Source organism: Pyrus communis, chromosome 15 (assembly GCF_963583255.1).
Source record: "Pyrus communis chromosome 15, drPyrComm1.1, whole genome shotgun sequence".
NCBI lineage: Eukaryota > Viridiplantae > Streptophyta > Magnoliopsida > Rosales > Rosaceae > Pyrus > Pyrus communis.
Window position 1 is genome coordinate 11,429,956 of NC_084817.1, and position 72,089 is coordinate 11,502,044.

Consider the following 72,089-nt stretch of genomic DNA (forward strand, 5'->3'; position numbering starts at 1 on the left):
CTCTCCTTGTTTCTTCTCCCTCCATCTCTGCAACTCCCCTTCCTAGAGCGCAGACACACCACACCCACACACCACCGTGGTGCACACTTCGGCAAGCACCATCACCACCTGTGGACCGTTCCTCCTCCCTTTCTCACCTCCCTGCGATCGAGTCCAGGTGAGCGGAGAAATCGGGTTTCATTGCTTCACAACTGGTCCTTGATTTTCTGCAACTAAATTTTCAACTCAGCGTCTGTGCGTGGGAAGAAGGCAGTCTTGTTGGAGCAATATTAGAAAATATGAAAAATAACAAAATAATTTCAATGCTAATAATCATAAAGAAATTCACAACATCAATTATATATGAGATTAATATAAACAACTAGAGAGAAAGTTAGAATAACTGACAAACTTGGAGATTGAGGCTTGCATAAATGCAATGTCCTAAAGATAGAATTTCGCCCCTACTCTTGTGCTTGTAGTTCGGTAGGCGTCCATCTCCCAGGATTCAACAATCTATAATCCGAAGTCAAAGCATTTCAATCTTCGGACTCTGGCGAACTTTATATATTCCATACTCTCAAGACACGACTCGGAATTTGACTCACGAAGCATGAGAGAAACAAAGTGGGGAAACCCTATTTCTCAAGAGTAAAAATAAACTCTAATTTTCTGTATTTAATACCAATGGTTTCATGGGTTTATATATAATCCAATTTCTACTTATCAAAGAGATGTAACTTTTCATCTATAAGTATACATCACTTATAAAGGGAATACAACTAAACAACATAACCTTTCTAAGAAATTGGTTAACAATATTTTTCATTCAATTATTAAAATTATATACTATAATATATAATATATAATTTCCAACAAGTCTGAGACAGAAGACTGGGTAGAAGTAAAGTGTGAGTAGGTTGATTTAGGGCTGGGCACGGGCTTGAGGAGTTAAGGGGTCGGGATTCCTGAGATTGGGACTTCAGGGTCAAAGGAAAGGATGGCAACAACATGGCCTTCGCGGAGTTACCCGTGGACCCGGTCCAAACCGGCCCATTTCTACGGGGCCGGGTAAGGTTCGGTTCCTATCTTAGAAAATGGTATCCCCGGTCCGGCCCGACCCATTTCCTTTAAACCCGGGTCCGGTCTGGTCCCTTCAAAATTCGGCTTGGCCCAGCCCGTGCCCACCCCTAAGCTGATGCAAGCAATGATCGACGCATGGATAGAATGGGCAAAACTGACTTTTCGCTGCAAGAAAGAAGAAACAGCAAGAGAAATAGAGGAAAAACTGAGGGCAAAAACGTCCGGCCATTGGTCATCAACAGTACCCCAAAACTGAGTTTTAGTATATAGGATATTGTGTTGAGATTTCTTTTTCTAGTCAAATTTTTAGTTCTTGCATATATGAATTAGATCAGTTAATCATAATAGAGTACGTATTCTCTGTGCATTGTAATTCAAGTCCGTCTCCTTGTAAATTACAATAGTTAGTTTCGTTCTTATAAGAAAACAGAAGGTACAAAGAGAAGCCTTTGATGCATCCATACCTTAAAAATAAAAAAATTTAACAAAATCCCAAAACCAAGCTAATCGATTTTTTGGAGGAAAAGTATGTATCCAAACTCGCCGATTGAAAGATGAATTAATGACCCAGAGAAATTAAGGCACTCGCAACAAAATTAGTTTTCCGGTAAACGTGGCAGGAAGTAATGCTCCAAAATTGACTATAAAATTAGATCAACATTCATCAAATGAACTAATTAATCTAAATTGTAAAAAGCAAAACTAATTAATTTGAAAAATAAAAAACATTCCACTGTACAAAGAGATTTAAAGCATGAGCTAAATCCATTAATTCATGGCACCAAATTACATCAACAACAGCAAGTACATAAGAATAATTCATAATTTAAACAGGCAAACAGGCAAACAGGCTTGCCTGTTTATTTAAGTAAATGGCCATCAATCCAATTGTTCCAAAACAAAGAAAAAACAAGGGAAAAGAAAGAGCATAGAAAACCAACAATAGCAACATTACCACCACACAAGAACAACATTGTACTCCACACATCCTAACAAATTTATTCATAAAACAATCTTAATTAGTACTTAATTAGTACTATAAAGAGCTTGTAATTAGCCCCCAAATCTTATTCACATTTAAAGCCAGGAGGGACTGTTTTCTGGCATGCACTAACAAGCAAGCTCAAAGCAACCGGCACTTCCAAGTTGACAAGCCCTAGAGCATTGGCCTTAATCACAGTGCAGAGGCAAATGGCAGCCTCCAAATCGAACAACCCTTCAAGCAACGCGCAACAACTGCTCGTTGGCGGTGTTCCGATTTTGAGGTTGACAAGTCCTAGAAGGTCCACACAAGCCCCTAGCTTCAATGTGTCTTTAGGGCAGGTTTCCGCCTCAGGTGCGGGCGCCACTGGGGTTGGACCAGGCTTGGGGCTGGGCTTGCATGTGCCGCAAGCAATGGAGAATGTGGATGAGTAGAAAAGGATTGAGAAGATGAGAAGGGTTGCTGAGAGCTGCTTGGTAGAAGCCATGGATGGAGTGGTTTTTTTAGAGTTATAAAAATATGGGGTGCCTCATTGAAGGGAGGGGGTGCCCTCCATTTTAAAGGCAGATTGTGAGGTGAGGTTGCTGTTTCAGAATCCGATTAAGTGGAAGCGAATTGAAAATGGATGATATAATACAGCGAAGATTTTGTATGTTTGTGGGGGTGTGGGGATGAGAAGTTTAATTTATCGTTCACGACATTCGAATTTGTGACCTCTCATTTATTAAATAAAGAAAAATACCATTAACTATAGTTCGAAGTGGCAAGTAATTTGGTTATCTGAAATGTTATTAGCATTAGTCATGATTGCCAAACAAGTACTCATTGTGAGGTAGGACCAAACCTCCAAAAGGCATGGCCGATGGAAATTTCTAGGCATTTGTATTGACTCGCTCAATCAACAGTACACATTCATCCGCATAAAGTTGGACAACCGCTATGTTTGGCAAGTCTTTTAAGATGATTTGAGGACAAAGATTCATCATCAATCTCACTGTTCGGAGCTTAAGGATCGTGCAATTTAGATCACTCAAATTGAATTCACATATTTCATTAACTTCTGTTGGTCGACCTCATACAAACCAAGAGCTCCAATTTTTCTCACACAAGCTAAGGACCCAAATGTCCTTGTCCTTAGGCTTCAGATACTAAGATTCAACAAGTATCAAATTCATTAATTTAAATCATTGATAGTCATCACCTAATACTACAATATAGTGATATTTTTCTTCGTTGGTAGGTAAGTCGATTCTCGTCAAAGGAGAATTGAACCACATTATTACTAGCCCGTTATGAAGCTTAGTTCATTCTCCACTCTTTTAGTGTAGATAATATCGTTTGTTAAAAAAAAATGTGTTAATAGTCCACATATCATTCGTTGTATCTTCTATTTTATTATTCCAATTATTAGCCAAACATTACAAACAACTAGGGGTGGATTTTTTTTTCCAAATTGTCGTGCCAACCGAATTGTCAACCGTGCCATACCGATTTTGTGCCAATCGGTAATGGTACAGTATTGTACCGTACCAAAATTTCATGGTACGATATTAGTAATGGATACCATTACCATGGTATTACCATACCGTACCAAAAATATAATATAATATATAATTATATAACACATTTATAATAAGAAATTATTATTGGGATTCCAACAATCTCATTTTGCACTCCAAACTGTAATTAGAAAATGAAACTCTACTTATATTAGCATTGTTGTTGGTGACCTTGATCTTTTGAGTTGGTGGAAATTAAATACAAAAGAGTTCCCAATTCTTTCACAAATAGCCAAGGATATCTTTGCAATCCCCACTTCTACCGTGGTTAGTGAAAATGCATTTAGCTTAGAGAGGAGTGTTGTGGACCCTTTTAGGGCATCCTTGACGCCTAAAATGGTGAGGCAATGTGTACTAGTTATTGACTTAGGGCGGATGAAGTAAACTTCTACAGAGAACCAACGGAAGATGTGCTTCAATTTTACAAGGAAATGAAAGAAGTGAAAACAAGTAAGATATGCTTTGATTTTTTTAGTAAATTATTTATTAAATGGTTTTCAACTTTACTTCTTCTTGCTACTATATGTTTTCTTTGTTTGTAATGTAGGCTTGACACAAGCTCAATCTTCTACAAGTTCAATGCCTCCTCCAAAACCTTCAACATCTCAAGCTTGAAGAATTGATTAATGAATTTTACTTTTTGAAGTTTCGTTTCAATTTCATTTGGTTTGAAACTTTAACTTCTATTTGGATTGTCAACTTCTATTTGTTTTGGTTCGTAACTTCTATTTGGATTGTAAGCTTAATTTTCATCATCAATCTTGATGCATCATTTGAATTATTGTGTGTGTGAATTGTGAATGATGAATAATAGATGAATTTAGGTTACAATGTATGAGATAAAGGTACAAACAAAAAAAAGTTTTGCCCTTGAATTGGGTTAAAAAAACAAAAACAGATTTTGTCTCAAAATAAAGTGGCAATTATCATTGATATATCATGTCAACCGAATTATTTCACAATACTAAACTTCGATATACCGAAAATTTGATATGTTAATGATAATAGATTTTGCCAAACCAAAAATTTAATACAGTAATTGGTACAAGGGATTTGATACCAACCCTACAAACAACCACAATTTCACCAATTTCCGCCGAAAAATAAAAATAAATAAAATAAAACAGAGTTTACAGAGAGTGCGTGTGCGTGAAAGCTCTCGACTTTCGTTCTCAAAGATCGCTGATTCAGTTAAGAGAAAATCGGTCGACGTCGCGAGCTCACCATAATTCTTTGGAGAGAGATTTGAGCTGATCTTGGCGGTGGTTGTGGTGGTGGGGAGATGGCGATACTGTACGCGCTGGTAGCACGAGGATCGGTGGTGCTGGCGGAGTTCAGCGGCACGTCGACGAACGCGAGCATAATCTCCAAGCAAATTCTCGAGAAAATCCCCGGCGACAGCGACACTCACGTCTCCTACTCTCAAGATCGCCACATCTTCCACGTCAAGCGCACCGACGGCCTCACCGTCCTCTGTATGGCCGACGAGACCGCCGCCCGTACGTCGTCGTTTTGTTTGACCCAATTCTCAATTCCCCTCCCCAAATTTTTTTTTATTTTTTATTTTGTTCGATGTTTTTATGCAGGGAGAATGCCATTCGCTTTTCTTGAAGACATTCATCAGAGGTTCGTGAGGACCTACGGCCGCGCTGTTCATTCGGCTCAGGCTTACGGCATGAACGATGAGTTTTCTAGGGTTTTGAGCCAGCAGATGGAGTATTACTCCAATGATCCTAATGCCGATAGGATCAATCGACTCAAAGGCGAAATGAGCCAGGTAAAAAAATGTCAATTTTGTCACTAACTGATCAAGTTCAATTGTGGACTTTGGTTCCAATTTGTTTGCTCTTTTTCGTATTGATTGCGGTTTGATTTCTTATTGAGTTTTCAGATTTGTAGGTGCGAAATGTGATGATTGAGAACATTGACAAAGTTTTGGAAAGAGGGGATCGCTTGGAGTTGCTGGTTGATAAAACTGCTAATATGCAAGGCAATACCTTCCGGTTCAGAAAGCAAGCTCGCCGTTTCAGAAGCACTGTGTGGTGGAGAAATGTTAAGCTCACGTATGTTTCCTAAGCTCAAAGCTCAATTCAATAGCTACAGAAACTTCGAAATTATCAATTTTTTGTGTCTTTTCATCTTATGCTTTGAAAGAGTCGTGTGTACTTTGTGCAATGGTTACATTTTCATGTGAGACGGTCACATTACTATACTGTCAATTCATCTACGTATTCAAACCACAGTTTGTGTTTGATTATCATGCAAGAGTGTTTTATGTAATTGTTACGTTGCTAGACTGTCAATTCAACTATGTATTCAACCCACAGTTTGTGCTATTGTCTGGCACGAGTGTTTTATGCAACCGTGATGCTTTTATGTCAGTCGGTATGGAATGTTATGAATTCAGCTATGTATACAAACCACAGCTTGTGTTAGATTGTCTGGCAAGAGCGTTTTATACTTTTGTGTAACGGGTATTGTTTTATATCGGACACTATGGCATATTAGATTGCTTGACTGTCAAGTCAATTCAACTACGTATTCAAACTTCAGTTTATCGTAGATTTTCTGGCAAGAGAATTTTAAATTCATGTAATTGCTTTAAATTTTGCAGGGTTGCATTGATATTCCTTGTGCTAGTAGTAATTTATGTTGTGCTGGCTTTCGTTTGCCATGGCCTCGCACTACCCTCCTGCTTGAAGTAGTGAATGACAAACAACAAACAAGTGTGATTGGAATGTGCTTTCTCTTCGTTTTCTTCCTCTTCTGGGTATATGAGATTCTTCTATTTAAACTTCCACTGACGTAAGTTGTCAGATTCTTGTGTTTATGTGATTTCAAATCGCTCATTTGCGTGTGTAGTCCATGGGAGTTTTGAACTGGTTGGGCTTGTATTTTCTTTTTTATCTTTTGGCCGCAAGGTTGTATGTTTCTTGAAAACCATAGCTTGATGAGCTTATTATATTTATGGCTGGTCTTATTTATCTAGTTCTTTCGTGCATTATGAATTCGATTAATAGACCGAAGTGCTTTGTTCGTGAGAGAGTGTATGAATGCAATTCAAAAGAAACAGCAGTCATCTTTAAAGAGGATATTTCTACATACCGTTGTATGTTACACTTGGTTATCCTCTACAAGATGAAGCTTGTTTAATAACTCCACCAATGCTTGTAAGGTAGTCTTATAATGTTCTTCCGATTGTGCCCCTTCTTCTGCAACGGGAAGGGCAAGTTTATAGAGATGATTATACCAGTGCACTGGGTTATACATATCGATATTACTGGAGCCGTGATGGAGAAGATACCTGCACTTGAAATCTTTACTCCAACGCGGCAGAATGTAGCACGATGGGACTTCTTCCACGCCGTTATAATTAAGAACGCGTAACGTATGCCTGCATAGATAACCTTTGTAGTTGAACAAACTGCAGATGCATCGGATATCGACTTGTGTTGTTTCGTACAAAACCTCATAGCATCCGACTTCCTTCTCGTTTCCTTCAACTTCAACCCGTTCCTTGACTATGTGGGTCAGTATAGGCCCGTTCACATTCACCTGCCTTGTGTTGAAACAGGAGTGCATGCCCTCAACCTCCAACTGGAACCTCCGGAAAATTTCCTTCGTATACACCTTCCGTAGCTGTTCTTCAAAATTACATCTCATTTTTAGTTCAATGATTGAACTTCTCGACTCTACATCCGCTGCCACCTCTTTGATGCGCTTCCTATGCAGCACTAGATCGTACTTATCAGCAAATTCCTTAAACGACGTATACTTATGTACATAACCATCAAAAAATGGAGTCAAGCTCTCGTTTTCTCGGATAGGGATCATTCTTGCGAAAAATGTGTCTTTTACGTACATTAGCAATGGCGAGCATTCGGGATAACCTCAGACACTGCATTTTGCAGGGGCTTACATTGATCGGTAATGAAGACTTGTGAAGGGCCCCCGAGCATGCATTTGAGCCACGCCCTGAGCATCCAAACAAAATTTTCCACTGACTCTTGCCCAAGGAAGCCGCAACCCAACAAAACTGATTTTCCATGGTGATTTATGCCAACAGATGAAATCAAGGGGATTTCAAATTTGTTTGCCAAGCATGTTATGTCGATTGCAACTGCGTCACAAAAGTAGCCATATGCAGCCCTGGACCTAGCATCAGCCCAAAACACATTCCTCAGGCGACAAAAGTACTTGTAAACTGCATGAGCGTCTCCTTCTTTAAGTTCCAGTGTTTAGAGAGATCATTCGAATTCAAACCTTCAGTTTCGCTAAACTTTGAGTATCCACTGCACCCAACGTCCATAACAGGTGTTCGATACAGCTTGATAGTGTGAACTTCTGTAACAGGCTCCAGTTGCGGTTGTGCACTTTTGGCAGCAAGGATCATTTTCTTATGTGACTTGTAAAACCTTTTGATTTGGGGACTCACCTGATGATTGTGTTCAAGCTCTAATTTGACTATTCTCCACCGTTTGGAGTCCACCAGCCTGATAACTACCATTGCAGGACAACCAGTTCTTGTTTCGGGTCTTGGATTATTGGCTTCGCTCTTTTTCTTGACACCTGCTCTGCTGCAACTTAACTTTGCTCGATACCGCTCTTTTCTCTTTGATCTGAACCATGAATTGCTTACTCTGATGCCAAATCCCTGCTCTTTCCCATAGATATTGTAAAAATCATAGGCTTCATCAAATGAATCGAACTCCAAACCCACCGTAGTAGGTTCTCGGGGGTCCTTTTTTCTGTGTGTTTCCCCAGTTCCATTATCATGCTCGGTACAATCTCCCTCCAATTCATAGTCATCCCCTTCGTCAAATACAGGCTCGGTGTTGAGAGAAACTTGTTCCATCTGAAGTAACAACCATACAAGAAAAATCTTTTCGGACACCATTAAACCAAAAGTTTGAATGACAAATGCAACCTTGAATTTCAAAGTTTCACGATTTACAATGAATTGCAAAGACAGTTGAGCGCCCAGCTGCACATGGCACGACGGAACAGGAATGTGATTCCGCCGTGCCTAACGAACCCTCCTCCCTTTTCAGGCTAAGGCACGACGGTATCAATAAAAGTAACCCTATACAAAACATCCATTTTTGTACATCAGTAGTAAAAGGGTGAAAATCTCATCACTTTGAGCATGCATTTGTCAGAAAACTCCAAAGTAACAAAGGGTAAAAGTTTTTATCCACTCAAACAATTCTTTCAATCCACAGCAGCAGTAAAAACATTACAGCAACACATACAACCAAAAAATTTTAAAAATATTTACAATTTCACAGACAAATGCACAATCGATAACCCCATAATTAAGGATTAAAGAACTTGAATGCCGTTATTTACCGTTGAATTTGCTTATTCTAAACCTAAAATACAGATTAAACACACAATTTAACTTTCTTTCACTTTCCCACCTTTTCTCGGCATCCAAACAGTTGCTAATAATCCAAGTCCAAGGTCAAAATGATCCACTTAATCTCATAACTAAATGCTAAAACACGGAAAATTAGGGTAATAGAGTGAGAATTTAGGCGATCTTACCGCGATTTACCGGTTCGGAGTCGCCGGGGCGGGAAACCAACTGTTAGAGACTCGGAGGATTGGGGCTGAGTCGGGGCGCTCCGAGTTAGCTGCTGGTGAAGGAAAAGTGCGAATCACACTAGGGATTACAGAGCTTCCACAAATCTATCAACCCTGTGCGCTGACACGTGAGCTAAAACCTCATTATATTCCCTCTTCCAATGGTGATAGATTATATGGGCAGTGCTATTCATACATTTTATTAATTTTTGTCCATTGATCTTCAGTTATTCATTTCAATGTTTGTTTGCTTTGGGTATGTTTTCATTTTTCCACTTGAAATTTATCCTTTTTGTCTAACATTTGTGAACTACACCCAATAGGTGTCGTCTTCGAGTACATCCATTGATGTTCGTACGCTAGATGTAAATGAAACTTTTGAAGAGGTTATGAGGCCCGAAGTTCCATATGAAACCATTGAATTGGTGTTAAAGATGTTCTTCCTTTACTACAGATTTAGGCTTATTATATCCCTTTGCATCTCACAATATACCACACCCTCTTGGTCTTCAAAATGATGTTTGTCTTGTTAGTTTGTTGACGCCAGTTACTTGTCTAACCAGCACAAGGCACGTTCCCAACTGGTTTATGTATTTACTATTACGAACGTAGCAATATTTTGGAGCTCCATGAAATAGACCTTTGTTGCAACGCTTTGAATCAATGCTTCATCTGTGCTTTTTTTTTTTTTTTTTCGTTTGTTGCCATCTCCCTCAACCGAATTCGAGGCTTCGAGATAGGTATAGACCTCGAGCACCACCATCATTACACATGTAGGTGTAGTACATGGCTCCCCGATCACGACGTCCAGATTATTCCGCTGTTGACGAAATGGGTTTCCTTACAACGCCACACGTGAGTAGATATTAGCCGTCATTCAGCATATTCGAAGCACTTACGTATTTTCATCCATCTTTAAGTCCTAACTACGATTCATGAAGACAATGTCGCATGTATCAACTAGATCAAGAAATGATGCATCAGCAAAGTCAACACCTAGCTTATTGCATCTACATCACATCAACAAACCATCAGAAGATTGAAGTCAAGCAGATTTGTAACGGAGACAATATGGTCGACCTCTTCATGAAGTCACTGCTGGAATCAACCTTTAAGAAGCTTGTTCGATGAATTGGCAAGCGTAACTATCTCATTTTCAATACTTATAGTTCTCAAGGGGAGTATCCGGAAGTATACTTACTTAACCTTAATACATTTTTTTCCCTTAGATCATGAGCTTTTCCCACTGGGTTTTTGCTAACCCAAAGAGGTTTTGGCGAGACACCATTCTAGGATGGTCATACCCTTGTATGCTTTTTCTAGTACTTATGTCCTAAAGATGTTAAGCATCGACATGTTGCATTAACGCACATTTTCCTACTTAGACTATAGGTTTTGTCCCAATTGGTTGTATTATAGCATGTTTTGGTGAGACTTACTCCTATTTGCAATTTCTATATGATACTCACGTTTGCTACTTGTTCCAACTAGAAGAGACGACTTCATCAACTAATTCTATATTTGCATGAAGATCTGATACGACTACTACTTGAGTATTTGCACAGAAGAGTTATAAATATATTTTATATGATATGATTGTGTAAATTTGTAGTAAATTTGATTTAGAAACTATGTAGTCTAGGAGAGTCTTTTCCTACTATACTTTGTATTCTTGGGAAGCAAGTTTCTTTCTCCTTATTGTTTACTATATATAAAGGCACAAGGCATGAAGGATAGAACTACAATTCCTCACACCCTTCTCTTCCTTCTTGGCGCACCCTTCTTCTTCTCCCTCTAAATTTTAGGTCACAACATTATACTCTTCTAAAAGCCGATGGACAGGTACTATGTTAGAGCAAAATGTAGAAATATAGAGAATAATCTGAATGATGACTTTGAGGTACGACTTGAATCGTTTCCTTAAAGTGTTATTTGCCCCCACTCAAATGAGTTTGCTAAAGGGTTCTTGGCAAGTCACTTCCAAGATACAACAAAGTATGGAATATTCGATTAGCAAAATCGAATTATATTCCCTTAGAAATAACTAAAAAGAAATTGTATGAATGTGATGGAGAGAAAAGAGAGCAAGGAATGTAGAAACAAATTTTTGAAAATTGTGTGTGAAACATTATGCCACAATAGGTATTTATAGGCATTAAATCACTCGTTCATTGAGTCCTTTCATTTTAGTTGAAGATATACAACCCTTCTTAATAGTGTTGACCCAAAAAACACGTCTTCTATTTAGAATTTTTAGAAAATAAATTTTGATTATTTATATGTTTTAATTCTACTCATACAATTTGAGTAAGCATCATGTCTTTTAACTAAAAGTTGTAACCATTCAACTAATTACATTTGCTACGCATTGCAGCATCCTTCATCATACACACACACGTTGCACAATGCAGTACCAAGTCATTATATATATATATATATATATATATATATATATATATGTATGTATGTATGTATATAAAATATAATGTATATATATATATATATATATATAATAATTTATATATCTATTATTGAAATCTCTAACAATAATGTAGAAATATAGAGAATAATCCAAATGATGAAATCTTAAAGTGTTATTTTCATCATGGAGAACAAGTCTGATAACATGGCTTTGAAGATTATCAATCAAGATGTCTACAAGTTAGACAAATTTGTTGGATCAAACTTCATCTGATGGAAGGATAAGATGTGTTTCATGGTTACTGTTCTAAAAGTCATTTATGTGTTAGACCCGAAATTGGAGCCTATTCGTGAACCAAGTGACGAAGACTCGGACAAAATAGTTGACAATCGAAAGAAGCGTGAATAAGATGAATTGGTATGTCAATGACACATCGTAGGCGCATTATCTGATCGCTTATATGACATGTACACATACATTCAGTCTCCAAAGGAAATATGGGAAGCACTCGAACACAAGTACATAATGGAGAAAAGAGGTATTGATAAATTTTTAAAGTTCAAATATTATAAATTCACTATGTTTGATAACAAACCCATCCTAGACCAAGTTCATGAATTATTGGTCTTGGTCTCAAAGCTTCGTGAACTTAAAATAGTTATTCCGGATCCTATGATAGTTGGGGTTATTATAGAAAAATTACCCCAAACATGGAATAACTATAGAAAGAAACTTCTACACATGGTGGAAGATATTAGTTTGGAAGATTTGCAAAAGGGTATTCAAATTGAAGAGGAAACTCGAAATCATGATAAGAATTTTGTAAATCAAGATTCCTCCAAAGTTCACATTGTTGAAGGAAACAAATACAAAAAGAATTTCAAAGTCAAAATTGACAAAGGGAAGTTTAAAAAGACCAATTCCAACAACAATCAAAAGAATGCAAATGGCGTTTGCTACCATTGTGGAAAGAAATGCCATTACAATCGTGATTGTAGACACAGAAAAGCAAGTGAGGAATATGCCAATAAGACCAATAACGCAAATATGATGGAAAACTCTAGAATTGATAACATTGTTGCAGTGGTATCAATGATGCATATTGGCATGATTACCAAATTGAATATGACAGTGGCAATAAAATCCTCTGATTGTGGCTCGACTCAGGAACTACTATACATGTGTGCAATGACAAGGCATAATTCATGACATATGAAACATCAACGAACAATGAAGAGGTTTTAATGGGGAATCATAATTCCGCCAAAGTTCTAGGAAAATGAACCGTTGAACTTCAGTTTATTTTTGGGAAGAAATTGACGTTGCTTAATGTACTGCATGTTCTAGAAATTAGAAAGAATCTTGTGTCTGCAAATTTATTATGTAAGAACAGTATAAAGACTATTCTAGAGCCCGACAAGTTAATAATGTCGAAAAATTGAATGTTTGTTGGAAAGGGGTATTCTTGTGATGGGATGTTCAAACTAAGTATTAATAATAAAGTGAATTTTTCTACTTATATTGTTGAATCTTCCTCTCATTTATGGCATTTATGTTTAGCACATATAAATTTTAGATATTGAAAATACATGCGCACACTTGGTTTAATTGCTTGCAATGATGATTATAATGATTAATGTGAAACATGTATTCAAGTGAAAAATGACTAAGAAACCTTTTTCAACTGCTGAAAGAAATAAAAATTGATTAGACTTAATACATTTTGACATATGTGAATTTAATGGTGTTTAACAAGAGGAGGAATGATGATTATAATGATTAATGTGAAACATGTATTCAAGCGAAAAATGACTAAGAAACCTTTTTCAACTACTGAAAGAAATACAAATTTATTAGACTTAATACATTCTGACATATGTGAATTTAATGGTGTTTAACAAGAGGAGGAAAAAGATATTTTATCACATTTATAGATGATTGTTCTAAGTTCACTTATGTTTATTTATTGTCTAATAAAGATGAAGTCTTTGAGTGTTTTAAGCGCTATAAAGCTGAAGTTGAAAACCAAAAAGGAAGGAAAATTAAATGCCTTCGTAGTGATAGAGGTGGTGAATATTTTTCACATGAATTTGATATTTTTTGTGAAGAGCATGGTGTTATACATAAAAACAATTGCACCATATACACCACAACAAAATGGTTTGGCAGAAATAAAAAAATAGGACATTCACTTAAATAATTAATTCTATAATGATTAATGCTAATACTCCAAAATATTTATGGGGTGAAGCATTGTTTACTGTAGACCTGACATTCGTGTCGTTTTCGTGTCATACCCGATATCTTAACGGGTCATGTCGTGTAACACCAGTTAAAATAAACGGGTAAAATGACCCGACCCGAAATCGACCCGATAATATTAACGGGTAATATAACCCGACCCATTACCCGTTAAGAAAAATATATTTTAAACTAATAAATAATTAAATAAAAAAACATAATACTTTTTTGCGTGAAAAAAAGGTTGCACGCCCAAACTAATAACCCTAAACCTAAACCGACTTATTACTAATAACCCTAAACCATTCCTCAAATGGTGGGAGAGACTCTCTCCGAGAGAGGGGCTAGGAAGAATAAATGGCGCCGCTGGTCAGGAGACTTGGGTGGGACTTGGGAGAGACAGATAGGGTTACAGCTTACGAGAGGGGAGGGGAGAGAGCCAAGAGACTAGAGAAAGGGATTAGATTTATTATTTAGGGCTGGGCATTTGCATTTGGGCAGTGGGTACTGGACCCGTAGCCTGGGCTTAAACTTCAAAGTCAGTGGGCTGGTTAGCCTGGCTTTGTTAGTGGCTTTTGTTTTTTTTGTTTTTTTTGTTTGAAAACTACTAGTAGTCTAGTAGGCTAGTAGCTTTCCTTTTGTTTTGATTTGATCAAATCACTAGATAATTGAGTCAATCAGTCAGGGACTCAGAGTCGGAGTCATATGGAAATAATGGAAAATATAAGGGGTTTTTTGTCCAAAATTTTTTTAATAATATAAGTGAAATATAATCCAACGGTACAGATTTACTCTCATTTATCTTACGGCTGTTATTTAAGTAAAGTCTTTAATAGTTTTTTAATTAATGTAGAAGTATAAAAAATATAGAAAAAATATATAAACGCTCATAATAACAAGCTTTACAACTTTTGTGAAGAGCTTAACTTTGAAATTCGCCACTATAATCATATAAATCATAGATCAAAATTTAACCGTTGATTGTTGTTTACATTTACGCTTCATTTTTCTCATCAAATTTTGTTTTTTCAGATTTTTTTTTTTTTTTTAAACATGATCTATTAGAGGATGCCAGAAGATGAACGATTTGGATTGTTGATATTATGTTCAGAGTTTTATGGTTATTGAAAATATTGCTTGATGTTTATAAAGTTTCTACAAACTATATGACATCGACTCATATTTCAATTAACCGTAAATATCGAAACATGATATTAAAGATCTAAACCACTCATCTACTAAAATAACTAAGAACTAACAACATAAATGTACGAAAACAAGCTAACTAAGTTGCCTAAATATGCTCCTATCAAATTCCCCCACACTTAGCTTTTGCTAGTCCTCGAGCAAAACAAAACTAACAAAACAAAACAAAACACACTCTAGGCCTTCCAACATATACCTCAAGGATTTCCAATGAACATGACACATTAAAGAACATCATTCCCACGGTTTTTAGCTTTCTTTACACTTTAGCAAACACTTAACCATAGTTACCACTTACTAGTTCACATTTAATCAATTAAAACAATGTTTTGAATGTAGTAACATGCCTTAGAGAATTTCCTCAATTCCTCACTAGAATGCTCTCAACTTTCACACAGATTTTCTAACTACACACCCTACACTAGGTATATGTGAGAAGATTGATTTAAATATGAAGACTAACACTCACATATGTTATAACAAAGAAAACATTTTCTGAAATTATGACAATGATATGTATATGATCTCATGAATAGAATGCTACTACTTAGAATGAGAACCAGTGATTCCATATGCTCATACCAAATTCAAACTCCACATATTGAACACATAACATCAAGATAGAAGTTGAGGGTTGTAACGAGGCTAAGGGTATTGGTTAACAAAGAAGGGTAAAGGATAAACAAATGTTCTTAAAACAATATGAAGTAAAGTAATGAAATTGACACTTAAACTCACTTTTGATGGCAGAAATTAACTTTTAAACACAAGGGAAGATTCATGCAACTTTTAGGGTCAAATTCAAACTTTTGGACCCTTTCTTCAACAACCAACACTTGTGAGATCATTCTCACTTATTTTTCAACTTTTTTTCTTTCTTTTCACCACTTTTCTATTTTCTTTTTATTTTCCACAAATTTTTTTCCTTTATTTTCTTCTTTGCCATGCCCTATTACCTTCCCCCACACTTGTTTTCTACAATAAGTTGCTCAAAAGAAATCCATTCTAAGTCATGCTTCACTATCCTTTAAGAACAAGGGTATGGAAAGTCCTAATCTAGGCTAGGTACGGATAATGTGGTTAACAAAGAAAATAGGCTTGAAAATGCTCAAAAGGGGTAATCCTACAATACATATGCAAAAAGGGTTAGGCTTTTTGGCTTTGGCTTAACTAAACAACTTCATCTTATTGTATGTTATGCAATCAATATCATGCTTTAAATGAAATGGGCATGAGTTCTAGTATTTGGAACTACAATGATGAAATGCATGCTAAGTAGCAACCAAGCAAAGAATAATGAGATCATGCAACGACTTTAGAAAACAAGAAATCACAGATTAATACTCTCCAAAGAACGTTTTAGGCTCAAGTCTCTCAGGGATGTAGCTTTAGTTTGAGTTCCTTCCTTCAAGCATGTTACAAAAACTGATTTTCTCTTTGTGATTACATGTGAATTCGTAAACTATAACTATAACCAAGCATAAACCAAAGCGTAAATCAAACTTCCATCCATGTTTACAACATTCTTTAATAGTCAAGCAATTTAAAACCAAATCCTCATCATTGTGTTGGAAGGTACTCTAAGACACAAACAAACACACAAAAACAACTTTAAAACAACTCTTTTTTGGGTTTTTCAAAACTATTTTGCAATCTTTTTGTAAATTTTCGGATTTTCTGATCCAAACACATAAAAACACTTCAAAACACACTAAAAACACTTAAAAAACAATGAGAAACAACATTAGAAGTGATAGGTGATAAAATCCCACGAAAATCATGCAAAAACAACTTGTTTACCCCCCCCACACTTAAATCAAACATTGTTCTCAATGTTTCAAACAAAGACTCACATTCAAACAAACAACATAAACTAACTAATATGACGAAATAAAAACAATAAAGAGAGAGAGAGAGTTAGGAACGCAAATCTAATTGTTTGGAATGAATTGTTGGATTGCCTAAGTCCTCTCTAGTTGAATGCATGGGTTGCCTCCCAAGAAGCACTTGCTTTAACGTCTTGCAGCCCGACGAACTCTCTTCTTAGGCTCAATTGGAACCCACAGCATGGAATTGATCTTTGAATGGAAGGTGATACTTGAAATGATCCGGTAATGATTTAAATTCAAGATTGGGTGCCTGAATCATCAACAACCTGTTAGTATAAAACGAAATTGGAATTGGAGGAGGTGACTTACCTATGTCCTCCAACAAGAACTCAAGGATAAACACATCTTCTTTGCACATTTCAGGAACTTTGCACTTGGACAAATTTGGTGTGAGCATTGTTCCTTGTCCTGTGTCATAAAATTTAACTTCTTTGGGGTTGTTTGTCTCAAGAACATCCTCTTTGATGAATTCTTGATATTCCCTACTTTGCACATTTGGAAAGGCTTCCAAGATGTCTTTTTCACTTTCTTCTTCCTTGGAAATCATGAACCTGCAAGAAATAGGGACATTGGGTGGAATGGGGTTAGAATTAATCGAATTTGAACCCAACTTACCTCTAGTGGCCGAATTGGATGCATTAGGGTCCCTAGGTGGTTGCGGCAAGGGTGTTTCTACCCTTGCCGTGGCCTTGCTTGACTCCTCATCTTCCAATTGCAGCCTCATCTTCATTTGGACTTGTTGTAGATGGTTTTGGATTAATGCCAACTTCTTTTCCACTTCTCAAGGTGATTGCTTTGGCATATTCGAACCCTCCCTTTGGATTGATAATGGTTGAACTAGGGAGCTTGCCTTGGTCTCGGAATCACCCTACGAATTCCGCTATTTGCCCAATTTGCTTTTCCAAGTGGTCCAACTTTTTGTCTTGATTTTCTTGCCCCTGAGACAAATTGGTGAGTAACTTAATAAGCATATCATTATAGAAAGATGTACCTGAATTTGTTTGGGCAGGTTGTGGTGGTTGCATAGGTGTTGTATAGAACTCCTCATATGGCTGCCAATATTCTCCTTGTTGAGCCTCCTTGGCTTGATTTTGTGAGCCCTGCACCAAAGAAATTAATTCATTAAGAATTTGATTATAATCTATTGACGAACCTGAGTTTGGTTGGGCATATTGTATATGAGGTTGTGTTGGCTGCATTGGTCTTAAATAGAACTACTCATATGGCTGCCAATATCCTTCTTGTTGAACATTTTGAGGTTCCCACCACATAGAGTTTGAATGATCACTCCAATCCGAATTGTAAGTATTGGAAAACACGTCGTTCCTTGATTGATTATGATCAAATGTACCAACTCTTTGCATTTGGGACCTTTCCATGAGCTGTGACAAAAGAGAAGCATTATCAAGTGCCATGTTGTGCTTCTCTAGTACCTAAAATCAACAAAAGAAAAACAAAACACAAATCAGAAACTTAAAACTAAAATACGTAAACAGAAACAAAGGGAAACAACTGGAGATTAGCAAAGTTGCTAATCCCCGGCAACGGCGCCAAAAATTTGATGTGATAAATAATAGTACTCAAATTAAACCCTCTTTTTGACAATTGTAGTATAGATATAAGTAAGGATCGTTCTAGGCCGGGGATTAGGAGGGATTGCTAATCTAATGAAAACTGACTCAAAGATACAAAAATATGCTTCAAAATACTTAAACAAACTCAAAAGACTCTTAACTAAACTTATATGACTCAAAACAAACTTAAAAGACTCAAAACAACACAAAACAATAAAAAAGACTCAAACTAGACTCTAGGACTCAATTTGGACGAAAATAGAATTGGTTTTGACTCAAAAGACTAAAAAACACACTTTAGGACAGATTTGACACAACTAAATAAAGGGGATTGGGTTTTTGTCGAATTTAAGATAAAAACAAGTAACTAAAAGACTTAAACAAGGTTTGGACGAATTTGGGGATATGGATGGGTGATTAGCTAGCTAGAGGGTCCTTCTCCACACATGACACACTTGTATACAAATTGATTTTCAGTTGCTTTTCGATAAACCATGAACCTCAACACCCCAGATTAACCGTGACATCACTAATTAACCCTCAGATTTTCCTTAAGTTATTGGATTGGATGACATCATACGACAACCCAAAGCATTCTTCAAAAGTCCCCTACATGACATCATAATAGAGATACAATCAAAGATCATTACGTTCTATGAAAATCATAAGTATTGACAAAGCACTTGTAACTATGACATCATGATACTCATGCTAGGAATTTACTTAACATGATTGTGAAAACAACCTTAACTACTTGTGAATATAAGTTTGTAACGATTATGTGAAACTCCCTTATATTCTAGCCCCAAATTCATGCATGCAAACTAAGTGTGCACCCTTAATCAACAAACAAGAATAAGTTATCCATCAAACGTTTAAGTAAATTGCATTCACAATTTATGAAATCACAACTGGAATTAATCAATTCATATTGCAAATATAATCATGGTTTCAAAGTCTCCCCTAGCTAAAACAAGTTTAGCTCCTCATGTTTACAACAAAACAAAGAAAACATAAATTAAACATTGAAAACAAAGATTAAATACACCTAGAAACGCTCCAACAATCCAAGTTTGAATGGCCAAAACGTCCAAGGCTTCTCCTCTCTTCTTTCTCCTTCTTTGTTGCGGCACAAGGGTGGTTGGGTATGAATTATGGTGATGGATGGATAGGTTGGATGGTGGTAGGAGGTGGATGATGGCTGAATGAATGGGGAGAATGAGAGAAAATTCGTATAGATGTGTATGGCTATCTACAATCTCCAATATGTGCAGCAGATTATGTATATATAGAGGGAGAAAGGTTAAGGCAATAAGTAATTAATTTGGGAAGGTTTTTAGCTCCAAATCCTCAAGGAAAAAGGGTAACAAATCAAAATCGCAATGGAAAAGGGAAGGAAAGTTGCAGCATTGACTATAATAAAAGGAGAAAGAAGATATATGGCAGATTTTGGAAGAAAAAGGTAAGAAAGGTGCGGCATAGACTAGGATAGTGCAAGGAATCTTTGGTTTGTGTCCTAAAATGCATAAGATACCTTCAAAGTTGCTGGAACTTAGGGATATTTAGGATTAGGAAAGGTCAAACAAAAATAGGAAACCTTGGCTTAACTTTCCTACTTCAAGTAGGAATCCTTCTTTGATTAGGAATCCTTCTTTGATTAGGAATCCTTCTTAGATTAGGAATCCTTCTTTGATTAGGAATCCTAACACCTTCAGGTCTTCAATTTCGTCCATTCCTTTTGCTCCAAGCATAAGCTATCCATTCCAAGCCCAATTTTGCTCCAAAATGCACCTTTTTGCTTCCTTAGCCATATGAACCTAAAAACACACAAAAATAGCTTAAACTACTAAAATAACTATGAACTAACAACATAAATGTACGAAAACAAGCTAACTAAGTCGCCTAAATATGCTTCTATCAAAGTCTAAGCAAAGCAATGACTTCAAGAGATGCAGCCTTTTGGAAAGAGGCTATAGATGATGAATTTGAATAATTGATATTTAATCAGACATGGGTTTTAGTATACTTGCCTCAAGGATCAAAAGCAATAGGTTGTAAGTGGGTATTTAAAAGAAAATACAATACAGATGGGTCTATTCAGACATTTAAAGCCAGGCTGGTTGCCAAAGGTTTTAAGCAAAAAAAGGGAATAGCCTATTTCGATACGTATGCATCAGTAGCTAGACACACATCAATTAGAATATTGTTTGCATTGGCATCTTTATATAATTTTCATGTGCATCAAATGGATGTGAAAACGGCTTTTTTTTAAATGGTGATTTAGATGAAGAAGTCCATATGAAACAACCAGAAGGGTTTGTTCTCCCTGAGAATGAAAAGAAAGTTTGTAAATTAGTAAAGTCGTTATATGAATTGAAGTAAGCACCAAAACAATGGCATGAAAAGTTTGATTTTGTCATTTTATCATATGGATTTAGACATAGCAATGTTGATAAATGCATATACTCTAAATTCACAAATGATTATGGTGTTGTTATATGTTTATATGTCGATGACTTGCTAATTTTTGGTACAAACATGAAAGGTGTATCTGAAACTAAAGAGTATCTAAATTCAAAATTTAAGATGAATGACTTGAATAAAGTAGATACTATCTTAGGAATTAAAGTAAAGAAGTATAGTAGAGGTTACGCTTTGTATCAGTCACATTATATAGAAAAATTGCTTCTTAAGTTTAAGCATCTACAAATAAAAGAAGCAAATATCTTTTATGACCCTAGTGAAACTTTGCTTAATAATTCTGGTAAGTCTGTTGCACAGCTTGAGTATGCTAGTGTAATCAGAAGTTTAATGTATGCCACGCATTGTACCAGGTCAGATATCGCATTTGCAGTAAGCAAACTCTCTAGGTACACTAGTCATCCATATACTGCTCATTGGAAAGTAATAAATAGAATTTTTGGTTATCTTACAAGAACTATTAACCTGAGTTTAACTTACTTTGAGTTTCCAGCAGTACTTGAAGGATATTCAGATGCAAGTTGGATAACAAGTGCTAATGATAATAAGTCTACATTAGGGTGGATTTTTACAATTGTCGAAGGAGCAATATCTTGGGCTTCGAATAAGCAAACATGTATAGCACATTCAACTATGGAATCTAAATTTATAGCATTAGCGGCAGCATGTAAAGAAGCGGAATGAATCAAAAATTTGTTATTGGAAATAGAGTTGTGACCACAACCAATGTCATCCATTTCTTTATACTGTGATAGTGAGACTACTTTGTCTAGATCATACAATAAGGTATACAATAGAAAGTCTAGACATATTAGCTTGAGACATGAATATGTCAAGCAATTAATAACTGATGGAGTTATTAATATTATTTATGTTAAATCAAGTAATAACTTGGCGGATCCATTAAAGAAAACACTTTCAAGAGTTTTGATAGTTAGTACATCTAGTGGAATGGGGCTAAAACCCTTTACTGAAAATTAGCCACCAATAATGGTAATCCAACTTTGTCTAGAACATCACTAGTCTAAAAGTTTAATGGGTAATAACAAGTTATTGTTAAGTGGTTGTGAAAGCACTAAAAATTAATATATAGCTCATTTCAGGATGATCAGTGCAAGACTGCTACGTTTAGGAGGATGAGTTTTATCTCTTAATGAGGTTATTTATAGTTATGTCTATAGTAGCAGGGACATGAGAATGAGCCTTACCTATATGAACATAAGAAGTGGTGTCGCCTCTGCCAAGAATTGGATTTCCTCTTGTAAATGTTTATGAAACTAGGATGAAACACAAGGCCATAAATGGTGCTTAATTAATTCAGAAATTTCTTTAAGGAAATAAGACATAATCATGTGTGTAGTGATTTCGGTTTTAACATAAGAATAGGTGGTTTAAACTTAGGTCACCATCGCATTCGTTATAACTTTGAATTACTTACATTAATTGAAGATTTAACTCGAAAGACACATTTATTGTATGCATGATTATATCAATATGTTTATGGCTAATTATAAAGAGAGAAATGTTATTATTTATCATATTATTGAAATTGGGAAGGATTGTTAGAGATTTCAATAATAAATATATAAATTATATATATATATATATATATATATATATATATATATATATATATATATATAAAATGACTTGGTGCTGCATTGTGCAGCGTGTGTGTGTGTATGGTAAGGGGTGCTGCAGTGCGCAGCAAATGTAATTAGTTGAATGGTTACAATTTTTAGTTAAAAAACATGATAATTACTCAAATTGTATGAGTAGAATTAAAAGATATAAATAATCAAAATTTATTTTCTAAAAATTCTAAATAGAAGGCATGTCTTTTGGGTTAACACTATTAAGAAGGGTTGTATATCTTTAACTAAAATGAAAGGACTTGATGAACGGATGTTTTAATGCCTATAAATACTTATTGTGGCATAATATTTCACACACAATTTTCAGAAATTTGTTTCTACATTCCTTACTCTCTTTTCTCTCCATCACATTTATACAATTTCTTTCTAATTATTTCTAAGGGAATACAATTCGATTTGCTAATCGAATATTTCATACTTTGTTGTATTTTAGAAGTGACTTGCCAAGAACTGTTTAGCAAACTCATTCGAGTGGGCAAATAACACTTTAAGAAAACGATTCAAGTCGTACCTCAAAATCAACATTCGAATTATTTTCTGTATTTCTACATTTTACTCTAACATACTATTCATTAACAGTGCCAGTCCGATTTTGTCCCTCATTCTCTTGATGGTTTTTAAGTTTTAGTAGGGTTGTATGGTGAATTGGCCATTTTGCCCCTCTCTCGTTTTTCTTCACGGGCGTGCGTGTTGTGTTTTCAAGGGTTCCCATCTTTCACTTTTCACTTTTCACTTTTCACTTTTCACTTTTCACTTCTTTTCTTCTTTCCGTTTCTCTCTGTTTTTCTCATCTGTCTTTTGGTATCGATTCCGATCGAATTCTCTACAAGGTGTTTGCCCTTTTTCCCCCTGTTTTCCACGAAGGAATCGCTCGCATCTAGGTTTGTTGATTTACACGTTTGTTTATTTTCTGTTTGGTTAGCAAGAAAATTTTATAATTGATTGTTGTCAAATTCGGCTCTTCAACTTTTTGCCCAGCATTTTCTTTGTTTTTTCGTGCTCCACGTTTGATTGTTATCTCTAATTTTATATTTTGGTTGCAGGAAACATTTTTCTTACAGTTTTAGGGTTTTATTCTCTGAGTTTGCGTGCCTTTTTTGGCTCAGGTATATAATTCATCTCTTTGGTGTTAATTTTGTTTTTGTTTGGGTTCTTTGATTGTCTGTGCATCCATCTTTCCCTCAAACTAAAAAAAAAAAAAGGAGGGATAGTCATCCTTCATTTTTGGGTTTTGCTCTGCATGTTTCGTTTTTTTGGTGTGGGTGAGGATTTTTTATTTTTTTATTTTTATTTATTTTGTGTTTTAGTTAAACGGTTAAACATATCGTAGAAACACATGTGGATGATCATATGATTAATTTTTGGGAAGAGAGTAGATCTGGTAATTTCTTATACGATCTGTTAACACGACATGAAAATAACGAGTTTCGAATCAACATGATAACTAATCGGATCATTATCGAGCCGCACGATAATAACCCGTTGATAACGGGTTCTTAATATGTTTATACGAGAGTGACACACGGATAACCTATTTCAACACGATAAAAAAAAAGTTATTTTGATGATTTTAATTTTTTAAACTACTAAAAAAAACTTACTATAAAATACAATAGATATAATGAATATGTATATATTGTTTATTAATTATTCTATATAAATTTTAAAATTTAAGTTTTATTTATTTATTTATTTATTTTTATAGTATATTATAGGCAAAGATTGATATTAAAAATCATAAAACACATTAAAAATAAAAATATGAAGTAATTTAAAAATACCAAACACATTAAAAAAATTATAATAATTAATTCACTTGTGCAAAAAATATGAAAAAAATATGCAATCGATCGTAGTCGTAGTCACATCCTCTACACTTTAAGGATGGGTATATGATCGTTTGAATTTTTAAAACCATACAAATTCTCATGAATAGTATTTTGAAGGGAGTTCAAAATAAACAAAATTCATAATCATTAATGTATAAGTTTGAAAGATGTGAAAGCATAATAAATGTTAATAATGGCATCCTCAACGCTTAGACGATGGTTACATAGTCGTTTAGATTTTTAGAACCCTCCAAATCTCATGAACAATGTTTTTTATTTAAGTGTAAAATTAATAAAATTATTGTAGAAGTGTGAAAAATGTAATCCCTCATAATAAAAAGTTTTACAACTTTCATGAAGGGGTCAATTCTGAAATTTAGTATGTATATACTAAGTTAGTATTATGTTTTATAGTTTTTTGGGTCAAATTATGTTTTTTATTTTCTTTTTATTGATTTAAAAAATATTTTTCTTAATGGGTAACTGATCGGGTCATATTACCTGATAATATTAACGGGTTGATTATGGATCAGGTCATATTACCCGTTTACTTTAACGGGTATTACACGATACGACCCGTTAAGCTATCGGGTATGACACGAAAACAACACGAATACGAGAAACATAACGCGAATGCCAGGTCTAGAAGAGAGAAAGAGAGAGAGAGAGAGTTAAAAAAATGTAGTCTGTGTGAGTTCACGTAAAATTCCTTTCACAGTTTCATTGCGGCATAGATTAGCTTAACCAATATCTCTTAAGAGCTAGAAGGTTATCCAGAGGATTACATGTTATAGGTTAAAAATTGAGGAGACAATATGACTAATAGATCATGACAAAAACTGTGTATCATATTGAGGAGACAATATGACTGATTTGGATTTTTTTTCATTGGTGAAAAAAATGGTTAGCAGTAAATTGGTTGTATTTTTATTTTTATTGAATTCAGGTAGCCATGTTCAGTTTTTCAGTTTGATTTGACGGAATTTCTTGTGCAGAAGAGCTAGGGTTTCTTGGTGAGCTCTTCGGGTTGTGCATCTATTTTCTTTTGTTAAAATTTGGGGCTTTTGTTATTGTGATTTCGGGTATCATGATTTTGGGGATTTTGTTTGTAGGTTCAGATTCCCCATCATGGTGTATAATTTTGTTTTGTTTTTGGCTTTAGGATATCGTGGTTTTTGGGATTTGGGACTTTTGTTTGCAGCCTTCGGAGCCCTGTGTATTTGAGGTGAGCGATTTCAAGATTTTAGGGTTCTGATTTAGAGTTTTGTTTGGTTTTTGGTTATATTGGACTTGAATTTGCTTTTTTGTTGTCGATTATATTGAAATCAGAGCTTGGGTTTAGATTTTTGTTTGGTTTTGATTTTAATTTTCTGCACTTATTAGATTTGATAAGTTCAGAATCGGTTATTAGTTTGTTTGACAAGTGAGGGAGGTAGATTGAATTGTTCAGAATCGGTTAATTTTTGGGTTTAATTGAGTTGTTTCGGTCTTTACCGTGCGTCAAGTTTTATTTTATATTTTATTGCATAAGACACCAATTTTCATCTTTGTTGTACTAAACTGCCAAAAACTTATCTTTTCTGAGACGTTATTCAAATTCTCAACCCAGCTATTTATCCAATTACGCAATGCAATCACGCAAAAATGGCGCAACCGAAAAAGATCTATGACAGATCAAAAAGGGTTGGGAAGAAAAAGGAGAAAGAAATGGACTCAGACAAGATAGTGAAAATTTAATATCCCGAAAACCGGCAGACATTTAAACGAAAGAGGATCCATTTCATAATCATAACAGAGTCTACATGATAGTGAATCTAACATCCAGAAAACCAGCAAAAACATCCTAAAGACAGGAAAGTGGAGAACTTAAACGATGCCATTGGTAGCACTCACAATTCTAGGCCACAGATCTGCACATTCCTTTCCGATAGGTCCGGTGATTGCAGACCCTACAACAATACCAAGAAAATATGAGTTAGTATTCAGTACAACAAGTGCAAGTGAAATGAAGAACATTATTAAGATGATGGTCCTACAACGTTAAAAATTAACAAAAGTAATGTCGGATGACGCAATTGCATTTCAGGCAGACAAGTAATTTCAAATCAGCTGTGAAACTAAGACAACCTTACTTTGGACTTATGACAGTATTTTCAAGGCTCTATAAAGCTCTGAAACCACAGAATAGTATATTATCATATTGAAGTTATTAATAGGCAAAGATGTTATAGAATCGCTACACACCTTTCATTTCTCCCTTCGGATTCACAATAACACCAGCATTATCTGCATAACAAGAACAATCATGGTCAGAAACCTTGAGAAGCAGAACCATTTTATCACCATAAGAGCAGATCTTAACCTAAAAGCACTCCGAGATACTTCAATTTTCAAAAAATGAGCTAAACTAATACTGCAACGCATAATATTTACAACCTTCTTCCTAAATTCTCTACACTGTCCGAACCAAAAATGGTCAACTTAATGTCAAATTCATACGGAAATAAAACGCACCGTATGTTAACAAAAAGTATATAATCAATCAGAGTAGCCATCCTAAACAACCATTCAAATTCCAAAATCCCCAATTGCCCACAACTAGTCCCCAAACAATATTAACAAAAACAAGGTGATGCAGGAGAACCTGGAACTACAAAGTCCAACTACCAAAATCAAATTAACTCTAGAACCCGACATCCCGAAAACTTCCACATTTGCTACAAGCATTGGTTTCAATCTAACTCAAAACCAATCAAACAATTTTGCTTCCTCTAAACATGTTCATATCATCACAGAGGAACATAATATATTAAACACAATTAACAACCTTCAAATTACACGAAAGCACCATCCTTTCGGGTTTTTTGTTTCCTCCAAACATATTCATATCAAGAACATAATTTATCCAATATAAACACAATTAATTACCTTCAAAGTACATGAAAACACCGTCCTTTCGGCACCACGGCTTGCACTGGAGGACAATGACGGCCGACAAGACCTTCTTTCGAAGGTCGGGCTTGCCCTTCTTGACAGTAGCCATGACCATGTCGCCAACACACGCAGAAGGAAGGCGGTTGAGGCGACCCTTGATTCCCTTCACCGAGATGATGTAAAGGTTCTTGACACCGGTGTTTCAGCGCAGTTCACGGTGGCGGCCACAGGCAGACCCAGCGACATCCGGAACTTGTTTCCGGCGGACCCTCCACGCCCTGCAATTTAAACGAATCGAAAATTAAACAAATTAATTAACTTTTAACATCGAACAGAAAAACCCATCAAGTTCTGATTGGTTGCTGAGAAAATTTTGGATCAGAAAGGCGGAAAGTTTGAATCCTTGAAAGACCCAGAAATACTAAAACGTGAGAGAGAGAGAGAGAGAGACCTCGTTTCGACATAGCTGCACCAGATAGGCTTCAGATCTCAAGAGTGAGAAGTGTGCCGTGAGATTGCTGCGATTAGGGCTTAACAGATCCTGATTTCGATTCGGGTTCGTCGAAAAGGAACGAGAATCGCTAGGGTTTCTGGTGGAAGCTTGAAGAGGGCGTGCGAGAGACAGTCTGAGAGTGTGAGGAAGGGAGGAGAAAGGAGGGCAACGTTGGCAAATTGAAAATTTCATTAATAAAATTACTGTAGCTCCGTATTTTTCATATTAAGCTGCTTTTTTTTTTTTTTTTTTTTTGAGACAAGAAATGATGGTGAATTTCATTAATCAACACGAATCATTACAAGGATGTCATTGTGTACATAATTCTAATGATTAATAAATTGATCTGGAGTAAATTACACAAATAGACAAATAAACCCCTGAAGATCAAACATACAAACATCAGGTGCACAAGAGCTACCAATACAGATCTATTACAATAAACCATATCAGCAACAGAAAAATACAAATAGCCACAATGGACATCGTTGAAATGCAAGGTTACAAAAAATCATCGCTAAAAAGTGAGATCACATCAAGTCATCGATAGCAACTTAGCTGACAAAACTAACAAACTGCAACGCACAAAGGCGAAGACCAATTTGACCAAAACAAACAGCGCCACCACGGTGCACAATGGCGACTCAGTAGTAAACAAAATATTCCGAGAAGGAAGTCACACAAGGCAGCACCTTCTGATGGAAGGATGCGCCACTGCTGATAGAGACCACTGCACAGATTTGGATAGCCTCATCATCAGGTTGAAACCAAGGCAATTGGCTGCACATTGAGACTTTGGCGACTTTCCTTTTTTAGCTTTTTCCCCTAAATACCAAACCAGGACGAAGAAGAATGAAGTGAGGTAAAGTCAAAACATTAATCCCACGTGATTAGTTATCATCTTTTCTTAATCTCTTTTTTTCATTCTTTTATTTGTTGTCCAAGTAGATGGATGACACCTTTTTCTTTTTTTTCTTCTTTTGGTGTTCCAGTGAATAATTTTTGTCATCTTTTATCAATCTAAATGAAACAATATTTTCTAATATTTTTTTCACTTGCCTTCTTTTCTTTTTTGCATGGATTTGAATTTATGGTAATTTTTACTTCACTATTTTGAAATATCGTGATTTTTAAACTTTAAATACATCAAATTTTTTCTTACAACTTTATACTTAAAGTGAGGATTGTGGGACACTTTCATACTTTTGTTACGCTTTTGTTAGATGCTCCTTTAATACGTGACGTGGCATCCACTTTAAAAATGACTGGTCACCACATGTCACTGTTGCTCCATGTAGACATTAAAAAATTAAAAATTAAAAAACAAAAAAAAATTTATAAATCAAACAAAGAAAAAAATAAATAAATAGGAACAATATCTCACCCTGGAACCTGTGTTGAAAATTAAAATCACCTGCATTCTCCTGAAACCTGTGCTCATACCCCTCTTACCTTTCGATCTCCATCTTGTCCTCAGACACAATCTCCAAAAAAATAAAAACGGTCTTGCTTCTTTACCATGAGCAAACCATCCAAAAACTCCAATTCTTTCTTCTGGGAATTCGCCACATTGACGTAGTCGTCATCGGATTCAAAATCTGATTCTGAGTCTGAATCTTCGGAGGGGTCAGCCGCGAAGCCTCATTTCTTCAATTCTTTGTAGTGCTGGAGCTCCTCCCGCTTCTTGTTGTGTTAGAGGTGCGTAGGCGACGACGTTCGATGACGCTCTACTAGGGTTTGGAAGTTTTTCGTTCTGAGTTTTGAATTTTTGAAGTTCTGAGGTGGAGTTCTATGGGTTTGGTTGTTTGTTATAGAGAAATTTGTTTGGGAATGAGGTTGGGGCTGAATTGGGGTTGAAAATGGTGTGACTGATGTGGTTTGCAGTTTGCGGTGGGTGAGAGAGATGTGATAGTGGGGGAGACGGGAGGGGAGACGTGGCACTCATTTTTGTTCATATAGATGCAACGTTACACATTAACGGAGTTTTTTTACGGAAAGTCTTAACAAAAGTATGAAAGTGTTCCACATTCTCACTGTAGGTATAAAATTGGGATAAAAAAAAATTAATGTATGAAAGTTTGAAAATCACTATATTTCGGGGTAGTAGGGGTAGCAAATAGAGAATTACCCTTGATATTATTTCAACTTTTAATTGCAAAACCTATTCTTGATTTGTCTCTTATTTTTTTCAATTCAAATCTTACAATTGTATCTAAGCTAGCTTAAACTAATGTAAAACTAATTGTATTGTTTTTTCTCTTTTGAATATTCTGATTCAACCGTAAAAAATATTGTAAAAACTCGAAGAGCCATCTACACTTTATCCCATATTTTGGTTATAGATTGTTTTATTTATTTATAGGTTAGAGTTTTAAATTTTTTATGGTCTGTTGTGTAATTCTCTAAGCATTTGACAAAGTAAGATTTCAGATTACTCTCTCCTATAACTCACATCAACTTTGTTGCGTTTCCACAACAGCCTAAAGCTATTCTTTTATCAGGCAAGTCATTATTTCTGAAATTTGCGAATGAAAGTTCTTGAAATTTATTGGTTTTTTATGATGGGTTTCTTTCGAATTTGGATTTCATATTTAGAGCAATGATTTTCTCTTGACTAACTAAGCTACAAGCTTTTTTTCAAAAAAAAAAAAAACAACACCAAGCTACAAGCTGTTCACGGTGTTTCGTGCATTGTTGTTTCTTTTGATTTGGATCCATTTGTGCTTATTGTTCAGGTGGTTGTTTTTGAAGTATATCAATCAGTTCTCTAGGTAGCTCTACGTGGAATACAAGAAAAGTGGGACTGACGTATAATGCAGACACTGTTTATATGATAAGTCCATGTCACCTAACCCTAGGGAGGTGCGGCTAAATGGGGTGCAGCAAGGAGTCTTTAAATACTTCGTGTGTTTCCTCTCAAAAAGAGAATACAAAGGTTGTTCAGTTTTATCCACTAGAGAAAAGAGAGAAAAACTTTAAGCATTCTATATTGATCCAAGGGGCTAGCACATCAAATTTATCACTCCATCATTCGTTGCCAGATTTATTAGTATAGATACACTTTACAAAGATAGATTATATGTGCCTAATGATTGGAGAAAGAAATTATTGGATGAGTTGCACACTTTCAGTGCCTGTTGGTGGCTTGTAATCCTGGAGCCTTTCCCTTTACAACCAAGCTTGCCTAAGGACGGCGTAGAAGAGAAAAAGTCTAGGATTGAGATCTGAGCAGGAATTATTCCTGGGTGAGTGGCTACGTTTTAGGGTGAACATTTGGGGAGTTTCATGTGATCAATCATGAAGAGGAAGATTGCAAGCATATGGATCATCCAATTAAGTGACATGCATGTAAATAGAGTTTATGGAGCTTTGCGTGATCACTCATTGAATTTCGTTTTTTTTTTTTTTTTTTTCAAATTTTCGTTTTGAAAACATGATTTTTTTAGCAAATGCAAAAAGAAGAATTGTTTGGATCATTAATATCACGTTCAGATTTTTACGGTTAGTGAAAATATTCCTTGGAGTTTATAAGTCTTTAGAAACCATATAACATTGACTCATATTTCACTTAATTGTAAACATTGAAATGTGATATCAACAATATGAACCCTTTATTTTTATGCATCTGCTAAAAGATCTCATTTTCAAAAAACAAAATCTGAAAAACAAAATCCGATGAGAAAAATAGAGCGTAGGGGTTAAATAACAATCTAGAGTTTATGGATTATGGTGTTGAATTTTAGGGTTGACTTGTTCACAAATTTGTAAAGCGTGTCATTACGAATAATTGAATTTTTTTTTTTTTACATTTTTCATACTTTTACATTAATTACTTTGAATTTTTATTAATTTTGTACTAAAACAAATAACACCATTCATGAGGGTTTGGAGGGTTTTAAAAATCTAAACGATTATATAACTATTGTCTAAGCGTAGAGAATGCAATCATGTGGGTTTGCATTTCTTTTCACATTTTTCACACCTATACATTAATTATTATGAAATTTTCTTTATTTTGAACTCCAAAAAAAAAAATACTGTTCATGAGGTTTATTGGGTTTTAAAAATCCAAACACCTATTCAAAGCTTAAAGGATGCAATTACGAGCGTTTACATAATTTTTTTTTAACATTTTTCACACTTGTTCATTACCATAGAGTTATAATGTGTTATGGTTTTGGTACTTTTAATATGCCTTGAAATTTTAATCTCATTCAAAAGAGACTACAGTGCATTGACCGTGGTGCTATGTGCAGACTGTTAGGGTTTGTTTTGGTTGTTCTGTTGGGCTCAAATGTCTGTTTTAGGCTTTTACTTTGTTTTGCTGGAGGTCCATTTTTTTTTTCAAAGAATTTTAACGAAATACTTCTCGTATTATTCATTTTTAATAAAAAAATCACATTTTTATTTTTTTCTGATATTATTCATTATAGCTTTATTTGTCATTTTTCGTTAGTTTTCCTTTTCTTTTTTCTTTTATGTTTATCATGATTTTTGCCATCCTCCTTATATATTTGATGTGTTGGTAGGAGAAGAATCCTCTCTGGATCCCTTCCACCAATTCTTACTAATCAACAAATTCAGGTCTTTGAAATTTGATGAAACGGTTAAAATTATTATAACTTTTGAAAAAGCTCTTTATTTTTAATCGTTGGATCAAATTTCAAAACCCAAATTTATTGATTGCTAGAATTTAGTGGAAGAGATTCGGAAATATCCCTTTCCCGTTTGTAATGAAATTACTTTTCTCTCAAAAAAAAAAAAAAGCTTTTAGAACTGCCCTATAGCAGCAGGAAGAAAACAGCACTGGCCGTATCGGATCTTCCGCAGCACGTGCTGTAATAACCCCTGATTGGACCTACTGCCCGCGTGGGCCCCATCGCCAGTGCAAATACGTCATCAGATCAACGGCCTTACACGTAACGAAATGACACCTGAATGTAGACGATCAGAACTAGCCAAACCTTTAGAGACGCAAAATTAGGAAAAAAGACAAAAAAAAAAAAGGAAAGGGAAGGCAGAGCGACAGCGCAGGTTAACTACGATGCGTCGCTTATTGTCCAAAAAGCCCTCCCTTCATCTTCTTCTTTGTTCTCCCAAAAAATTGATCAAAAAAAAAAAAAAAGAAAAGAAAAAAGAATTGAATATAAAAACCAGAGAGTGAGGAGAGAGAAAGATAGAGAGAGAGAGGAGAAGAGAAACGCGAACGAAACGAAACGAAACCCCTAATGAAGCAGCAGACCTCATCATCGTCTGAGGCGGTGTCGTCGTTGTCGTCCTCCTCCTCCGCCGTATCCACTTCAGCTGACCATTCGCTGCCGTCATCGCCGAATTCGGGAGCCTCCGAAAAGTTTTCGTCGATACCGGCGGCGGCACCGGAGGACCTCGCTGTGGGGTCCAGGGACGGCAGCGGGGCACAGGAGAGCGTGACCGTCGATCGGCGGGTCGAGTACTCGGCGGTCTGCCGATGGACGGTCTCGAATTTTCCGAGAATCAAGGCTAGGGCACTGTGGAGCAATTACTTTGAGGTAGGGGGATACGATTGCCGGTTGCTAATATACCCTAAGGGTGACTCACAGGCGCTGCCGGGGTACATCTCGATATACCTCCAAATCATGGACCCGCGGGGCACGTCGTCGTCCAAATGGGAATGCTTCGCGAGTTACCGGCTCGCCATCGTTAACCTCGCCGACGATTCCAAGACCATTCATCGCGATTCTTGGCATCGGTTCTCGAGCAAGAAGAAATCTCACGGTTGGTGCGATTTTACGCCTTCTTCAACTGTCTTTGATTCGAAATTAGGTTATTTGTTCAATACCGACTCCGTTTTGATTACCGCCGATATCTTGATATTGAATGAGTCCGTTAATTTTACGCGAGATAGTAATAACAATAACAATGAGCTCCAATCGTCCGCCGGCTCGGTGATGTCTGGTTCCGCCGTGGCCGGACCGGTTTCGGATGTGTTGAGTGGCAAGTTCACGTGGAAAGTTCATAACTTTAGTTTGTTTAAGGAGATGATTAAGACTCAGAAGATAATGAGCCCGGTGTTTCCTGCTGGAGAGTGTAATTTGAGGATTAGTGTGTACCAGAGCTCGGTGAATGGCGTGGAGTATTTGTCAATGTGTTTGGAGAGCAAGGACACGGACAAGACGGTTGTGTTGTCTGATAGGAGTTGTTGGTGTTTGTTTCGAATGTCGGTGTTGAACCAGAAGCCTGCGACGAATCACATGCATAGGGACTCGTATGGGAGGTTTGCTGCCGATAATAAGAGTGGGGATAACACTAGTTTGGGGTGGAATGATTATATGAAGATGTCGGATTTTGTTGGGACTGAGTCGGGGTTTTTATTGGATGATACTGCAGTGTTTAGTACATCATTTCATGTGATAAAGGAATTTAGTAGCTTTTCGAAGAATGGAGGATTAATTACTGGGAGGAGTGGTAGTGGGGCAAGGAAGTTGGATGGTCACATTGGGAAATTCAATTGGAGGATTGAAAACTTCACTAGGTTGAAGGATCTTTTAAAGAAGAGGAAGATAACAGGTCTTTGCATCAAGAGCAGGAGGTTTCAGATTGGAAATCGAGACTGTCGGCTCATAGTTTATCCCCGAGGTATGCTTTGTTATTGCACAAGAGGATTCTCTGTTGTTTTATTCTCAATAATCGGTTGTAACCATTAATAACTCTTTCTTTTGTGAATTTAATGTGTTACAAGGCTATGAAACCTTGCGATACACCATTCTCATACAGATATTTGAGGACTAGTTGTACCTTTATCATCCTATTTGAAAATGGTTTTACTTGTCCTTCCCTACAATCCCACCACTTGAACGTAGGGGAGCTGCATCTGTAGTTACTTGGCATCATGGGCCACTGCAAATGTGGTATGTATTAATGCTAGCCAAGATAGCGTAAGCCACCATGATTTGCATATATTGTTTATAATCTTCTCTTTGTGCTCGATGTTACTTGATCTATGCTTAGGCGTGCTCATTTTTTCTTAGGATTGTGTATGTCATAAACAGTTTGAAATTCCATATGGTGGAATGATACAGTTTTATAAATGTGTTAGACAACATAACAACTATTCAGCTTGTGTTTTAGAGAGTGAACTGATGAAAAATTTCCATATCTTTGGTGGTATCAGGGCAGTCTCAGCCACCATGCCACCTTTCAGTGTTTCTTGAAGTTACTGATTCACGGAATACTTCCAGTGACTGGAGTTGTTTTGTGAACCATCGTTTGTCGGTTGTTAACCAGAGGATGGAGGAGAAGTCTGTCACAAAGGAGTCTCAGAACCGCTACTCCAAAGCTGCAAAGGACTGGGGCTGGCGTGAATTTGTGACGCTTACTAGTTTATTTGATCAAGATTCAGGGTTTCTAGTTCAGGACACTGTTGTATTCTCCGCGGAGGTCCTTATATTGAAAGAGACATCAATAATGCAGGAGTTTACTGATCAGGATACTGAGTCAAGCAATGCTGGTTTGCAGATTGATAAGAACGGGAAAAGAAGTTCCTTCACATGGAAGGTGGAGAACTTCCTGTCTTTTAAGGAAATAATGGAGACTCGAAAAATCTTTAGCAAATTCTTCCAAGCTGGTGGATGTGAACTTCGAATTGGTAAGCAGCAGTCACACACTTTCTCCACTAAAAAGGGTGGTCGCATTTGTTTGCATATCATAATCTTACTGACATGTGTTTTCCTTGATGCAGGTATATATGAGTCCTTTGACACCATATGTATTTATTTGGAGAGTGACCAGTCAGTTGGTACTGATCTGGATAAAAACTTTTGGGTTAGATACAGGATGGCTGTTGTGAATCAAAAGAACCCTGCTAAAACTGTGTGGAAGGAATCATCTATATGTACAAAGACTTGGAACAATTCTGTTTTGCAATTCATGAAGGTGTCAGATATGTTGGAAGCAGATGCAGGGTTTCTTGTTCGTGATACTGTTGTTTTTGTCTGCGAAATATTGGACTGCTGTCCTTGGTTTGAGTTTTCAGATCTAGAGGTTAGTGTTTACATGCCTGTTTCAGTTACACTCTGCCTGCTAATCATGGTTGTATTTATATTGTCTGTCTGATGTTCAAGTTTCTTGATTCTTAATGCTCACCCATCTTGAGCTTATGATAAGGAATTTATAATTTTCTGGGAAGTTTTATGTGGTTCTTTAATTTTTACTCTTCTTCTCTAACATGGTTTGAGATATATGATGTCAGTTTGCCTACTTCATCTGTCTCTGTAACATTTAATTTTTTTTGAAGAAAAACAATAAATAATAGAAATGTGTAACATTTAATTTAGAACAAGGGTACATTATTTATTTTTAACTGTTATTGCCTCTGCCTTGAGCAATAAAATTTCTGTTTAACTTCAAGCAGTCTATACGTTTCAATATCTTTTAGCTTGCCACTGTAGCAAAGCAGTTTGTCCAATGTTTTAAAATGCAAAGGTTAGGCCAAGGCATTTTGTGGATTGCCCCGGCTAAGCGAAAACCTTGAGGTGTGAAGTGAAGCCTTACGGGACGTTAAATTATTAATATATGTTATATATATAATATAATCGACAATAGAGTCGAAATCAAACATTATAGAAGAATAATCAACAATCAAGTAAAAAATTTCTTCTCTGTAGGTGGGAAAACCTAACCTTAAAAAAAAAATAAAAAAATAAAAAAGCCCCAGCTGACGCGCGCCTTGACCATGCCTGCGCATACTCACCCTGCACAGAGGTGTTTTCCTCACCACCCTGCGTCAAAGGCTGCCTAGGCGTGTCTCAAGGCTCATTTTTCAGAACACTGAATTTGACTAGGAGTGGTTTTCCCTTCTACTCTTTTATAGTGGTTGCCTATTGATATGCATTTTGCCTGTCAGGTTTTTGCTTCGGATGATGATCAGGATGCATTAACAACAGATCCTGATGAGCTAGTTGATTCTGAAGATAGTGAAGGAGTTGGTGGTGATGAAGAAGATATCTTTAGAAACCTACTTTCTAGAGCTGGATTTCACCTCACATACGGAGATAATCCTTCACAGCCACAGGTCACTTTACGAGAAAAGCTTCTGATGGATGCTGGTGCTATTGCTGGTTTTCTGACTGGGCTCCGTGTTTATCTTGATGACCCTGCTAAAGTAAAACGCCTGCTTCTCCCAACCAAGCTTTCTAGTAGCGGCGATGGAATGAAGGTCGTAAAGAATGATGAATCTTCCCCTAGTTTGATGAATTTGCTAATGGGAGTCAAAGTTCTGCAGCAGGCTATCATTGATTTACTTCTGGACATTATGGTTGAGTGTTGCCAACCTACAGAAGGGACTTCTAATGGTGACTTGTCTGATGCAAACTCAAAGTCTCCAGATGGAAGTGGAGCTGCTAGTCTGCTGCAATCCGATAGAGAAAATGGAGCTACAGAATCTTCGGATTGTCCTGTGTGTGAAAGATTGGATACTAGCGCTGATGAAACTAGCAGCAGCACTTCGGCTGTTCAGAGCTCTGACGTGAATGGGATTGGTGTACCTGGAAAAACTCTTCCTGGGAAACCAATTTGTCTACCAGAAACATCTGCCAGGGTGTCAGAAAATGTCACCCTTCGCTCAAAGGTACAGTACATTGTTGCTCTAGTATTTAATATGTAGCTTAAGTGATAGTACTGACCTGTTTTAACAAATTGAATTTTAGACTAAGTGGCCTGAGCAATCAGAGGAGCTCTTAGGATTGATTGTAAACTCATTGAGAGCTCTAGATGGAGCTGTTCCACAAGGATGCCCTGAACCAAGACGTCGGCCTCAGTCTGCACAAAAGATCGCTCTTGTACTGGATAAAGCGCCGAAGCATTTGCAGCCCGATCTTGTTGCTTTGGTGCCCAAGTTGGTTGAGCACTCAGAGCATCCACTTGCTGCTTTTGCACTTATAGAACGACTTCAAAAACCAGATGCAGAACCTGCTTTGCGGACACCTGTAAGATTTATTTACTTTTTGTTGTTCAAAGATAATTTGCTTTCTCCAGATGTGTATTTATATCTCTTTAATACAGAGCATCTTACATATACTATGGAATCTAGCTAGCATGTGCAACTTTGCACAGCTTAGCCTATTGCTACATTGTTCTTCTGTTAAGGTATCTTTATCTTGTTTCTCAGGTTTTTGATGCTCTTAGTCAACTGGACTGTGGCAGTGAAGTGTGGGAACGAGTTTTATCTCAATCTTTTGAGTTTTTGCCAGATTCAAATGATGAACCTCTTGCTGCAACCATAGATTTTATATTTAAAGCTGCATCCCAGTGCCAACACCTCCCTGAAGCGGTATGCGTATGATGTAATTCTTAATTCAAAATTAAAAAGGCCACTTATATTATTGTATTACTTTTGGCATTCCTTTCTCTTCACATTTGTAACCATCATTGTTCTCTATTATAGGTCAGATCGGTTCGTGTTAGGCTAAAGAATTTGGGTGCCGAAGTTTCTCCTTGTGTTCTTGAATTTTTGAGTAGAACTGTAAATAGCTGGGGAGATGTTGCTGAAACTATACTTAGAGATATTGATTGTGATGATGATTTTGGTGACACTTGCTCGACATTGCATTCTGGTCTTTTCTTGTTTGGTGAACATGGACCGATTTCTGAACGGTTTCATTTGGTGGATGAGCAGACTTTCCGCGCGAGTCGTCACTTTTCTGACATTTACATCTTGATTGAGATGTTATCCATACCTTGTCTGGCTGTTGAAGCCTCTCAAACATTTGAGAGAGCTGTAGCTCGTGGTGCCATTGTGACTCATTCTGTGGCCATGGTTTTGGAAAGGCGCCTTGCTCAAAGATTGAATCTTGATGCTAGATTTGTTGGGGATAATTTTCAGCAGACCGATGTTGCAGCAGAGGACGATGCCAATGAACAGCTGAGAGTCCAACAAGACGATTTTACTTCCGTTCTTGGTCTTGCTGAAACATTGGCCCTCTCTCGAGATCCGTGGATTAAGGGATTTGTGAAGATGCTGTATACATTATTATTTAAATGGTATGCTGACAAGACTTATCGAGGGAGAATGCTAAAGAGACTTGTAGATCAAGCCACTAGCACTACAGATAGTAGCCGTGAAGTTGATCTAGATTTGGATATCTTGGTGACCTTGGCTTCTGAAGAACAAGAAATTATCAGACCAGTTTTGAGTATGATGCGGGAGGTTGCTGAGCTTGCAAACGTTGATCGTGCTGCTCTGTGGCACCAGTTATGTGCCAGTGAAGATGAAATAATTCGCATGCGTGAAGAAAGGAAAGCCGAAAATGCTACTATGGTTAAAGAAAAAGCTGTTCTATCACAAAAACTAAGTGAATCTGAAGCTACTAACACTCGTCTTAAGGTACTTGTCATCTTAACTGGTGATATGGCTACGATTATCGCATCTTGTTTATTCTTTTTGGAGAATATTAGAATTGATGCATGTCATGATGTGGCAGTCTGAAATGAAGGCTGAGATTGACCGCTTTGCTCGAGAAAAGAAGGAACTATCCGAACAAATACAAGAAGTTGAGAGTCAGCTTGAGTGGCACCGCTCTGAGCGAGATGATGAAATCAGAAAGCTCACTACAGAGAGGAAAGTGCTTCAGGATCGTCTTCATGATGCAGAGACACAACTCTCTCAATTGAAGTCCCGAAAACGTGATGAATTGAAGGTATCAAATTTGTTTTTCTTTCTTGTCATCTCAAATGAGCTCACACCTTTTATCTAAGCTGGTGTTCTTATGTATTTGATAGTTTCTCAAAAGGCTCTCTTTCTCATATCAGGTTTTTGATGCATCAAAAATTGGTTTTAGCTTTTTATATTTAAGCATATATATATATATTATGATATGCGCTCAATTTTTGTTTGCATGCCATTTGAGTTTTGAAATTTTCAGTTGACATTGTGTTATGAATTGTGATTTTGGATTGTGCAATAGGGATTTTGCCTTCCTATGTCTGGAGCATGTTTTGGTAATATGAACTTGGATTCAGTATCTCGTCTGCAGAAGCTGCGTGTTTAAATGATTTTCGTACGAAAGTCTTTTTGAGTATTCATTCATTTTGAACTCGCAGAAAGTATTAGTAGGCATAATTATTTGATCCTTGTTTTTTATTATTTCTTCATTTATTGTTTTTGTCTTGCTTTTTCTACTAAGACATACCTTTTTCTAACTACAATGGATGAATGTGACAGAAATTGGTGAAGGAGAAAAATGCTCTTGCTGAAAGGTTGAAAAGCGCTGAAGGTGCACGTAAAAGATTTGATGAAGAACTTAAACGGTATGCCACAGAGAATGTAACCCGAGAGGAAGTTCGACAGTCTCTTGAGGATGAAGTACGGCAATTGAAACAAACAGTGGAGCAAACAGAAGGAGAGAAACGGGAGAAGGAAGAGCAGGTTGCTCGGTGTGAGGCGTATATTGATGGGATGGAATCAAAATTACAGGCCTGCCAGGTTTTTGCCTCAAAATAGCGAATGCTCTTCTTTTCCTTTTTTCTTTTTGACTCACCTGCTCTTCTAATTATCTGTATATCACCAGAAGCAGCTAGCTTTGGTGCTTATTGAATTTAGCTTCATATTTTGATTTATCTAATATTCAGGATAATATCACTCTTATTAATGCTTCTCCTTATCTCCTGTAGCAATATATTCACACCCTCGAGGCTTCACTTCAGGAAGAAATGTCTCGGCATGCTCCTCTGTATGGGGCTGGTTTGGAAGCTCTATCAATGAAGGAGTTGGAGACACTTTCAAGCATCCATGAAGAAGGCCTCAGGCAGATCCATACCCTTCAGCAGCAGCGTAAAGGTAGTCCAGCCGGCAGTCCCCTTGTGAGCCCTCACGCCCTCCAACACGGTCATGGGTTATATCCTTCAACACCACCCCAGATGGCCGTCGGATTGCCTCCTCCTCTCATCCCAAATGGTGTCGGAATCCACAGCAATGGGCATGTGAATGGTAATGTTGGACCCTGGTTCAACCATTCGTAGAATTTTGGTCATAGACTCGCAGCTCTCTTTTGTTCCAATGTCGGCATTGGTTCGCCCAACGGAATGGGGTGAAATTGCTATTTTTTTGCATCGGTTTGTTGGCATTTTGGCTGTTGGAACTGTTGGAACTGTTGGAACCGAGTTGAAAAGAGAAAGGAGAAGGAAAAAGGAATAAGATGATAAAAGTTAGGTTTAGGGTTTAAGAAAATGCGAGGAAGAGAGTCCAATAGAAGTAACAGTTGCAAATGCCAATACTCATTTGCGCCCTTTTTGTTCCCTTGGAAGTCAATTATAGGCTTTTTATTTATTTAAATTTTTTGTTATGCCGGTGTTAGGTTTATTTAAATTTTTTGGGTGTGATGTAGTTCTTCTGTTTTGTCACAGAGGCAAATCAACTGGTTTATCGACCGCTTCATAAAGCGTTTTTGCTAGAATAGCGACATGACATATATACTGATTATGTTGTTGATCACTTTGGTAAGGCAAACCGAACTAGACCACGTCCTAACGTCTAACATGCATCAACGGGGTCCATCTCCATTAGGAAGAGAATAATGCTAGGTAAATTAAATTTGCAAATTAAATAATGTGTCGTCGATAAAAAATAAGCATGTTAATCAATACGTAAGTGGTAATTTAATCATCAATTTTTAAATTATTTAGTTTACAAAATTTAATCTTTCCAAGTGGTCAGTACCACGTATTCAAATAGTACTACTCTTCCAGAAATAGTCGGGTATTCAAATAGTACTACTCTTCCAGAAATAGTCGGGAAGATTCTTTTGAAGTAATTTTAGGCTATGTTCAAATGAGAGACATAGGTCTAATATATTAGAGTCTCTATTTAATATATTATCGCAGCTAATCAACGGCTAAGGTATGACTCAACCGGATAGGTCGATAACTAACAGATCAGATGGATTGTATTGCGTTATCTTTGACTGGATTGCTAGCGTACCGCGGGGGTAATGATTAGAAGGTAGACAAATTAAACTTTTCATGACGCAAATAGAGATAAACACATATATAATTAGTAATACAAGTTTGCCACAATGACCAAAAGGTAGATAAATTAAGTTTCACATGCAAACTAAGATAATTGGAAAATTTGGTTAATTCCAGCTGGTTAAGGTTTTGGTTAAAAGTTCTTTTTTCAAAGACATTATCAACTAAAGGTGCTTTAGTGCAATGTTCTGTAACACACCTTACATCCTAATCTTTTGCAACTAAAAGTCGACGGTCTATCTCAATTTGAATTATGGACATATTCTTCACAAATTTATACTACTATGTTTAAGCAATAGGCCTAGGGTTGATACTTGATATATTTACAAGAAGTAATTGTCATGTTACGTGTCATATTCAGTTGAGATAATAATTGATGAATATTATTATTCGATAATGAGACAGTTTGAAGTTTATCAAAAAAACAAAATGAGTGATTCTTGCAACATAATATGATGACGTGTGTCGGCTCTATTTGCACCTACTGCATGTGAAACTCATATATTCAATATCAATAAATAACAATAATTATGTGTCACATTTAGTTGGGATAGAGTTAATGCATATAGTATTATCCATAGTTTGAAGTTTATCAAAAGGAAGAGTGATTCTTGCAACGTGATTATTTGGTATTTTGGTGACATGTTTCGTTGACGTGTTTTGGTGACGTGTGTGAGTTATTTGCATGAGGGTCTCCATGCATGTGGAAAGAAGGGATACACGATCGTGGAAAATATGTGCATGGAGGTTAACTAGTTAGGTCTATATATACGATAACTGGGAAGAAGAAACAATCAAAACAAACATAACTTGATAAATCTAATTTGACTTTTGTACGTGTCCTAATCTTTTCTGTAGATTTTTCTTCGAACTCATCTCTTCCACACGAATCGGTCATCAGTTTTCCAACCTATTTAAGCTAATCGTCCACAACCCCAAAATATTAATCGCCAGCCAGCAACTAGGAACCAGAAATTCTCTCTTTAATTATCTCTCTCTCTCTCTCTTCCTCTCTCTTTCTCTCTCTCTCTCTCTCTCTCTCTCTCCCCCCCCCCTCTCTTTTAGCATTCCCAATATTTTTCTGGTTAATTGGTCATCAGCTAAGCTTCGCTTGTTGTTCCACTATTGCTTGATTACCTGTGTAAGCTGCTGTTACCTCACTTGGACCTTTTAGCTTTTTCTTCAATATTTAATAGTTATTAGTTTAGAGGATGCATGGAGTAGAAATAGGCTAGATATACAGCGTTCGAAACCGTCATTTGCAACAAAAAAGAAATGTTATTAGTTTTTCGAGGCCAAAAACAAAAAAAAAAAAAGGTATAGTTAGCATGGAGGATTTACTGGAGCATTGGATATCGTCCCAATTTTTGTTCTTAAGTTTGGCCGAAATTGTTGCATTAATTATCGTGAAAGTTTTTGTAGTTTGGCTCTAACTATTTAAGCATCTGTTGAGCTGTTTGGCTAATATTTGTGGTGCGCTATAACCATGAATAGTTCACAGCCTCAAAGTTCAAACCCTTTATTGGAAATTCTTTGACCAAGTATTGGTGCCTCATGTTTTGACTCTCTCTCTCTCTCTCTCTCTCTCTCTCATATGTGCAGCATGAAGAAAGTTTGTTGGCCTTACTTCGATCCTGACTTTGATAATCTCCCAGAGAGGATATATGGCCCTGCGTAAGTAATCTCTTAATTAATTTGATCACTAATTGCATTCACATACAACACTTCTTGATCGTAAGTGATCTCTCGGTAATTAATTTCCGCAGTTGTCAAGTAAGCATCGACAACGAAGGGATGGAAGATTGCACAGTAGTAAAGGTGGATAGCGTGAACAAGCAAGGGCTTCTCCTGGAAGTGGTGCAAGTTTTGACAGACATGAACCTCACCATCACTAAAAGTTACATTTCTTCTGATGCTGGATGGTTCATGGATGGTATGAACATATCAAACTTCATCACCCATCAACCCCGTAAATTAATTTCTCAATATATATTAGAAACCCCCTGTATAATTTTTTTTTAATTTGTTAATCACTATCTTAGTTATGATCACTAATTTTGTGCACGCTTTTGCAGTTTTTCATGTGAAAGATGAACATGGCAACAAAGTTACAGACCGGAATGTCCTTAACTATATTCAACAGGTAATTAATTTGGTTAATTGGTTTGTTTTGTTTTGTTCATGAATCATATTTCGAATAATTAATGCTATTTGTATCATACTTATTGAATATATTGTTGAGTATCTCTTAATCAGTGAGTCCGGCCCTTAGATGATTTATCTATGTAGATCCACATGCTCATCAATTTGACAAAAGTTATAAAATGACTAATGCAGGCCATAGTTACAGCCACAGGCCCCCCAGACTTGGCCAAGTCCTATGCCAACAACCACCCTATTTTATTCGAACCCGAAAACCCTATTGAACACACCAGTGAAAATTCTAGCGAGCACACTACCATTGAAATGACCGGTACAGACCGGCCCGGTCTGTTTTCGGAGATCTCCGCTGCCCTGGCGGATCTCCAATGCAACATAGTAGAAGCGCATGCATGGAGCCACAATGCCCGCCTGGCATGTGTTGCTCAAATATCTGATAAATCAACCGACACCCCAATCGACGACCCCCGACGCATTGCCACCATAGAAGACCACCTCATCACCGTCCTCCGTGCCACCACAGCCCTCAGCCCGTTTGGGAAGGAACCCAATTGTCAACAAGAAGTGAAGACCTCTGGGCTTATGGGAGGAGGAGATAGTAATCATAATATTCACCAAGGCACCATGAGTACTAATGTGGACCGTAGGTTGCACCAGCTCATGCTTTCTGTGAGGGACTTTGATGGGCCTCACTTGGGGCCTGCAAGCTCGCCAAGGACGCCCTTGGGGTTGGATAGTGAGGAGGAGAGTCGGAAGCCAGTGGTTTGGATTGAGAGTTGTAAGGAAAAAGGGTATTCAATGGTGACTATCGAGTGCAAGGATCGGCCGAGGCTCATGTTTGATACTGTGTGCACCCTCACTGACATGCAATATGTAATTTTCCATGCTTCTGCTAGTGCCCAAGAAGGTTATTCCTTTCAGGTAAATTCATTTCATCATGATTCCTGCACTACAAGCAAGTGTTGCTATTTGTACCACATTTACTAACCGCGTTCCTCACAGCCAACTTAATTAGTAGAAGTTGAGTCTGACTTCAATTAGAAAAGTGATCAGCAATATTGTGGTCGATATATGTTGTTCAAATAGTTTCGTATACCCTATGCACTTGAATTCGTACTTTTACTTGTAAATTGACCACAATGTATTATGTTAATGAAGACTAATTAACCAACGAATGTTCTTTCTATAGGAGTATTTTATTCGACACATCGACGGGGATGCCCTGTGTACTGAGAGTGAGAAGGAAAGAGTAATAAAATGCTTAGAGGCTGCTATTGAGCGTCGGGTTTGTGAGGTGAGTACGGAGCTCGCATTTATTAGATGATATATATATATATATATATATATATATATATATATATATATATATATATATATGCTGTGTGATAGTAGCTTCTAATACTGATTAGAAGCAGCACTGATTTCTATGTATAAAACTTAACAGGGTGTTCGGGTAGAACTATGCGCAGACAATAGGATAGGGTTGCTCTCGGATATAACTAGGGTTCTACGGGAGAATGGACTTGCGGTTGTTCGAGCAGATGTAGCAACGCAAGGAGAAAAGGCCGTAAACGCCTTCTACGTCAGGGATATTTCAGGCAAAGAAGTAGTAGACATGGATTTGATCGAGTCGATGAAGAGAGAATTGGTGGGTGAAAATCCAATAGAATTTCAAGTCAAGAATGACACATGGATGAGACCGAACTCACTTGAGAAAGGGTCGTCCCCTCTCTCTAATTTTGGAGACATGCTGAAATCTCAGATAGAGAGATTTTCGTACAAGTTTGTCAAGACCAAGGAGGAGGAATTGAACCATTGAATGCATGATGTACATACGTAGAAAATCACCATCTCAGGCCATTTCCAAGGGTTGTATATACATTACGTGTTAAGGGAAGCATTATTTCTAGGCTCTTAGGTTGAATATGTGGTTTGTACAAAAATAATAATAATAATAATTTTTTTGTCAAAGGTTTGTGCAAAAATAATTGAGCACATATTGTTTTTTTTTTTTCCTTCTTTTTTCTTTATCAATAAGTGAAAATTGCATACAACCCTTCAAATTACTGAAGGATAATTGAAGGTTAATGCTCTTAGGGTTGTAACTAGTAAATGTGAATATTGAGCACATATTGAAAGATAATGCTCTTATGATAATATCGTGTTAGGGTTGTAACTAGTAAATGTGAATATTGAGCATTATCCTTCAATATCCTAAGGGAAGCATTATCCTTCAATATCCTAAGAGCATTATTTACAACACTAAGTAATTAGTAAATGTGAATACATGTCGGATTTATATAGGAAAGTAAAAATCTGTATCTTTTAATTCGTGCACCTATATGCATGTGATGTTATTCAGTACTCAATCACCATATATATAAACAAAAGAAGATAATTATCTCGGCAAGTCCAAGGTTAATTCTCCTAAGCCAAACGGAGTGCAATGTCATATGAAAGACATCAAACCTCTTAGCCGATTGGTTCAACTCAAAATGTCTCCTCACAACCCTCAAATTCTCCACCAGCCACCTATGCTTCTCCGGAACACCCATCAGCACCTCCTTCAGCCGCCAAATCTCTGAAACCTCAACCTTAACCGAAAACGCCTCCCACCTCAGCACCTCGCTAAACGGCAGCGCATAGTGCTCCGATACAATCACCAGCACGCACTCGGCATTAATGGCCTCAACAATTCTACGGCTGGCCACTTCATGCCCGCTAGGGCACATGCAAAACTTGGACTTGAGCATCATGGAGTCGTAGTCTAGGCCTTTGGGGAGGTCTTCATGAATTTGAAGGTCTTTGTGGCGGTTTTTCCAGTGGACCGGGAGGATGGGTCTTATCGGGCCGTGGAGGCCGCGGGCGAAGAAGGCCAGGTAGGGAGGCGGAGTGTGGAGCGGCTGCGGTGAGATGAGTTTGGAGGAGACTTTGCCGCCGTAATTTCAGGGAAGGAAACGTCCTTTTGAGGGTTAAGCTTTCGGAGGTGTTGGCGTTTCAGAGGACTCGGATTGATGTGTCGTGGAGGAGCGGGTTTCCTGCTGCGGTGCCTGATATTTAGTTGGAAAATTTTCATTTAATCTCTTGTAACATAGTTTCATTTCATGAGAACTAATAGCAAACCCTTTATCCCTCCCATCCCCCTCCAAGTCTTTTATCTTTGGCTCGATTTGATTTTTTATCTTTTACCCATTTAATCAAAATCAAAATGAAAAGCTATGATTGACAATCTAAGATAAAAGAATGACTTATATGCAGCAAATTCATCGCCACGAGATGTTTCTTCAATAATGCATTTTTATGTGTAATTTCTCTTCGTATGACAAATTATTATTGTAATAGAATGTCACAATGGTTATAAGCTTGTTCCATAAGTTGCTATATGACCTAAGATAGTCCTCATTGCATTTATTCTTTTCAATGACGCAATTTTCAATAATGATGTACATAACGACTAGTTTTGGTTGTAAATAATAATTTTCAACTAGATAACGTACCCTTTTTTCTTTTTCTTTTTTATTTTTTATTTTTTTATTTTTTATTTTTTATATATGAGTGATATTAGAAAGAGAGATAAAATAGTGACGTTGAATGTATGAATAAATATTCTTAAATACATGAGCTTCTAGCACCTTACACAGTACTAATAATTACTTATGATCATGTGAGATTGGTATACCAAATTTCTTTTCTTTTTTCCCCTTTTTTTAGTTTCAAACAATTTTGGTTAATTTATTTTCAGTATTTTTAATGATAATATGGAAGGGCGCAAGACTTTTCGGCCCATTGCAGAGCCCTTCTAATTAGACGACCATTCCACTTATAAACTTTCCCATGCTTCGAGTTACAAACTCAGAAACTTCAAAGTACAACGTCATTTTACATCCTACCCCATAACTATACATCCAAGCATCCCAAGAAAGTTCTGATCACCAAAGCATATTACACAAGCAAAACAAATCAATTGAAGGCAGACATGATCGAGAGAGGGCTCGGGAGAGAAACTAACCCAGTCACGGCAGGCAAGCATGAAGTGGTCCGCCCCAAGAGTCCTATCCCAAAACTGTGTCTCACAGAAACCACCCTCAAATAATCGGACATAAAGTCCCTCAGAGGATGAGGTAGGTTAAGGGCGCCACAAATGTAACTTTCATACACATACATACATATAGGTACAAAAATTATTTTCAAAAAAGAAAAATATATAGCTACACAAATAGATATGTATAGGCACAAAATTATAGGTGCGCAAATATATACATAGGCACGTAAGTTTTTTACACAAGTTTTGACAATTCTGGGCTGTTAGATTTGTATACTTTAAATGGTTGAGATGTAGTCTAATTAATTCTACTAATTTTTTTTATTAAATCCAAATTGATTTAAACAAATTATTGAAGGAAAACATGTTTCTCTCTCCTACCCTCTATTTCCTCATATTCGTCTCTTTCTCTCTCCACTAGTCTCTTTCATTTCAAAAAATTTCTGCAGTTCAAACATTCATCAATTTCTTTCTTCCTAGACTAGGGTATGACTTATGTCGTTCTCTTTTGAAAAAAAAAAAAAAAAGGACGTGAATAAAAAGATTAATAACTAAAATTCCAGTTAATTTGAAAAGGAAAATAAACTCGAGATGAACTTTAAAAAGAAAGAAAAGAGAAGAAACTTCATTCTAATCCTTGGCAAATATGATATTTAGACTAAAAACAAGAGTAAGAACAAAATCTAATTTTAGTCCCTTGATACATTAATCACCTCATTTATTAATTATATTTTGATTTTTTTTAATTATTTCTCCTTTTCTTTCTAATTTTAATGTATTGATTATATTTCGTTATAATTATATTTTCATTTCATTCATCGTAATATATTTTGCTGTAAACATTTTAAATAAACTAATTTTTGGTAGAGAGAGATTGTCAGTGAGTGTGTGGTTTATGGGTTGGTGGCGTAAATAAGCAGTAAATGGAGGGGTTAAGAGCATTAATAAGGTGAGAAGGAGGTGGCTTTCAGCTCAAATATCAACTTCAGGTTCTGGTATTTTGATATACTTTGTCTTCTTTATGTAGGTACATTAAATTCATTATAATACATTTCGGTGTATATATTTAGGTTCACACATTTCGGTATATACATTTCGATACAAACATGTAGGTACATTAATTCTATAATACATTTCGATACATACATTTTTGGTGCATACATTTCGGTACATACATTTAGGTACATTAATTTAATATAACACATTTTGTTACTATCATTTAGGTACATTAATTGAGTATATTACATTCCGGTACTAACATTTAGGTATATTAGTTGAGTGTTTCAAGTTTGAAGAATGTTTAATAAAATTAATAAATTAAAAAAACTTTTTTTTGGTCAAAAAATAAATTTAAATGTGTATATTAATAGGGAACTATTATTGACACTCCAAAAATCTCATTCTATACTCCAAACTTTCTATATTTGGAAAGAAAAATACACTTGTGAGGAGTGTTGACACACCCCGACCGAGATCAGGGCGTGCTGGCCGTCACTCGAAGGTGACGTAGCCATGTGCGCGTGCGGAAGCTAATGAGAAGGTAATATAAAAGTACTAATAATTAAAAACCTAATAGCATACAAAGTACTAGTGTATGTGAGACACAATTCAGAGCAAGTCTACAACAGTCCAAAAGGAAAAGATACGACATATTTACACCCGAAGGTGACCCTACAATGGTGAGTGTCTGTCAGAAATGCCGGGACGCCCTCTGGGATAAACCACCGAACTTGCTAGACCACTAGAACCTGGAGGGGCGCAAAAACAAAAGCGTGAGTGGGCAAAAACAAAGTTCTTTGAAAACTCTTTAGCAAAAAACATTCTAACCTCTCGCCGTAAAACCTGTATACTTCCCAGAAAAATGAACATATATACGTATGTATAGATATATCAATCCTGCTCCACCATATGCCATTCATGCTCACAATATGCCATTCATGCTTGAGAATATGCCACAACAGAATATCATAATCATATATAAATGCTCAAGCGTAATTCACATCAATAATATATAATATGGCAGCCGGGAGTCACCTAACGTGACCTGTACGGCTGAATCTAGAGCTCCACTCTCAACTCAATAACTGAATCTGCACACGAGTCGGAACCACCTAACGTGGTCTGTACGACAAGCTGGGTGTAATATATATATATGTATGCTCTAGTGCTACGATCACGTGAAGCTGTGCGATAATCGCGGGTCACCTACAAGTCGGAACCACCTAATGTGGTCTGTACGACAGGCTGGCACCTATCTTGGATCCAAGGCGAGCATGCGGTGCTGGTGAACATACACGTGAAGGCTGTGCCCTGGCCTCGGGCGGGAGCACTAACACCGGGGGTGCAGATTATGAGCTCTCTAAACATCTCAAACTACTATTGCATAACAACATGAATACCGCTTACCTGGCACTTACCTGTGCGTCCACAGCACCAATTACACATTTATATATATGTATGCCACTACTAATACATGTGATGATGCGTAAACAATATTCATATGATGCATGGCATAAAACAAATAACCTTTTCTATTTAATTTCTGGGAATTAATATGTATATAGGTATATACGGAAAACAAAAGCCCACTCACTGATAATTAGAAGGGTCGTAGCCCCCCTGCCTCGAGTGTGTACGCTCGTCTTCGGAATACGAATCACCTATACGCGACAAAGTTACGAAAACATTAATTTAAAAGCACCTAAGCAACTTCTTGTAATAACTTCTCATACATTGCTCAAATTGGACATATGAATATACCAACGTGATCTACACAACCTCAGGATCACGCCCATATTTTTAAAATAATTTTTGGACCACGCACGCGCCCCCACGCGCCTGAACAGGCACGGACCTACGCGCCCCCACGCGTGGCCACGTGCACTGCACACTGACGGTGTCAACAGACGCCGTCAGGAATATTCCGTCAAACTGACGGAATATTCCGTTAAACTTAACTGATTCCGTCCACTGCCGTTAGGAATATTCCGTTAAACTTAACGGAATATTCCCCTTTCTTCTCCGGCGAGCCTCCGGCGCCGGCGACGGCGCCGGAAAACTGGGTAATTTTCAAACTAAGTTTTCTCCTTCGTTTTTCAACCATTTTTCACGATCTTTATACCAAAATGAAGCTTAGGACTAGTAGAATCACGTTGGACTACTTTTAAGGCCTAAAAATCAAGGAATCTCACCTGCAACAACGGTCCAAGTTCGGCCAACTTCGAACCTAGCCTTCCCGACGTCCAAATTCGTCCAACGAACTACTCCGAGGTTCCTTGGGACCCCACAAACACAACTACAAGCTTCAAAATTGCAAAAACAAGCTAGTTTAAGTTTGCATGAACAGTGCTCAATTCGGCCATGGTGATATCGACGTGAAAACGTCAAAGTTCTTACCTGGAAATGGTACCTCTGAACTCCTCTCAGCCTCACGAGCACGAGGGTGGTCTTGGTTTCTCGATTGGTGAAGATTTGAGTGTGTTTGTATGTATAGTCCGTGTGTTGAAGGAAGAAGAAGAAGAACTCGGGGAGGAAGAGAGAGAGAGAGAGAGAGAAGAGACAGAGTGAGGGAATGAGGGAGGGAATCCCGGAAAGAAAAGAAAAAATGTATGATTGTGTGTGGTCCCACCACCCACACAACACAAATATACACGTAAACGAATAGATTAGGGGTAAAATTGTAATTTCAATGTACGTTTCGTTAGTTTCGGGACGGGATGTTACAACCTACCCTCCTTAATAGAATTTCGTCCCGAAATTCAAAACAACCTCATTTAACCCCTAGTAATCGAAGAACAATCTAGGATACAAATCCCTCATCCTATTTTCTGTCTCCCATGTCGCTTCTTCAACCGAGTGATTCCTCCACAAGACTTTCACCAAATTCACCGTTTTGTTCCTCAGAACCTTTTCTTTCCAATCCAAGATCGTTAACGGTTCCTCGTCGTACGTCAAATCTGGATTTATCTCTAACGGTTGAGGAGGTATTACATGTAATGGATCAGCAATGTAATGTCGGAGCATAGACACGTGAAACACGTTATGCACTTTAGCCAACTCCGGAGGCAACTCCAACCTGTAAGCTACCTCACCAACTCTTTCTGTGACTATGTACGGTCCGATGTACCTGGGACTCAACTTCCCTTTCTTTCCAAACCGCACAACACATCTCCACGGTGAAAGCTTTAGAAATACCCAATCTCCGACCTCATACGTTCTGTCCGTAGCATGTCGATCTGCTAAACGTTTCTGCCTGTCCTGAGCTGCTTTCAGGTTAGACCTAATTACCTGAACATTTTGAGTCGTCTCCTCGACAATCTCCGGGCCTACTAAGACTCTTTCGCCAACCTCTGACCAACATAACGGAGTGCGACAAGATCTACCATACAAAGCCTCAAATGGCGCCATGCCAATGCTCGAATGGAAACTGTTGTTGTAAGCAAATTCCATCAAGTCTAACCGCTGGTGCCAAGCATCACTGAACTGTAACACTGATGCTCGTAGCATATCTTCCAAGGTCTGAATAGTTCTCTCAGACTGTCCGTCCGTCTGTGGATGATATGCCGTACTGTAAAGTAGTCTCGTACCTAAAGCTTCCTGAAAAGCTACCCAAAACTTCGATGTGAATCGTGGATCACGATCTGAGACAATACTTACAGGGACACCATGGTACTTCACAACCTTTGAGATAAACAATTCCTCTAACCGGCTCAAAGAGTACTTCTCTCTCATTGGAATGAAATGTGCCGACTTAGTGAGCCGATCAACGATCACTCAAATGCCATCAAAGCCATTATGTGTACGTGGCAACTTGTACACAAAATCCATAGTAATATTTTCCCATTTCCACTCTGGAACGGGAAGCGGCTGCAACAATCCAAACGGCTTCTTTCTTTCTGCTTTAACCTGCTGACAAACAGCGCAACTGCTCACATACTCAGCTATCTCCCTTTTCATACCCGGCCAATAGTAAAATGGTCGAATGGTATGATACATTTTAGTTGCCCTTGGGTGCATGGCATAAGCTGAGATATGTGCTTCATCGAGAATTTCCTTCTTCAAATCCGCATTACTAGGCACGAACATTCTACCCTCTAACATCAACATGCCATCAGAATCACGAACTCTGAGATCTCGCCTCCTTCCTTGATCTCGAGCTCGAATTAGTTCTTGAATCTGTTCATCAGCTACCTGAGCTTCAAGCACCCGATCAACCAAGACTGGCCTAACTTGAAAATTAGCAAGTAACGCCACTTCTTGATCTTCTGCTTCTAACCTTACTCCCGTAGCACGCAAGTCCACCAAAAGAGGAATACGACTAGCGTACAACGCATTGATACGGCCATGTGACTTCCTGCTAAGTGCATCGGCCACTACGTTCGCACGACCTGGGTGATAATCAATCGTGCAATCGTAATCGCTGAGCAACTCCAACCACCTCCGTTGACGCAGATTAAGTTCCTTCTGGGTGAAAAGATACTGAAGACTCTTGTGATCTGTGAAGATCCTACACTTCTCTCCGTAAAGATAGTGTCTCCACAACTTCAACGCAAAGATAATAGCAGCCAACTCCAAATCATGTGTAGGGTAATTCATCTCATGGGTTTTCAACTGCCGCGAAGCATAAGCAATCACCCTACCATGCTGCATCAATACACATCCCAGACCATTCAAGGAAGCATCGCTATAAACCTCGAAATCACCACTATCGTCCGGGAGTGCCAAAACAGGTGCATTAGTAAGACAATGCTTCAACTGCTGGAAACTTTGCTCACACTTATCATTCCACTCAAACTTAACATCTTTCCTTGTTAACCTCGTCAGTGGCAAGGCAATCACCGAAAAATCCTTAACGAATCTCCGATAATATCCCGCCAAACCAATGAAACTTCTCACCTCAGTGACGGTTCGTGGTTGCTCCCAACTCTCCACAGCTGCAACCTTCTGAGGATCAACTAGAATGCCTTGAGCAGAAATGATGTGCCCCAAAAATGCGACTTGATCTAACCAGAACTGGCACTTGCTAAACTTAGCATACAATTGGTGTTCCCTCAACCTCTTCAACACCAAAGTAAGATGTCGAACATGCTCTGCTTTGGACTTAGAATACACCAAAATATCGTCAATGAAGACAATAACAAATCTATCCAGGTAAGGCTGGAATACCCGGTTCATTAAATCCATAAAAGCTGCTGGTGCATTCGTCAACCCAAACGGCATGACCAGAAACTCGTAATGACCGTAACGAGTCCTGAACGCCGTCTTAGGAACATCATCCCTACTAATCTTCAGCTGATAATACCCAGACCTCAAGTCTATCTTAGAAAATACACAAGCACCTCTCAGCTGATCAAACAAATCGTCGATACGAGGCAATGGATAACGATTTTTAATCGTCACCCGATTCAATTGCCTGTAGTCGATACATAGCCTCAAAGTTCCATCTTTCTTTTTCACAAACAACACTGGAGCGCCCCAAGGTGAAGTACTAGGCTGAATGAATCCCTTATCCACTAATTCCTGTAACTGCACTTTCAATTCCCTTAACTCAGCGGGAGCCATACGATAAGGAGTTAATGAAATAGGATTAGTACCTGGAAGTAACTCAATAGTGAAATCCACATCTCGATCTGGGGGTAAACCAGGTAAATCTTCAAGAAAAACATCAGGGAAATGGCTAACCACTCTCACATCCTCAATTCTGCTAGGAACGGTCTCCTCTAGCACCACATGAGCTAGATACCCCTGACAACCTTTAGTCAACAACTTCTTCGCTCGCAAAGTCGAAATAACGCCGTGTCTTACTCCACTCTGCTCACCCACAAAAGTAACCTCAGGTAATCCAGGACGGTGAAACGTAACTACTTTCCCGTAACAATCAATGTTGGCACGATAGAAGTGCAACCAATCTGTGCCCAATATCACATCAAAATCGACAATATCTAACGGGATAAGATCAGCGGGCATAACAACACCCTCTACTATCACTGGACATCCTGGGTACATACAATCTACAACACATCTCTCTCCTCTAGGCATAGCGAACTCTAAATCGTACCCTAGAGGTGTGGGGCGAGGTTGCGTTACTTGAGCAAATGTATGAGAAATAACGGAATGTGTAGCTCCACAATCAATTAAGACTCTAGCAAAATAACCAATAATGTTTAACGTACCCATAATCAAGTCCGGGTTGTTCTGAGCATCCTGCAGGGAAATATTGTGAATACGCCTCTGGCCCTGCTGTCGTCCACCGCGACCTCTGCTCGTTTGAACACCGCGACCTTGAGCTCCACGCCCCTGACTGGGCTGACCCATCTGTCTCGAAGACCCTGCACTACTAGTGGCAATCTCACCCTGCTGATACTGTCCTCCTTGGTACCATTGAGAACCACCCGTTGGAGCTGGAGGATACTGCATGTAGTTGCTGGGATACGGGGGATAACCACCTTGTGAATACGGGTCCTGGGGGTACTGATACGGTCCCGGAGCATAGGGAACAACATCACCCTGATAGTGGTAAGCACCACCTCTACCTGCTTGACCATAATTACTCGGACCTTGGATTTGCCGAATCGGTGCAGGTGGCGGCATAAAGGTCTGCTGCGGCTTCTGCTGCTGACCCTGGGGACAATTCACCGCTCTATGTCCCACCTGTCCACATGTGAAACAACTACCGCTAATCTGCCTGCACTCGCCGAAGTGTCGGTTATTACACCTACGGCAAAATGGAACTCGGTTTCGACCACCATCACCTTGTCTCTGGCCTCGAGCACCTCCATAAAACCTACCTCCACGTCCTTGTCCAGAGGCACTGAAACCACCACTAGACGAACTCGAACTAACACCACCCCTTTTGAAGTTCTGAGTTTGGCGAGGCCCAAGCGACATTTGACTTTTCCCTTTGTCATCTTTCTTTTCATCACTGTCACTCGACATATTCTCTGAGTCCTCTATCCTCAACAGTATCTCATAGAACTCCTGGTAGGACTCACAGTGAGTAGTAGTGGCCATAGAACGCCATTTCTTTCTAGTGCCTAAGCGAAAACGACGAAGCATCTCCGCCGGATTACCAGCGACATCAGGGTAGTAACGAGACAAATCAGTGAACTTACGATAATACTCGTTAGCCGTCATCTTTCGCTGTTTCAATTCAGTGAATTCCTGTTTCTTACGGTCAATATACTCAGGGGGTACAAATCTCCTTTGAAATACATCCTTGAAAACATTCCAATCAGTCCTCTGAGCTGGAGTCAACCTATGAAGTTCTTGCTCCCACCAAGCTGCAGACTCCATCTCCATAAACCAAGAGGTTGTCTCAACCCACCTTTCCATAGGAAGGTTCCCCTGGTTATGCAACACACGGAAAGTCTTCTCTATGTGTTCCAACCAACGCTCTGCGCCTTCATGACCCTCGTTACCTTTAAACTTTTCCAACTTCAGGTTATACATAGTCTCCAGAGGAGTCATCTGGGGAGGGCGCATCACTGTTTGAAGGGCTGTAGCAATCACTTCCCCCAACTGAGTAAGATCGGGGAAACTAGACTCATCTGAGCGACGTGGTTCCCGACGAGGCGGCATGATTCTGACAGAAGACACCAACTATTAGAATACTCACAAAGACACAGGACTGCCAAACCTAGGCTCTGATACCAAGCTGACACACCCCGACCGAGATCAGGGCGTGCTGGCCGTCACTCGAAGGTGACGTAGCCATGTGCGCGTGCGGAAGCTAATGAGAAGGTAATATAAAAGTACTAATAATTAAAAACCTAATAGCATACAAAGTACTAGTGTATGTGAGACACAATTCAGAGCAAGTCTACAACAGTCCAAAAGGAAAAGATACGACATATTTACACCCGAAGGTGACCCTACAATGGTGAGTGTCTGTCAGAAATGTCGGGACGCCCTCTGGGATAAACCACCGAACTTGCTAGACCACTAGAACCTGGAGGGGCGCAAAAACAAAAGCGTGAGTGGGCAAAAACAAAGTTCTTTGAAAACTCTTTAGCAAAAAACATTCTAACCCCTCGCCGTAAAACCTGTATACTTCCCAGAAAAATGAACATATATACGTATGTATAGATATGTCAATCCTGCTCCACCATATGCCATTCATGCTCACAATATGCCATTCATGCTTGAGAATATGCCACAACAGAATATCATAATCATATATAAATGCTCAAGCGTAATTCACATCAATAATATATAATATGGCAGCCGGGAGTCACCTAACGTGACCTGTACGGCTGAATCTAGAGCTCCACTCTCAACTCAATAACTGAATCTGCACACGAGTCGGAACCACCTAACGTGGTCTGTACGACAAGCTGGGTGTAATATATATATATGTATGCTCTAGTGCTACGATCACGTGAAGCTGTGCGATAATCGCGGGTCACCTACAAGTCGGAACCACCTAATGTGGTCTGTACGACAGGCTTGCACCTATCTTGGATCCAAGGCGAGCATGCGGTGCTGGTGAACATACACGTGAAGGCTGTGCCCTGGCCTCGGGCGGGAGCACTAACACCGGGGGTGCAGATTATGAGCTCTCTAAACATCTCAAACTACTATTGCATAACAACATGAATACCGCTTACCTGGCACTTACCTGTGCGTCCACAGCACCAATTACACATTTATATATATGTATGCCACTACTAATACATGTGATGATGCGTAAACAATATTCATATGATGCATGGCATAAAACAAATAACCTTTTCTATTTAATTTCTGGGAATTAATATGTATATAGGTATATACGGAAAACAAAAGCCCACTCACTGATAATTAGAAGGGTCGTAGCCCCCCTGCCTCGAGTGTGTACGCTCGTCTTCGGAATACGAATCACCTATACGCGACAAAGTTACGAAAACATTAATTTAAAAGCACCTAAGCAACTTCTTGTAATAACTTCTCATACATTGCTCAAATTGGACATATGAATATACCAACGTGATCTACACAACCTCAGGATCACGCCCATATTTTTAAAATAATTTTTGGACCACGCACGCGCCCCCACGCGCCTGAACAGGCACGGACCTACGCGCCCCCACGCGTGGCCACGTGCACTGCACACTGACGGTGTCAACAGACGCCGTCAGGAATATTCCGTCAAACTGACGGAATATTCCGTTAAACTTAACTGATTCCGTCCACTGCCGTTAGGAATATTCCGTTAAACTTAACGGAATATTCCCCTTTCTTCTCCGGCGAGCCTCCGGCGCCGGCGACGGCGCCGGAAAACTGGGTAATTTTCAAACTAAGTTTTCTCCTTCGTTTTTCAACCATTTTTCACGATCTTTATACCAAAATGAAGCTTAGGACTAGTAGAATCACGTTGGACTACTTTTAAGGCCTAAAAATCAAGGAATCTCACCTGCAACAACGGTCCAAGTTCGGCCAACTTCGAACCTAGCCTTCCCGACGTCCAAATTCGTCCAACGAACTACTCCGAGGTTCCTTGGGACCTCACAAACACAACTACAAGCTTCAAAATTGCAAAAACAAGCTAGTTTAAGTTTGCATGAACAGTGCTCAATTCGGCCATGGTGATATCGACGTGAAAACGTCAAAGTTCTTACCTGGAAATGGTACCTCTGAACTCCTCTCAGCCTCACGAGCACGAGGGTGGTCTTGGTTTCTCGATTGGTGAAGATTTGAGTGTGTTTGTATGTATGGTCCGTGTGTTGAAGGAAGAAGAAGAAGAACTCGGGGAGGAAGAGAGAGAGAGAGAGAAGAGACAGAGTGAGGGAATGAGGGAGGGAATCCCGGAAAGAAAAGAAAAAATGTATGATTGTGTGTGGTCCCACCACCCACACAACACAAATATACATGTAAACGAATAGATTAGGGGTAAAATTGTAATTTCAATGTACGTTTCGTTAGTTTCGGGACGGGATGTTACAAGTGTAGACTGAGATTTTTGAAGTGCCAATAACATTTCCCTATTAATAAAGTTAAATATTTAATGGAAGACATTGAATTAAATACACATTAATTAATTTGAATTAAGGACTCACCAAGGGACTATAATCAATATGTAATCTAACACCAGATTTTTATTAAATTTTAATTTTCTTCAAGGATTAAAGTTAAAAAAACCTGAAGAAGGATAATGAAGAGAAAGGGTCAAAGAAGAAAGGAAGAAAATTAATAAAAAACAATTAATAAGATGGAGAGAGAATAAAAAAAATCTTAATTAAAAGACTTTTAGAATTTCATTCCTAATCCATAATTATTTTAATAAAAAAATTAATTGAATTAAATAGATTACATCTCAACCATTAAAAGTTTACAAATTTAATGGCCTAGAACTTATATCAAAATTTGTGTAAAAAATGTGGTGTCACCGATACGCCTTATGTGTGTGTATATATATATGTATGTATGTATGTATGTATGTATGTATGTATGTGTGGAGTAAAAAATAATAAAATAAAAAAATGGAGGCGACACGTGGATTCTTGGGGTTAAAAAGACAAAATTACCCTTGAGGCACACTGAAACTCCCACGTTCAAGTAGCGGACAATCACGACTCAATCAAGGTCAAAAGTGATCAAAATAGGTATTTATTCAAAACCTATTTCATCCATCCTCATCAAATCATCCCCACAAGGTAACCCTCAATTATTCATTCAAATTAGGATTAATTATCTAAATTAATTGATTAATTTTCTAATTGATTGCAAAATATTTTTTTGACATAATATCTTGCAATTACACTCAAACATTACCATAAGTGGCCGGACCCCTTTTCTCCAAATAGGGGCCAGCCACACCCCTATAAATAGCTCTCATTTCTCCCAAAAACTTAATTCCAACTCTCTTCAAAATTCTCCAAATTTCTCTAAAACACTTTTCCCTCAAATTCTAACTTTGGCATCAGAGGTTCTTCGGCCAAAGCCCCCCCCCCAACTTAATTCATCGTGGGTGTGTGAGGCTCTTGGCCTTGAACTAAGATGTTAATTGTTTTGCAGATGCATTTTCCTTCAAGAAGAAGAAGGTGGAAATTTGCATCCACAAATTGGTGTTTTCATTGAGAGCTTGAGTCACATGCTCGTAGAAGACTCTCGCATTCAAGGTTTTTCGTTTTCTTGTTCATTTGTAGATTTTTCGTACGTTCTTACTATTGGAAATTTTATTTATAAAAATTCTTAGATAAAACGTAAAAGAGAAGTACAATGACAAGAGATTCAGAAATCTCGACGAACGAAAATTCCAACGTTCAAGAAATAGGACCACGATGATCCACAAGGCTAAACACGACAATAAGTGGAGCGGCACCACCACAGAAGCAACCATAGCAGACACCCTTGGCAAGGCCCACGGCGCCAAGGCCTCAGTCCAAGCCATGCCATTCAAGCCTATACGAGCCCAAGCCTAAGGCGAGCCGACCCAAGCCCAACGCGAGCCCAACACGTTGCCTTGCCGAGCCGAGCCTTAGCTTTACACCATCCATATGCAATCCAACTTACTCTCGTGGTGTCCTAATTTCCCAACTCTAATCTCGCTCCCGGAGTCTACCACACTTCCATTACCTAAGGAAATGCACTTCATCCAAGCTCTTCCAACCCAAATAAAGAACAACACTTGTCCCAATAAGTCATAGAGTTGACGAGCGCCCTTGCACAGTAGACGACCTTGGTGAATCAGCTTTTGCAGCACACTGAGATGCAATGTGCCCCCAGACGAGGTGTCCCGAAATAGGACAAGGGCAAACGAAGAACATCTCGAGCAGTGTCCTGGCAAGTAGCCACCCGACCAGCCACGAACCTCATGTTCTGGCAGTGTATACTCCCTACTAGGCCCCCAAGATAACATATACTACCATCTTAGCACGCTGAGGAATGTGCACTCTTGACTAGGCCAACAGACAAGCATACATTCATGGTTGAGGCCACACTTCGATAATTAACATGAGTAGCCTTCCAGGCGAAGCGCTCATTCGTGGCGAGGCCCGCAAAGAGCATCCTCCACCTCACATCGGACTAAGCAACACGACAGATGGAAAGAAGCAGTCACTCAATCCAACTTAAGTTCAACCAGCAGCCTATGAGAAATTCGCTTGCCTACTATAAACGTAACACATGCACCGCAACCACGACATAGACGAGCTAAACACATGGAAGAGTAGCCGAGACTAGCAAGTCACAACCTGGAGCAGCCGAGAGCTTCGTTAACCCCAACAAAGGAAAATTCAGGAAGAAGTAGATAGGCTCTTAAATGAGCGATTACGCGATTTCCAACGCAACAAGGACACTGACAAGACACTACGATAGGACATGACCAATTTAAGTAGGTCACCATTCATAGACGAGATTGAGTAGACAGAGCCTCTAAGTAAGTTCAACATGCGGCATTTCACATCCTTCAAAGAGGATGAAGACATGTGACGACATGCCGCATTTCACATCCTTTAAACGCACGCAGTCATCCTCATGACGCACTATTTGACCCAATTCAGACACGCGACGACAAATGCGCAGACATTAATGGTGCAAAGATTTTGACGAATGCAACAACTTAACCCAAAAGGCACGCCAAGGGCAGACGAACACTAGAAGGACACACTCGGAAGCAAGTTTTATCCCCGTCGCCCCAAAAGATTCTACATAGGAGCAATATGTACCCGCAGTGGAGCCCCACGTCCTGTTGCTCGTCACATGGCTCCAACTAACACTTGAGGATCTCCTGCTACATGTAACATATCCCTAACTCCATGGTTCCCTACCGCGCCTTCACACCTAGCTTAAGCGACGCAACAGAGCGACCTAATAAAGCCTTGAAGGCAACCGAGCATGCCCTGGCCATGCCTGCTTCACCCGATCAAGCCTTCTGGCATTTGCATGTTGAAGGCGCATCTAACTACAAAGGCTTAGGAACAGGTATGGTCCTTATTACCCCGGACAGTTTGATGCTTATCAAAAGACTTGGCGGTAAAAAAGCTCGCGATTCATACTGATTCATAGCTAATTACCAGCCATACTACTGGGGAGTACATAACAAAACATCTAAAAATGGCACAATACATAGAGAAAGTACGAAAGCAACTCGAGGCATTTCAAACTCACACCCTCACTGAAGTTTCGCGGCAAACAACGTCCACGCAGATGTGCTAGCCGGCCTAGGCTCCGCTCTCGACCACTAACTCAAACGCTCTATTCTGGTGGAGTACCTAGACAAGCCAAACATAGAGGCGAAACCAGCAGCCGAGGTGTCACAAGTTATTATGATTCCAAACTGGAAAAATTTTGATTACAGACTACCTGGTTAATGGCACACTCCTTATAGAAAGATTGGAGTTTAGAAAACTCCAAATAAAGGTGGCACGTTACTACATGTGGAACAGCATTCTCGTCTGAAGATCCTACACTGGGCCACATCTCCACCGCTTAACGCCTCCCAACGACTCAAAGGTTCTAATTTCAATCCACGAAGGTATTGTGGAAACTGCTCCGGAGGCCGATCCTTAGCACAAAAAGCTCTTAACGCAGCCTATTACTGGCCCACCATGCATTAAGACACTAAAGAGTTAATACAAAAGTACGACCACTGCCAACACTATAAGCTAGTGTCAGTACTGCTTGCCAGACGAACTTCCTGGATGTCTATGAGCGTATTGCACAACCAAACAACGAGCAACCGATGAAACTCTTTTCTTTTTGGCATTTGGTTTAGAAGCAATCATTCCTCCCAATGTCATTGTGCCAAGTATTAGCACTTTACTGCCAAGCGTTGAGTAGAATGAAAAGGAGATGGCCATACCCACATTGTGGCCTACCAGCAGCAGCTCTTCTCCAGCTATAACAAAAGAGCCAAGATTCGACAGTTCCTGCCCGGGGATTGATAGGAGCATATTTATGCGACTTTGTTAGCTTATTTCCTTGCATTTAGTGAGTTAGTTTCTACTTATTATAGTGATTTAAGCTATTATTATGTGTTTGTAGGTTCAATTGGCTAAAGTGGCAAGAAAAGGCAATTTGGAGCATTTTAGAGCAGTTTTGGGCTTGGAATGGATAGCACATGAATGGAGTAAGGTGGATGGACGAATTTGAAGTTCAAGAAGGGCTAAGAATATGCTAAAGAGATGGAAGAATTAATTCAAGACAAAGAAGATTTGGAGTTCAACAAAGAAAGAAGGAAACATGAGTCAAAATACCTTATTTTGTCTTAGCCAATCCTAATCCTAATCCTACACTACCTAAGTTCCAGCTATCAAGGGGATCCCTAATTATATTAGGACACCTAAATATATGATTCTAGAAGGCTTAATCCTAATTCTACAACAGTGCCGCACCTATCCCTTCTAGAAGACCATGTCTTGCCGTGCACTCCCTTTCCCTTTCCTTCTAGGATCCTGCCACATCTTCCCTTCCCTTTTCCTCTCGGATTCGGATTTTAATTAGCCTTTTTTCCTTGAGGATTTGGAGTGCAAATCTTCTCAAAAATTAATTAGGGTTTCTCCCTTGAAATAAATGTTTCTGTCGCACCAAAAAGGGAACCGCTCGTCCATATCTCACCATAATTCGCACCACCCCATCCACAACACACTTTAACCTAATTTCAGAGACAAACACCTTTGTGCCGCAACTTTGCAAGGAAGGAAATGATAGCTTGGAGTCGTACCTGCCATTCAAGACTTTTTGGATTGTTGGAGCGTTTCTAGGTGTATTCAATCATTTGTTTTCAATGTTTAAATTTAATTGTACTTATTTAATTGCGAACATGAGGAGCTAAACTCGTTTTAGCTAGGGGAGAATTCAAAGCCATGAACATATATGTGATATGAATTGATTACATCCAGTTATTGTTTCATGAATTGTGAATGCAATTTGCTTTACTGCTTGATTGATAACTTATTCTTGTATGTTGATTGAGGGTGCACACTTAGTTTGCATGCATGAATTTGATGCTGAAATATAAGGGATTTTCACCTAATCGTTATGAACTTATATTTGCAAGTAGTGGAGGTCGCTAGTCACAATCGTGTTAAGTAAATTCCTGGCAAGAGTATCATGTTTTTCATAGTTACGAGCCATGTCAATGCTTATGATTTTCATAGAACTTAATGATCTTTGATATGTATCTCTATCATGCTGTTCATATAGGGAACTTGATAAGAATAATTTGATTGCGTCACTGAGTCCAATTCAATGAAATTAGGAAAATCTGAGAATTAATTTGTGCAGTTCACAATTAATTTGGGGCATTGTCATTCATGGTTTATTGGAATAATAATTGGAAATCGATTTGTATGTATATGTGTCATGTGTGGAAAAGAACCCTCTAGCTAGCCTATCACCCATCAATTCATCCAAATTTATATCAATTTACTTTGTTTCTGTAACATGTTTGTTTAAGTTTTTAAATTCGTCAAAACTAATCCCCCCCCCTTTAATATTTCATATTTACTTAATTAGGACCTGTTTAAATCTGTTTTTATTAGTGTTTTTGAGTCAAGTTAAGTTAGAATTCGTCCAAAGTCACCCTTAGTTTCTGTTTTTAGTCAATTTGCTTGTTTTGTGTTGTTTTGAGTCATTCTAGTTTATTTTGAGTCATTAGAATTTAGTTTTCTATTTTTGAGTCTAGTTTAATATTGAGAGATTAGCATCCCTTCTAATCTCCGGCCTATAACGATCCCTATTGATTCATACTACAACTACAATAAAAGGGTTTAAGTTTGTGTGCTATTTTATATCACATCAGGGATCTAGTCCTAAGAAAAGCCTTCATCACTGCCCGCAAAGAAGGCTCCAAAAAGATGGATCCCATCTGGGAAGGTCCATACAAGATCAGCAGAGTAGGCAGTAAGGGTAGTTACATCCTTGCCACCATGAACAACAAAAAGATTGAAAAGCAGCAGTATGCCTACAATCTGAGGAAATACCATGTGTAAACTCCCGCTATATCAAAGCCCAAAGACTCAAGCAGCTCGACGGGCACCACCTCGCAAGCCGAGGACTATCCAGTTGCTATGCAGTTCCTACCTTACAACTAAGTTCTCGTTCGTTTCACTCATTTTTCAATGAGGAATTTAGAAGTAATCTATAACTTGGCTTGGTTGTCTGCTTACAACAACTGATCACTCTTGCACTTCAAAGAAAATCGTGCCCTTCTTAAGGACTCCTCACAGGAATTGAGCCCCCTGAAGGACCAATCATGCTCTCCAATGTGAGAGGGTAAACCAATTTCCCGACACCCATCTAAATCTACTCTCCAGTGCGAGAGGATAAACTAATTGTTCTCAGGTGTGAGAGGGTAAACCAATTCCCTGACACCCATATGGGTTTGCTCTCCAATGCAGGAGGATAAAATTTACACTCCGAATATCCAGATGTGGATGAGTTAGGTTGCCCTGGTATAACTATAAGCATGATGGCTTGCGCTGGGATTCCTAGAAGTATCCACAATGGTCTTTTTCAAGGCTTAGCTAACTGAAGGATCTTGGGTCTCTTGGCCTAATCCGCGGGGAACAGGGCCCCAAGGACAGATGAAACACATTATGTAGTACGTCCTATGGACGGCTGCCCTGGAACCTTAAAGCTGCTACCGAGTACACTAAGGTAGCCTACAGTTTCCATAAGACTGCCTACAACTTGCCCTTCGAGCAGTGAACCGTGCTAAACTTACACAACTGCACATTTTTGTGAAAGGTTAAACAAGTTAGTGCGCATATACGAAGCTTTATTCGCTGCCGACATGCTACGCAGCCGATAAGCTTCACCTTTGCCAAAGCGTGGAATGATCACTTAAGATCTACACTGATTCTTAAAGTGTTGTGATACTTGCCACACAGCCTACGAAATTGGTTACATAAAATGAAGGAGTTTTCTCAAACATTTGCTTACGAAATTCCATACAACCATGTACTTTTGATATCAAAGGTTAGCGAATTTTATGATCCAAAAATCTTTAGTTTGTTGTGATGCAGGCCACACATCTCAAAGGATTGAAGAAAGCCAAGTTTAATAACCAAGCGTTCACGCGAACTCGTCTGCTTCTGTAAGTAAGGCGTCTAGTTATGGACCTTATGGTTAACAACCTTGCAAAAGTTCTAGACCAATACCTACGACTGCATAAGCTACGCGGCCCTCTCTACTTATAGAAAATCAGCACGCTTGCTGCAGGTCTAAAAGTCAAAGGTTGGGTGTAAACAAAAGAAGGGAAGATGAAGAAAAGTGAAGGAAATAGATTTATTAAATTTTCTAGCAAAATTGATAAATGACTAGCAAAGGCCGACTGAGTTCAAGCAAAACAAGAACAACAAGGAAAACAAAGAAAATCCTAAAGTGAAGGAAGTAGATTACCTTCAGCAGCTTGGACATCCCACAACTACTTGGCTGCCATACCTTCAGCAGCCGCAACGCTCCTAGCAACAACATCATCTGACGTTTCACCCCCAGCTGCTCTAGCTTGGACATCTACCTCTTCGACTACTTCACCAATAGAGGCCTCAAAAGTAAAGGCAAGCAAGTCTTTTAGAGAAATAGAGAAAGTTTCGAAGTCTCTCCTAGCAAACTCGAAGTCAGACAGCTTACCAAAGAGATGATCTACATAACCCAACTTGTAGAAATCAGCCTGACTCCGAACAAGTGGAGCCTTGAGCCCATCCTTCTCACCTTTTAGCACACCTTGGAGTTCCAACACTTGGGGATCAAGCCTATCAACGACCTTCTTGAAGTCGGTCACTTGGTTATAAGCAGTAATCAACTCTTCATCATTTGCATAAGCAGCCGAATGAAGCTCAGAAACGGCATGCTCAAGATATTGAATATGAGGTATGTAAAATCCGATCTCCTTCTCTGCACTTTCATACTTAACTTGGATTGCATCAAGCCTAGTCTTCAAGCCAACAATCTCATGGCGAGCGGTCTCAAGTTGCACAAAAGTGGGGGCAAAGATATTATACCCCTTTAAAGCGACGAGCTCAGATTCCAACCTTTTGATTTTCTCAACAAAAGAATAAGCTTCTTCTGCCACAGCCTTTGCCACCTACTTGGCAGCCTTGGTATCCTCTTGATTAAGGAGTATAGACTCGGCTGCTAAAATAGTCGTCTTCTGCATCATTGCAAGTATAGCAGTCTTTCTATACTGGGCTGTATGCTTAGTAAAGGAAATTGGGCAAACAACATTTCTAACATCATCGATAAACTTGGCATAAACGTCTATGTCTTCAAACATAAAACATTCTCCTCCTTCACAGTTATGCACACGAACAGTCTCCTCCTTCCCAGCAGGCGAATTAGTCTCAGCAGCAGGGGGAGTAGGCCTTGGCACCACTTTAACAGCATAGTCTACCTTATTACTCTTTATAATAGCAAGTCTTTCCAAAGGTGAAGCAGACTTAGCCCCCGACGGACGTTTTGGCATAAATTTCAGCATTGGAGACATGAAGGAACTTCTATGCTGAGTAATCCTATCAGCAATCGTACTAGCCACATTTAGCACTGCAATCGTTACTGGCTTAGATCTAGCAGCCTTATCTTTCTTCCCTTTGGAAGAAGTTAAGTCAATCACAAGCTTATTAACAGCAAATGAACCCTCACAAACAGCGGAAGAAGTCTTCATCTTTTCTTGAGCAGGTGGGGAATATCTTTTTTTTTCCACATTCATTCGTCCATGACGGCGATCGGACGAGCCAATGGATCCACCTTGATCTTCTTCATCTCCTCTCTCGAGAACAGCCCATCTTTCTTTTAGTAAAGATGACTAAGCAGCTAACGCCATTCACGATACTCGGTAGGGGAGCTCAACCCATGATGGATTTTCCCTCATTTTTTTCTCTCAAACCAATAGGTAGGAAGCCTACATGCCCAACATTCCAACAGCCCATGAGGTCTGCGACCTCCACATTACTCTCAATCGCTGGCCTGGCCCGCGTCAGGTCTAAAAGCCTAAAAGACATGAGTTGTGCGGCTCACCTAGCGATGCACCCCAATGACTCGATCTATGGCCCCAGCCACACAGTTACCCTTGACTTTAGCTAAGCCGAGCAGCCTAAGCAATGGTCCTTGCCACAACACCTTCTCGGCCTATGCCGAGCTAACTCCTAGCCCCTGCCAGCCGACGTGCTACACCACCTCAATAGTTGCCCCACGACAACACTATCTAAGAAGAAGACAAGGGAAATTAATTTTTTCTTATCTCGGTGCGGCACGGAGAAGATAAAGAAAGCAACAAAATACGGTCCTTTGCATGAGCACGTGTAAAAGATTGCTAGGGAAGGGGGAACAAATATCCTCTAGCTTTCTCTCTCTTGTAAGGTAGAATAAATTGCTCTCTGAAGTTGATTTAATCATCTACTTAAGGTAGACTTATATAAACTTTGGAAGTGATTTATTTCTCTTTCCTAAAAGGATCTAATTTTCAATTAAAGAGGGAATCTACGTCAAACAGGAAACAAACCTATGTTTCCTAAAGCAAGAAGATCTCTACACCTGCTGCCCTTTCCTGCGAGCAGCCCAACAAGTGTGGGGGCATTTGTGGAGCAAAGAATAATCAAGAAAAATATGGAGGTGACACATGGATTCTTGGGTAAAAAGACAAACCCTTGAGCCACACTGGAACTCCCACACGTAAGTAGTGGACAATCACGACTCAATCAATGTCAAAAGTGATCAAAATAGGTATTTATTCAAAACCTATTTCATCCATCCTTATCAGATCATCCCCATAAGGTAACCCTCAATTATTCATTCAAATTAGGATTAATTACCTAAATTAATTGATTAATTTTCTAATTAATTTCCTAATTGATTGCAAGATATTATTTTGACATAATATCTTGCAATTACACCCAAAAACCTAGGGGCCAGCCACACCCCTATAAATAGCTCACATTTCTCCCAAAAACCTAATTCCAACTCTCTTGCAAAGTTCTCCAAATTTACATCCACAGTATGTATGTATAGAAGTATGTAGGTACATAATTAAATCTAGCTCTTTAGACATATCAACATGCGGAGTTGTTATCCATACATGGATAAGGATAAGCCATAGGTACAAAAGTGCAAATATACCGATATGAAAACCTTACCACATATTCATGAGTATGTACGTTTACATGCAATAAAGTTTTTCTTTTATGTGCATATATGACTCCACCTAAAAATTAGATTTTAAAAATTCAAATTAAAACTAGGCTTGAAATCACAATGTACAAAATTAGGCATGATAAAAAAATATATCTTATGTAAGGATTAAACTCTAATTATTTGGAAAAAAAAATTCTAGTTTTTATGGTGAGGCATTTTGTCGAGAACTTGGCCAACCATTATGCGTGTAGCATACATTCCAGCCCTTTAATGCTTTTTAATTATGTTTTTAAGAATAAAAAAGAGAATTGTTATTAGCACTTCAAAAATCTCATTTAGCACTTCAAACTTTCTATAATTAGAAAGAAAAATACACTTGTGAGGAATGTAGAATAAGATTTTTGGAGTGCTAATAACAGTTCCCATAAAATAAAAAGTTAAAAAATATATATGTATGTTTGTATGTATGTGTATATGTGTATATGTGTGTGTATTATTAATAGATGTATAGTGGGGATTGGTTTATAATTGAACGGTGGAGATTGGTCTAATAAGAGTTTGTTAGAAGGTTAAAGTTAGTTACTTTGTAGGCTAGTATATATTGTAAATTCTCTCTCATTTTCTGTAATTTGCTCAACTATCAATACAATCTTTGATTTCCTTCTAAACCTTCATCTTCTTCTTCTCTGTAATTTCGGTAGTTTCATACCTCTTCCAATATAGTTAATATGGTATTAGAGCCACCAGGCTCACGCCATGGATTCTGATGGTTACACTTCTCATTAGTTTAATTTTGTTTTCTTCCATTAATTTCCTTAGTGCATCCGCAATCGTTCAGTAACTTCTGGGTTATGAACAATATATTCCAATAAGGTTTTTCTGGGTTGTGAACTGAGATGTCGGATCACAGATCGTAGTCAGGGAAGCCACTCGTGCTGGTTTTTCTTTGAGTGTTGTTATGGTGGGTGCTTCAACTGTGTCTGCTGCGACTCATCTCGTTTCCAATCATCAACTTCCTGACTTCGAACACTAAATGCCCCCAACAATGTCGTTATCACATATGGGTCACCAATTTATGATGATGGACTCTGCATCAAATTTGACATCAAGAACTTCTTCAAATGTCATTCTTAATTGGCAACTGCATTCTTGCACATTATCTGTTTGAAGAAATGTCAAAGAGTGATTTTGTTGGTTTCTTGGTGTAAGATTGTGCAAGATTATTGGTGTATTTATTTCTTCTTAGCGGTGCTTGCAAATCAGCTCTCCGAGTTCTATATTTGCCACTGCTCCGTGTACCCTTCTCAAGTGTGGAGAGATCTTGCAGATTTGGGATGTTGTCAGTTTCTTGATTCTCTGTTGTGTCTGCCTTGTGATATGGGATCTTCGCAGGTGATATCTGCTCTACATTCTTGGTGTGGTTTTCTGGCGATTTTGTTGTATTTTTGTGATTTTGGAATTTATAGTCGGTTTCTTGAAGATATATATGGGTTTATGTTGAAGATATATGAGATAAACTACTGTTTCATTCAGTGATTTTGTTGGATTACAAGATTTCAAGAAAGTGTCATTCTTTCTTTAATTCCATAGAATTTGTCAAGAGTATCATTCTTTTGTTGCCTAGAAGAATTCATTCTGTTTTTTGTAAATATTAAAGGCCCGAAGCCAATGTTGAATGAGAGTGTTGACAGTAAATCCCACAAAGGGTAATCCCGTAAGAAGTTGTTATACTAGCATGAGGGTGTGCTACAACTCCTTAAAGAAGGAAATTCTTTGTGAAGATCCTGTGAGAGGCAGAGGAATATTGGTTTTTTGGATGGAGAGATTGTATCTGCATAATGTGTGTTTGAAAGGATGATACAGGGTTCTGTTTTGCACTAGTTGGTTATGTACATTTTTGTGGTTTAAAATGTCTTCAAGCTAGCTGCGCAAATTCCTATTTGGTTTGCAGTAGCTACAGATGTGTAGAAATCAGTTTGAGCGCGGCTGAAACTCTTTGGGAAGATTCGGTTGTATGGTTCGAGTATTTGGCGTTGCAGTTGAAAAAGGGATTAAAACCAGATGATAGGCTTTGTGGGTGCTTACTCTATGTCATATCGTTGTGTGAAGAAACTGGCAAATATATGATTTTTTAACTTTCAACTTTGACGAGATTAAACGCATATCTAGGACACACTTGACATATAAAATATGAGATTAAACGCATACCGAAATATAATAAATGAAAGTAGAATAATCAAATATATTGAAATTCATATTTTATGCTCCATTGCAACAAAATCCCGACTCCGCCACTCCTCTGCATGCCCAATGGTGTGATAAGAACTAAAACCACCACTTATATGTACTCGACAGTAGAGGCTCTACCAAACATGATCGGACTCATTGGAATAAGAAGCCACCAAACTCGCTCGATCACTATTATTGAAGGTACATAACCTAAAACGTACAAATGCACATACCGTGCTGCAATATTAACACTTCAATTTTCCGCAAAAAATTGTTGGTTGCCTTAACAAATATTGCGATCAATAATTCTTGTTTCTCCACGTTGCTAATTATATGGCTAATACAGCGCAGTTGTTTCTGAGATAATACAAAATTTATTTACTCAAAAACACAATTGTATAAATTCTAGGATAATTGTACAAAACCCCCACCTTGGCATCATTTCAACAGCCTCAGATTAAGCCTCCGAAGCCACACTGAATGCAGCACCATATACAACATATCAAATGGCTTAGCAGGCCTATTGATCACAAAATGGCGCTGCACTTGCATGACCCTCTTTTGCTTTCTCAAATATTCATGCTCGGAAACTGATTGCAAAATTGCCTTCAGTTCCGGTAGCCTTGCCACCGGAACATGAACTGAAAACTTAGACCAATTAAGTACGTCACTGAACGGCAACGCATAGGAATCAGAAAT

The 72,089-nt window shown here is 38.3% G+C and overlaps 4 protein-coding genes and 4 pseudogenes across 5 annotated transcripts in view; 3 read left to right on the forward strand and 5 right to left on the reverse strand.

Annotated features, from left to right (window-relative positions):
• Positions 1–2,129: 2,129 nt before the first annotated feature.
• Positions 2,130–2,531, reverse strand: LOC137717063 (putative lipid-binding protein AIR1). Its single transcript, XM_068456378.1, has one exon. It carries the CDS (start codon positions 2,529–2,531, stop codon positions 2,130–2,132), a length of 402 nt encoding a protein of 133 aa, XP_068312479.1.
• Positions 2,532–4,727: 2,196 nt separating this feature from the next.
• LOC137718284 (vesicle-associated membrane protein 711) lies at positions 4,728–6,476 on the forward strand. The gene is made up of 4 exons (XM_068457804.1): positions 4,728–5,102; positions 5,190–5,380; positions 5,503–5,666; positions 6,218–6,476. The coding sequence occupies exons 1-4, from the start codon at positions 4,886–4,888 to the stop codon at positions 6,306–6,308; spliced, it is 663 nt and encodes a 220-aa protein (XP_068313905.1). The 5' UTR covers positions 4,728–4,885; the 3' UTR covers positions 6,309–6,476.
• A 172-nt stretch (positions 6,477–6,648) lies between these two features.
• LOC137718285 (protein FAR1-RELATED SEQUENCE 6-like) lies at positions 6,649–9,261 on the reverse strand (annotated as a pseudogene).
• Positions 9,262–26,232: 16,971 nt separating this feature from the next.
• On the reverse strand, positions 26,233–28,016 carry LOC137718538 (large ribosomal subunit protein uL14x/uL14z/uL14y-like; annotated as a pseudogene).
• A 4,986-nt stretch (positions 28,017–33,002) lies between these two features.
• Positions 33,003–41,366, forward strand: LOC137717636 (uncharacterized). Of its 2 annotated transcripts, XM_068457057.1 has the most exons (10): positions 33,003–34,528; positions 35,064–35,537; positions 35,631–35,932; positions 36,795–37,517; positions 37,597–37,875; positions 38,058–38,219; positions 38,334–39,272; positions 39,370–39,585; positions 40,110–40,370; positions 40,559–41,366. In XM_068457057.1, exons 1-10 carry the CDS (start codon positions 33,142–33,144, stop codon positions 40,904–40,906), a joined length of 5,091 nt encoding a protein of 1,696 aa, XP_068313158.1. In that variant the 5' UTR covers positions 33,003–33,141; the 3' UTR covers positions 40,907–41,366. The 2 variants fall into 2 exon arrangements, with proteins under 2 accessions (XP_068313158.1, XP_068313157.1); XM_068457056.1 differs by having other exon boundaries at positions 35,064–35,932.
• A 1,448-nt stretch (positions 41,367–42,814) lies between these two features.
• LOC137718314 (ACT domain-containing protein ACR2-like) lies at positions 42,815–46,059 on the forward strand (annotated as a pseudogene).
• A 132-nt stretch (positions 46,060–46,191) lies between these two features.
• Positions 46,192–47,264, reverse strand: LOC137717064 (probable glycosyltransferase At5g25310; annotated as a pseudogene).
• Positions 47,265–71,828: 24,564 nt separating this feature from the next.
• Positions 71,829–72,089, reverse strand: part of LOC137717065 (probable glycosyltransferase At5g11130) — a 3,525-nt gene continuing 3,264 nt past the window's right edge. The window contains exon 3 of the mRNA XM_068456379.1: positions 71,829–72,089. This exon is cut by the window's right edge and continues 402 nt beyond it. Within this exon, the coding sequence (XP_068312480.1) occupies positions 71,829–72,089 (261 nt within the window).

Excerpts from the sequence above, each read along its gene's own strand:
- LOC137717063 (XM_068456378.1), bottom strand. The coding sequence starts at position 2,531 with ATGGCTTCTACCAAGCAGCTCTCAGCAACCCTTCTCATCTTCTCAATC.
- LOC137718284 (XM_068457804.1), top strand. The coding sequence starts at position 4,886 with ATGGCGATACTGTACGCGCTGGTAGCACGAGGATCGGTGGTGCTGGCG. Across the intron at positions 5,381-5,502 it reads TCAAAGGCGAAATGAGCCAG|GTGCGAAATGTGATGATTGA; the intron begins GTAAAAAAATGT and ends TCAGATTTGTAG. Across the intron at positions 5,667-6,217 it reads TGGAGAAATGTTAAGCTCAC|GGTTGCATTGATATTCCTTG; the intron begins GTATGTTTCCTA and ends TAAATTTTGCAG.
- LOC137717636 (XM_068457056.1), top strand. The coding sequence starts at position 33,142 with ATGAAGCAGCAGACCTCATCATCGTCTGAGGCGGTGTCGTCGTTGTCG. Across the intron at positions 34,529-35,063 it reads GCTCATAGTTTATCCCCGAG|GGCAGTCTCAGCCACCATGC; the intron begins GTATGCTTTGTT and ends TGGTGGTATCAG. Across the intron at positions 39,586-40,109 it reads GAAAACGTGATGAATTGAAG|AAATTGGTGAAGGAGAAAAA; the intron begins GTATCAAATTTG and ends TGAATGTGACAG.